At 36.0% G+C, this 72,089-nt stretch overlaps 2 protein-coding genes across 42 annotated transcripts in view; one reads left to right on the top strand and one right to left on the bottom strand.

Moving 5' to 3' along the window:
- Nucleotides 1–13,788: 13,788 nt before the first annotated feature.
- On the top strand, nucleotides 13,789–55,976 carry srek1 (splicing regulatory glutamine/lysine-rich protein 1). Of its 26 annotated transcripts, none has more exons than XM_073950150.1 (15): nucleotides 13,789–14,054; nucleotides 18,876–19,009; nucleotides 19,222–19,290; nucleotides 36,477–36,896; nucleotides 39,434–39,564; nucleotides 39,905–40,020; nucleotides 41,937–42,101; nucleotides 42,747–42,925; nucleotides 43,571–43,701; nucleotides 43,791–43,896; nucleotides 46,713–46,823; nucleotides 46,912–47,043; nucleotides 49,846–49,899; nucleotides 50,001–50,115; nucleotides 54,549–55,976. In XM_073950150.1, exons 5-15 carry the CDS (start codon nucleotides 39,534–39,536, stop codon nucleotides 54,702–54,704), a joined length of 1,296 nt encoding a protein of 431 aa, XP_073806251.1. In that variant the 5' UTR covers nucleotides 13,789–14,054; nucleotides 18,876–19,009; nucleotides 19,222–19,290; nucleotides 36,477–36,896; nucleotides 39,434–39,533; the 3' UTR covers nucleotides 54,705–55,976. The 26 variants fall into 26 exon arrangements, with proteins under 26 accessions (XP_073806251.1, XP_073806243.1, XP_073806252.1 ...); XM_073950142.1 differs by having other exon boundaries at nucleotides 49,846–49,920; XM_073950151.1 differs by having other exon boundaries at nucleotides 36,477–36,926.
- Nucleotides 55,977–62,302: 6,326 nt separating this feature from the next.
- The window catches only part of LOC100535993 (leukemia inhibitory factor receptor), a 56,117-nt gene continuing 46,330 nt past the window's right edge, over nucleotides 62,303–72,089 (bottom strand). For 9 of the 16 annotated variants that reach the window (XM_073951485.1, XM_073951484.1, XM_073951483.1 and 6 more), the window contains 4 exons: nucleotides 69,239–69,382; nucleotides 68,496–68,592; nucleotides 68,326–68,407; nucleotides 62,303–63,015 (listed from right to left, as the gene is read on the bottom strand). In XM_073951485.1, the coding sequence (XP_073807586.1) occupies nucleotides 62,488–63,015; nucleotides 68,326–68,407; nucleotides 68,496–68,592; nucleotides 69,239–69,382 (851 nt within the window). In that variant the 3' untranslated portion in view covers nucleotides 62,303–62,487. The remainder of the gene's footprint in view (nucleotides 63,016–68,325; nucleotides 68,408–68,495; nucleotides 68,593–69,238; nucleotides 69,383–72,089) is intronic. The other 7 variants (XM_073951487.1, XM_073951488.1, XM_073951482.1 and 4 more) reach the window with 1 other exon arrangement.

Below are 72,089 nucleotides of genomic sequence, written 5' to 3'. Positions count from 1 at the left end.
TATAACAGCCAGAGGAACATTAGGATGTAAGCGTAAAGCTTCAAGAACTCAAATAGGCAGCCTCTGATCTCCATGATGGTAAGGTCAAATGAAATATTTTTAATAAAAAAATATTCTTACAGAAATGAAGTCAAACTGTAATCAGTGAAGCTGCTTATACTATTATTTAATGGAGTTGTTTAATCCTCTGTTTTAATTGAGTTGGTTTAGTGTGAGGCTGTGTCTGTAGTTTTATTTCTTCCTTCAATTTCTTATTCCTTCATTGATTGTGCTTGTTACCAGCAGGTGTTCAACAGCAGGTGTCTGAATTCACTTATTTGTGGTCATTCCCTCTGTCTAGTGGACTAAACTAATTGACCAATTTAAGGGCCAGGTGAATGAGGGTGTGGCAAGATTTCAGAGACTCTGATTAGTTTCGGGTTTTCTACAAAGGTAGATCCATGTTACTCTGTATGACAAGGAGGCAAATCAGCTTCTAACGCCGAGAGGGTTATTTTACCTTTATCTAACTCTAGAATTTTAACACTTTACTCTGAATTACCACAACACTTGAAATTTAACACCAATGAATTTGCTGTGTACCTAGTAACAAACCTTTGGTTCCAAAAACACCTAAAAGCAGTCCTTTACATTTCATGCTTTTCACCAAAATCCTACTCCAGCCACTCATTTAGAATTGGAGTTGCTTAATTTGTAATGGAACTGTCACCGGGTGTCAAAGGAGTGAAGACAAGAGGTTGGATCGAAATGCAATTTTTAATGAAAAAGATTATTCGTGCAGGCAAAAACAAGTGAGGTCAAAAAACAAGAACTCAGGTATCATGAAGGACATTGAAAAATACAAAAAACAAAGCGATGATCCAAGTACAAAAAGTTACAAAACAATCATCAAAACATAACTAGAAAAATTATAAACAGGCCGACACTGAAACCATACAGGTACTGACAAACAAAGACTCCGCATTGACTGGTGTGTGCAATGTGTATAAATAATCCAAACAATTGATGATGATATTTAGCTGTGTGTGATAAATGGTGACTGGTTTGTGCAAAGGCATGCTGGGATGTGTAGTACCTGAATGACATGTGTAGTATGCCAGCGATCTTTTAGGAACAGATTGTTGGTTATGTGACAGTAACAAGCCGGATCCCGGATCACATATATACATATATATCTAACTATAGTGCTGCCACCATCCCAGTTCTATCTCCAACAGGAGTGTTTCTTGAGCAAACCAACTCCGCTGCAGTCAATACCCCTCCCTTCCTTCTGCCCCCCTCCACCCTCCTCATCCAGCCGGAGTCCTCACCCCTCTTACCCTTCTTCCCCGACTCCAGCAGATTTTCACCGGCCCTATGGCTCCGACTCCCACAGGAGTTATACCCCGAGCTTCAACTCCCACAGGAGTCTTCATTGCTCCTCCCTGACTCCCTCACACTCATATCAATCCAGATCAGTCTCCCACAGAAATCTGTGTCACCTTTTGCATCTCTTCTCTTTTCTTCCTTTCTCAACTACTATACACGGCAGCCAGATATAGCACCTCTTTATAGCCTTTTGGGGAAGTTCTTCAAGTTTTGGGTAGCTCTCGAGAACTACCTGATCTCGTATACTCTTACATGCTTATTGAGCAGGTGGGAGCCTTGGGCTCATCTATCTCCAAGCCTAGGGATCTCTCCCAGCCCACCATACCAAACCTGCTAACCCCATCAAGCACTAAGAGCAAACTCTAACTAAGAGCAAACTCTTCACAAACTAATTTCAAGAGGATCATGTGATGTGATTGATTGCAGCTGGATCCCTATCAACAATCTTGAGCTACCCACTCAGATTATTCCAAACTTAACAGAAATATCCAGCCTAACTTCACTTCCTATCTTTGTTTTGAAAAAAACAACATCCACCCTTTCTCCCTCCTCCTCTTTTGTAGTTTATTGAAAAAATAAATAAAAATAAAAACAATTCAGTGAATGGTAAACACTTTTTCACTCTGCTGTAAATAAAATAAATAATAAAATTTTTTACATGAATTCATCTTTTTTCTATAATGCTTTAACAATGTAGTTCCCCTTCGGATGGGGAACTCCAATGCTATGTGGAAAACCTTCCACTATGGGGTTTTCGTCAGAAACCAATCATTTGAAAGAGTATAAAATCGGGCCAATGAAATGCCAAATGAATTGATGGAGTCAGCTTGCACAGCTGGTGTCAATGACAATCAGTCAAGTATATAAGATGCGGCTAGTGCAATGCTTGACATCCTTTTCCCTTTCAGAGCCTTTTACGAGCTTCTGAGAGAGTCTTTGAGGGTTCTCCAACCTGTGTCTACAGAGAGAGATTGAGAAGCAGCTTCTCCCAGTCCAGAGCACGTATACGCAGTGGCTTACGAGCTGGGTTTTTCTCCCTTGCCTGGCATTCTTTGGGTCCGGTCCTCTAAGAGCGGTTTATATATAGAAAGAAGCTTTCCTAAAAGAGCATTTTTCAAGACGTCGCTTTGACCGCGTTTCTGAATGCGGTGGTTTCCTATCCCCAGATGATGGGCACGAGGACTGCGTTTCATGTCTGGGGGTCCAGCATGTTAATGCGATGCTCGGGGGCAGTGCATGCCGTCTCTTTGATGTCATGTCTGTTGTGCAGTTAAGATCGTGGCTAAAGAGCGACCCACCCCAGTTGTCCCCCGCACTGCGGTTGACACTCGGGCAGATCTGAGGATTACAGTGGGAGTAAATCCGCCGCCTTCAGGCTGCAGACCTCTTGCTCCTCCACGTGCTCCATCAAAGCTTCAGGTGAAGAGAATCGCTCCCTCTTCGGATGGTTGCTCTCTCACTTGATGACACAGAGGATCAGATGTTCATCGCTGCATCGAAGGATGGGCTGTCATTGTCTCATGAGGATGCGAACCCGCTTGCTCTCGCTCCCTCCCTCCGGGGTGGAGAGCACGGCGTTGGCATCTAAAAAGCAGACATGATGGCCGTGCTTTCCTGTGCTGCTTCGGCTGTGGGCCTGGTGATGGTTTATCCCCCAGCCCCGCGACCGGACCGACTAGATGTATGTTATGTGGAGGATTCAAAGCCTTCCATTCCCTTCTTCCCGGAAGTGCACAGTAAGCTCACGCAGTTTTGAGGGCATTTTTTTTCTGCCCGATCTGCATGCGCTTCCATCCTCTCCATCCTTGGAGGGTGGGCTGTCAATGTCTGATGAGGATTCGAGCCCGCTCCTCCCTCCGGGTTGATGAGCGCGGTTACAAATCTAGAAGCAGACTTTGTAGCTGTGCTTTCCCAGGCTGCTTCAGCCCGTGGCTCTGGAGATGGTTTATCCCCCAGCCTCGCAGCCGGACTGACTAGAGGGGTGTGAAAACCCTTCTTCCTGGATGCGCATAGAGGCTTTACGCAGTATGCTGCGTGTGCCTCCACCCTCACCTTGCATGCTACGGCCACCTACCAGCGCTACCAAGCGCAGGCGCTGACCCAGCTGTGTGAGGATGGTTCCGACCTAGGACTGGGCATGAGCTCCGAACCCTGGGAAGGACGATGGCCACATTAGTGGCCAGGAAAGACCTCAGGCTAAATCTGGTGATGTGCATGATGTTGACAAAGTTCGCTTTCTTAACTCACCCATATCCCAGGCTGGCCTGTTCGGCGACATCATCAATGAACTCGCCCAGAAGTTCACGCTGGTGATGGAGCAGTTGGAGGCGATGGGTTATAATCTATCGGCGGGAATCGTAAGACCGCTCCCTCCCACCGAGCCATCCACATCCACTGCTTTTCGCAGAGGGCGCTTGCCTGTAGCTTTTTGCTCCCCCGCCCCACCTGTGCCTCCGGCCAAGCGACTGCGCTGAGCATCTCGCAGGCAACCAGCGCCCCCCGCCCCAGGGTGCCGCTAAGTTCAGTAAATTCGGTTCTTCATTTAATGGCGTAAAAAAAAATAAATAAACGCCATCAAATCTTCAAAGAGCTTTTTTCCCCTTCCCTGGATGTGACAGCCCAAACACTGCCAGTTTGGTACGCTATGCTCTTTCCATTGATGTCCTCCTGGCGAAGGATGCAATCAAGCCAGCCCCTCCAGCCGAGTTTTATAGCCCGTACTTCATCATGCCCAAAAAGAGCGATGAGTTACGGCCAGTCCTAGATCTGCGCATTTTAAACCGCTGCCGTCACAGGCTGCACTTCGAAATGCTTATGACTGTGCCACTGTGTCGCGTACAATCTAATTAATTTTCATCAAATTAAGCTAATCAAAAGATAATATTTGGTTTATTGAACATTAGATCACTCTCCTCCAAAACTATAAAGATAGATTCACTCAACAGAAACCTGGCTAAAACCAGATAATTTGATGACCTTAAAAAATCTTTACCTGAAGAATATCATTATAAACACAAGCCTTATCTTAAAGGGAAAGGTGGAGGCATTGGCATAATATGTTGCAATATTTCAGTGTCACTTAGCCATCTGGTTTCAAATAAAATTACTTTAAAGTAATAGTCTTGTATATTTCAGTGTTCATTGTAAACAAAAAATCTCAATCTAAGTTTATATTGGTAACTGTATATGGGCCTCCAGGGCACCATATGGAAGAATTTGCTGATTTCTTATCTGAAATAGTTTTAACCACAGACAAAGTTTAATTGTTGTTGATTTTAAAATTCATATGGAAAATGAAAAATATTTTCCCAGTGTTGAGTTGAGGCTGGAATGCCATCTGCTACGTAAAACATGTGCTGGATAAGTTGGCAGTTCATTCCGCTGTGGCGACCCCTGATTAATAAAGGCACTAAGCCGAAAAGTAAACGAATGAATGAATGAATGAATGAATGAATGAAAAATTTGCATTAAGTCTGGCCTTCCTAGACATACTTACCTTTGGTGGAGAGGTTTTTTGTTTTGTCATGGATAGTATACTTAACTTTAAAAAAATGGTCTGCCATATCTGGTTATTTTATTAGAAGAAAACAAACACAATCCTTACAATTCACAACTCATTCACACACATTTTCTACGGGCAATTTTAGCTTACCAAATTCACCTGTACCGTATTTCTTTGGACTTGTGTTGCAAACACACGGAGGAAACCCACACAAACCTGGGGAGAACATGCATACTCCACACAGAAATGCCAAATGAGCCAGCCGAGGCTTGAACCAGCGACCTTCTTGCTGTGAGGCGACAGCACTACCTACAGCGCCACCGCGTTGCCCTCCTATATTTGTATGAATTCACAAACATTAACATTAACAAACTGTATAGCTGGTAGAACCAAGCTTGCAAGCAGAAGCACAGATAAAGAAACCTGGAGTCCTGGTGAAGTATGCAGCATGGAAAATCAGAGCAGAGAACCAGTAAGGAGCTGACCTCGATGGAGCAGACTACACAAATCATACCATAGTCTGAGCCTGAGTTCTGTGGTGCTAAAAACTACCACAGTGCAGCTAAAGACAACTTTTGTGATGCTGAGTACCATCAAGGTGAATTAATTAAATTGGCTCTGGAGTGGAGACATGCATTGGAAAAAGTACTGCATTGGAGTTACAGACTGGAACAAGATCTGGAAGGGAGTTATATATTAGCCGAGGAGACGAATGTCAGACTGGACCTGGCTCTGCAGTGTGATTAGCGTGCAGTGAGCAGCCTTGACGAACAGGAGGGTGATGGTGCCCATGATAACCTGAAAAAATTTAGAGAGACTATGGAATGGTGGTCATCTTGGGTGTTGACACTGGACTTCGAGCAATCTTGAGAGAAGGCTCTGGTTTGGGGGCCATGTTGGAAAGAGGCTCTGAGTTGGCAACCATCTTTGGAAAAGGAATCTGGGTTAGTGGCCATTTTGGGAAGAGAATTTTGACTGGCGACATTCTTGGGAGAAGGCTTTGAACTGAGTGCCGACTCTAAACTGGTGACTATCTTGGGTACTGGCACTGGGTTGCTGGGCATATTGGGGGCTGACACTGGGCTGCTGGGCATATTGTGAGCTGACTCTGGGCTGATGGGCATACTTGGAGCTGACACTGAGCTGCTGCGCATATTGGGAGCTGACACTGGGCTTCTGGGCATATTGGGAGCTGACACTGGGCAAGACTGAGAGAAGCAGTTGGCAGGAATACAGGAGAGGTAATCAGAGTATGTTGTGTTGTGGCTGCACTGCTCTCAGTATCCAATAAATATTTAGGGGTTCTTTCTCTACTTTTCTACTCTATGTATACTCAAAAAAGTCAACAAGCTACTTACTTGATTTGCAAAATATAAATATGTCTTAAAGAAAAGAATGAAATGAGTTCAGTTCTGCTAAATGATTCATTTTAGTTGTTTCAAACTAAATGAAGAAATAATCAAATTAATTAAATGAAAACTTGTTGATTGAATGCGATTTAAGCTCTTCATATGAACAGATCTCTATGGTGAGTTACTGTGTGCCTCCATAACAGTAGGTGGCAGTATACATTTAAAAGCTGGTTCGCACACCTACCAATAAAACTGCATCATAGATATATACACTAGATATCGCATAGGGACCCTAAGCATGCGTCAACAGCGCCGCCACATTTGTACAGTGCTCCCAGGAGAAGTGTCATTCAACCGCACTAGTCAAGACAGTGTTTCTACGTGAAGATGCTGGACTTTAGCGCTGTCTACAGGTGTAGTAATGAGCAAACTAAGAAAGCAAAGCACCAAATCAGGACATTTCATAGGTAACATTTAGTTTTTTACGTTTTTGTATGTTAGGAACTTTTGTGCTAAAAGTGCTGCATTTTTGATAATAACACAGTCGCTTACTGCATTCACCATAAGGCAAAGTAGCACCAACTCGCACTAAATACTCTGCTTATGCTAGTTTTGTTGAATAAAATCAGCAAACAATGCTAAAAGAAATATGACAACGAGATGCTGCGCTGCCACCCTAGTAGCAAAGAATTCTGGCCCAGATTTGGCAAAAAGCTGGCACAGCAGGCATTCATTCGGCACTGGCATACAGCATGTGGGCCAAACATGGCCCGGGTTTGGCAGAGGTGGCACCGTTTTTAAGGCGGCACACAAGATTTGGGCCAGATGAAAAACGTAGTATTTGGCCCAGATTTAAAAATTTGATAAGTGGGCCATGTGAGTTTGGCCAGTCTTGACCCGCATTTAAAATACACTAAAATCATTTTTGAGTAAAGAAAAAAAATTCTACCAATCAGGTCACTTTGAGAAAAAGCGTGCCCATAGTGTGCCTAAAGCGCATCACTCCATGGGTTTATCAATTTCATTGCAATCGTGACACACCAACCTATCTGGCCCAGTTCAGGCCCAGTTATGAGTTATTAACTTGGCTGAGACTTGGCCTAGATATGGTCTGTGTTTGGCCCTTGTCTGGAAGACAGATTTGGTCCAGTCATGTACCGTAATTCACTTTGGCATGTCGGCCAAGCAAAAACCTGATTGTGTGGGCCAGAGCTGGGCCAGAGAAATTTTGCTATGTGGGCAGAAACTTGTATTATTGACAGTGAAGGAGTCGTTCATAACGGAGATTCATTCACAAACGAATCGCTTCCTCCGTCAGAATGAGAAGGGAAAGCAGGAGAGCGGCTGTATTTCAGGACACGGATTAGGTCAAATTTAACAGGAAGAGAGGATAGTACATTTTCATTCACACAAACACTAGCTTTTTGTCAGTAATGCCTGTGCGATAAACGTAAAAAAGTTATGTAAAGTTATAAGTTTCGTATTTAAAAAAAAATGTGCATACTGACCACCGGGAAAACTCCCGATCATAGATATGTGTGTATACAGTATGTGTGTATATCTTTGGCTCTAGATGGCTACCCTGCTGGAAAATCCAGCTTAAACCAGCCTAGGCTGGTTGGCTGGTTTTAGCTGGTCAACCAGGCTGGTTTTAGAGGGGTTTTGGCCACTTCCAGGCTGGTTTCCAGCCATTTCCAGCCTGGTCTTAGCTGGTTAGGCTGGGAGATGACCAGCTAAATCCAGCTTGACCAGCCTAGCAGGCTGGTCAAGCTGGTTTTAGCTGGATTTAGCTGGTCATTTTCCAGCCAGGCCAGCTAAGATCAGGCTGGAAATGGCTGGAAACCAGCCTGGAAGTGGCCAAAACCCCTCTAAAACCAGCCTGGTCAACCAGCTAAAACCAGCCAACCAGCCTAGGCTGGTTTAAGCTGGATTTTTTAGCAGGGTACAGTCCTCCACTGCAGCTTGGTCCCGCATTCATTTTAATGGAGCGCTACCCTGTTCTAAAATGGCAGCTCTATTGATGCATTCCTTCTAATAGACAATAACAGGGTAGGAGACATCTAATGTATATATCTATGAAACTGCATAAGAAGTCACTATGCATGCTTACTAGACTGAACTTTTGGATTTCTGCAGTTGCGGTGTTCCACATACTGTATATATGGACAACTGATTCTTGGAACAAGTAACTTGGAGACAAAAACAAAAATGCACTTGGAGTTCCTTTTGCATGCTGATGATTTACTTTTTGCCCTGTTTCCATCAAACAAGCTACTGGGGCATGAACACTGGTCCATGAGCTTGAACAAGACTTATGTAGTGATTGAATGAAGAAGATACACATTTGTAGCTAGACAGAAGCTCTCCTAGACAGCAGTTATGACAATCTTCTGTTAGTGAGCTGCTGAATCGGCAGGTTAGCGCAGAAGCTCCATTGAATAAACTGGGGTAATATGCTCATATCATAAAGACATGGTGGGGAAAATGTTATTTAATGCAGTGCGTCTTGTACAATCTGAGACCCACTTTATATCGGATATCATTTAGCTAGTGTTGATTGCTGATTTTTCAAGAAAACAGCCCCTCAAACACGCCGGTTTTTGCATTGGCATAGAGTTCGCCGGAAACGCTTAACCCAGGTTAATGGCAAATTAAAAGTCCTATTAGCATGCTTTGGCATATACCCTATAGAGCTAAATTTGCTATTTTTGTAATTTGGTGAAATCACAGAAATTGGCTGCAAGTTATTTGAAGTAATAATTATAAAAAAAAATCATTTTTAGAAAGACCAAAATGGCAAATGACTGATTATACATGTTATTTTTCTGGTTGTCAGGCCAAGGTTTGTTGTTAAGACATGATAAAAGTCTTGGTTGCTTGGTTATCAGGTTTCTTAAGAGCCAAGCGTATCTTGGCAAGATGTTTTACACATTGCTACTTTATTGGAGACCCCAAAGTGAAGAATACAGCTAGAACTTTATGTTAATGTCTAAAAAAATATATAAATATTAAATTGTTTGCATGTTTTTTGTACTTTTTGTAGATTACTGAGCTTCAGTGCTACCAACAAATCTAATTGAAGCAATAAACTAGATTTTAATAGTCATACACGAACAAGACAGAAATTTGTTGATGTAACAAAGAAAAATCTTGTTGAGTTGAAGTGCTTTACTGACATTGAGTAGAAGAATAATTTTAATCAGATAAACACAACACAAACATTTTAATTTAATTAGCAGCCAATACGTTACATAGACCTATTAAAACCATGTTAAATATGCAAGTTTATATTGCGTCTATATAACACATTCAAAGTAGTTCAAGTTTACTTAATTTGTTTAGATGCACTATGGGTGCTACAATTAAATCGTGTGGATTCAACAAATTATTTTTAAATGTCCTTTTTAGAAATGATTGGACTTTAGTGCTGCCAATTAAAATGAAGTAACACAATTAATGGTAATATCCATACATAGACTACACAGAAAAGTGCTTATGTGACAAAGGAATAATCTTGAGTGTTCAGGGTCGGTCCAGGTCACCTTTATTAGGCTTGAGTTTCCACTGGCAAAAGTGTACCAATGGTGATTTTGGTGGGCATGGCATACGACAGAAGGTTCTGTCAACAATATGCGGAAATATGTTAAAACTGGGCTCACAGTTTATAAATCACTGTTTGATCAGCATCAAACTGATTATCACAATGGTGTTACAGCAGCTAAGAAGGAATTCTACTCAAGAGCTATTAGTAGTAATAGTTCTATTTCCAAAGTTTTATTCCAAACAGTTAACAGTTTGATCAGACCCTCTCATAACTCCCTCCCTCCCACTATAGAGTGATGTAATGAGTTTCTCAATTTTTTCACTGAAGAAATTCTGTGTTTCCTACATCTGAGTTCTCAACATTCCCCACCACTATTTTGAAGCAGTCTGTATCTGTCTTTGAACCCCACATCACTGCCATTGTTAGTGCATCCGTCAGTAATGGGATTGTTCCACTAGCATTGAAGATGGCTACTATAACACCTGTTCTTAAAATGCCTGGCAGCGACACTACACTGTTGTCAAACTATCGACCCATCTCAAATTTACCATTTGTGGCTAAAGTCCTGGAACGTGTGGTGGTGAGCCAACTCCATAATCATCTTCATGCAAACACTCAGTTTGAGAAATTTCAGTCTTGTTTCAAAGCTGGTCACAGTACTGAAACTGGCCTAGTTAGGGCCGTAAACAACCTTCTTCTAAGTGCAGATAGTGGGGCCTGTAACATTCTTGTCTTATTAGATCTCACGGCTGCTTTTGACACCATATGTTACAGTATACTGCTGGACAGGCTCAGGAAGTGGATTGGTTTGTCTGGTACAGTAATTAGCTGGTTTGACTCTTATCTCGCTGACTGTTCTCAGTTTGTCTGTTTGGGTGCTCATAGATCCCGCACTGTTCCATTGCATCAGGGTGTTCCTCAGGGGTCTGTCCTTGGTCCACTGCTGTTTAGTATGTATATGTTGCCTCTTGGCCAGATTATGAGTAAATATGGCTTGAGGTACCACTGCAACGCTGATGACACTCAAATCTATGTTAGTGCTCGCCCCGATCTTAACACTGCTACGTCAGTTTTATCTGCCCTTCTTTTAGAAATTAAATCTTGGATGAGTCAAAACTTCCTTAAATTAAACAGTTCCAAAATGAGGTCTTATTAATTGGCACCCCTACTAAGGTTAGCCAGCATAAGGATTTTACACTTTCAGTTGATAATGTTCAATTGTCTCCTTCTACCCAGGTGTGTAATCTTGGGGTGCTCTTTGATGCACAGCTCAGTTTTAATTCCCACTTTAAACACTTAACAAAAACTGCCTTCTTTCATCTCCGGAATATTGCACCGATCAGACCATTTCTCTCACGACCTGATGCAGAGAGGCTTATCCATGGCTTTATCACATTACCTCTTGATTTTTGTAATTTACTTTTTGGGGGTTTACCTGCAAGTTCTCTCAGAAGACTACAATATATACAAAATTCCGCTGCACGGGTTTTAACACACACATCATCACGCCACCATATTACTCCTGTGCTACAACACTGGCTTCCTGTTAAATCACGGATTGATTTTAAGACCTTGATTTTAACTTTTAAAGCAGTGCATGGTTTAGCACCCAGTTACATCTGCGACCTGGTGACCCTCGCCACCCCAGCCCACAGTCTTTGTTCTGCATCGGGACTTACATTGCATCAGCCACAGTGTAAACTCAAGACCATGGGTGGGAGGGCTTTTTCACACAGTGCGCCTAAGCTTTGAAATGAACTCCCCATCAGCATTAGGAATGCTGCCTCTCTTGACTGTTTTAAGAAACTTCTTAAGACTTACCTTTTTAGCATTGCTTTTAATTTAGGGTGATCATTTTGTTTAACTTTTTATTCCTATCTTATGGTTCATATTTTTATTGTTTTATTGCATCCTTTATTGTTGTGCTGTTTTGCTTGCATTGTGTTTTAGTGCTTTGCCTGTAGCGCTTTGAGTATAAGAAAAGTGCATTACAAATAAAATGTATTATTATTATTATTAATATAATTACAGAAAACCCACACATCATACATTTATAATTACAAAAAACCTACACACAGCATACATATTTGACTTAAAAAAAAAAAAAATGCAACAAATACCGTAGCCTACAGTCAGTGCAAACCACTTATCTGTATCTTTTATCTTTCACACCTGTGAATCGATTCATTTGTTCCGAAACAGGGATTAAAATTGTTACAATGTTGCTTTTTGTTCTTTGTGCAGTTCGCTTTCACACGGCAAAGTTTAAATGGACCAAAATAGCTAAAACAAGTCACATTCTAGTAAACTGTCCTCACATTGGTCAGAGTTTCAGGATTTAATTAGCATTAGCTCAGCTGTCATGCGTCCTTATTTTAAATTATGAGGATGAGGGATAAAGACATCATTAACTAAAAGCTACACTTTCGTTTTGAATGGTGACACTCATAGACATCGTCACCGAGTATAAATCAGAGGTACACTGAAAAAAATTATTCAAAGATGATTTCTTGAATTGCTAAAATATTTTAAGTTAAGTGGTTGTAAACAATTTGTTTGGGCTGGATTTAAACAAATTAAGTTAAACATTACTAAATGTAATTTGTTTGCTTAAATTCAACACAAATAAATTGTTTGCAACAATGTTGCAGACAATTTTTTTTCAGTGTAAGACTTCCTCATACATAGCAGTTGGCTTATGCATTATAGGCTTTTACATTTTACATTTACCGATAGGAATGACCTCGCGCCCTACTCATAATTCTCTCTTCATATAGCCATATATATGCCTATGACATATCCATGATACACTGTGATATAGCCGGGCTCGGATCGTATCGCTTTCTTACTACAGTCGATACAATTCCAAGTTTGTTTCTATCGAGCCGAGACCGCCTCATTCATGCATTCTCGGACCTGTTGATTTGGAGCAGATTCGAGCGCGATTGCTGGATTTACATATGCCACATAAACCGCACTAACATGGCAAACGAGACAGGTTCCGAAACAAAAGTCTAGGTGTGAAAGCACCCTTACTCTTCATCAGCACATGTAACTATTGTTAGAAAGTTCATAATAGTTGAAAAGGTGATGTTGATAACAGTTAAACATGGCAGTTTTAGGTTGCTGAAATAATCATTTGCTCCTTTGTTGTTTTCCGGCTTCTTTTTATTTTTTTCACGCTTCACTCACGCATTTGTCTGTTTGTGAAATTGATGTCACGAAGCACTTTAATAATCATGCGTGCATTAAGATCACCAGCTTAAGAAGTTTGTTTTTTAAAATATAGATTTGCAGCAGGTTCTCTGGAGAAATTGAAACCGCTCGCGTAAAACAAAAACAGGGCACTGCAGATTTTGTCCTTGGCTTTGTGGCTGTTCATCAAAAAGACGTTTTTTGTTTGCTTTTGAAAGGGTACCCAAAAAGTGGTATGGTACAGTACGGTTCGCTTTTTGGTACCTTTTGACAGCGGAAATGGTCATAAAAGCATACTGAACCATACCCAACCACTCAGTGGAAACAGGCTATTACTGACATTAAGTATATGAACAAAATCAATCAGATAAACACAACACAAACTTTTTAATTCAATTACAGTAGCTGCAAGAAGTTACAAAAACCTATTAAACCATGTTGAAATTACAAGTTTATATTGTGTTCAATATAAAGCAGTTCAAGTTTATTTGATTCGTTTAAATGCATAATGGGTGCTACGATTAAATCATGTTGATTCAACAAATTATTTTTTGAATATCTGAAATTAATGGCAAAGTAGAATTTTGCTCTCCATATCCATTTTTAATCTATAAAATATAGGCTACTTGTATTCTCATGGTGTCGATTTGTCCTTTAAACATTTTACAAATAGGTGGGCTACACATAGGTCAATGGCTACTTTCCAGCTTTTTTTTCAAAATACTTTCTTTAAGAGAAGAAAAAACCTATTAATGTTTAAAATAAGCAATAGGTGATTAAATGAATGTTGCACGTCTACATTATGTACCTCCAGACCCGCTGGTGGCGCTGTTCAGTAAGCAGAGCTCATTCCATGCTGTTTGCAGCTCTCCTTGCTATCGAGTATTTTCTGCAGGTCAGTGCCGAATGTTGGCCATTTGATGCATTATTGCATTTTACAGTATTGAACCTCAGTTTAGTGTGAAATGAGCGGTATGCCCGGAACCAACGTGATCCAAATAACTAATTTGTCGGCGGCGGTAAGCAGCGATCAGATGAGAACTCTATTCGGCTTCCTTGGGGACATCGATGAGCTGCGACTCTACCCGCCTGAGTGAGTCACAACAACAACACTAAACACACATCACACATACGTATTAAACCAAAACAGACATACACCCACGCCCGCCTGAGAGAGATACAACGTATCATACGCTCATCATGCATATCGGATACACACACACACATCCCAAACAGACACTTTATAATGATGACAACACACCATCAGCACCACACTGTCACAAACATACTAACTTGACGTTACATACATAAACATTACATCATTTGGAACACACGACATCTGCACACGTTAACACACATGCCCTACAAATAACATCAAAATGGTATGAAACAGCCAAATGCACACGGACAAACACATCCCAAACAAACCCATTACGTTATAGTGATGACAACAAACCATCACACAAATACTACAACATACATAATCATCAGATAGGTACACACGAGATCCATACAAATGTAAACACACCTGCCTGACCATAACATCAAACACTATAAACAGCCAATAACACACAAAGGGTTGGCATTGATGTCATGACCTGAGTGAACCTTCATTTCTATTTCAGTTTTGCAATTTCATGCTCTATGTATCATTTAATGGAATTTATTTTGATGCCATGTGACATTGCAGTTTCTCCGCTACTCTTGCAAAAATTTTAATATTTCACGAGACTAAGATTTTAAATATGTAGTCATACCGGTCTATTTTGTTTTAATACAATTCAACATATAGTCTCCATATAACAGTTAGTGGAACTGATTTAATAATAATAATAATAATATTAACAATAATTCCTTACATTTATATAGCGCTCAAAGCACTTTACACATTTTTAGGGGGAATCTCCTCATCCACCTGGATGACAAGACAACAGCCATATTGCGCCAAACTATTATTATTTGTTTTATTGAAATCAACATTTTAAATAATTGTTGTTCAGCAGCGGAATGTCTTTCTGTCTGTCTATCTATATATATACAAAATATATTGACAATAATATGTAAATATATATATATATATATATATATATATATATATATATATATATATATATATATATATATATATATATATATATACATATATATATATATATATACATATATATATATATATATATATATATATATATATATATATATATATATAYACATATATATATATATATATATATCAGAGGTCGCGTTAGACTTTCTTAATGTCCGTCATTTTGACGGAAAGGGTTTTAAATATTCCGTCATAACCTTTTATTGACTGTCATTTAATTTGCATATTTTCTTATCGCTTTTTTCATTTAGATTTTAATAATGAACTTGCACAACGAGCATATAGGCTAAATTATTAATTTATATATTTAACAAATGAACAAAAGCTCTCATCTGCCTTAACTCATATCTTCCTCCTGCGTCAACTTGAACTATTAAGTGTATCAAATGAGACTGATGCAGATGCAGATGCAATTGTCATTAAATTCTGTGTCTTTGCCTCGGAAAGTCGACTTCTCCTAACAGTTTTAATTTTGTACTGGCGGCAAGCCGCGTTCTGCTGCCACACTGGAGACCGGATGTACCAGAGAGCCACCTCAGCCAGCATTTATAGTTAGGAAACATTTCTCCTAAGAAAGTGATCAGAAGTTGGCTGGATTATCTGAATGTGGGATTTACCGATCCTGCAAGCACTCGTTTCACCGTGAAAAAATACTGCAGCACGCGCTCCTTTACTTGCGTTCGGTAGTGCTCACTGCTGAGCTCACAACGCACTCCAAAGCACATGACCTTCTTGCTGCCACTTGGTTGGCCGGTAACAGCTGTCGGCGAATGAGGATTTCTGTCTGTTTGTTCTTCATCGTCCACTGCATCACTTTCTTTTTTTCACCTTTATTATTAATATAACAACTATTTGGCCATATAAAGAAACTTCTCACACTCAGCTGCTGTGACATTTTTGCAATTACGCAACAGTGAAAAGATGAGACAAAACAAAAACAATCACCATCAGCTGGACAGGAGTAAGAATTATAGTTAGCTACAAATTACAATAGATCACCCTCAGCATAATCCGTCAAAATGAAAGATATTCAGTTATATATTCGATTAACGCAACCTCTGATTGATATATATATATATATATATATATATATATATATATATATATATATATATACATACATATATATATATATATATATATATATATATATATATATATATATATATATACATATACATACATACATACATACACACACACACACACACACACACACACACACACACACACACACACACACACACACACACACACACAGAAGTCAGAATTATTAGCCCCCCTTTAATTTTTTTCCTTTTTTAAATATTTCCCAAATGATGCTTAACAGAGCAAGAAAATTTTCACAGTATGACAGATAATATTTTTTACTCTGGAGAAAGTCTTATTTGTGTTTGTTTTTTTTCAGCTAAAATAAAAGCTGTTTTTAATTTTTAAACACCATTTCAAGATCAAAATTATTAGCCCCTTTAATCTATATATTTTTTGATAGTCTACAGTAGTGGTTCTCAACTGGTTTGGCTATGGGACCTACATTTTTACATGGTCATAATGCTGCGACACAAATTTTTAGGAAATATAATATAATTTTAGGAATTATAATTCATTTGTATTTATTTGTTAATAGACACAAATAGTGACCTATAAATCTAAATGGATCAAATTATAGTAATATTACAGAGTAATAACATCAAAAACTGTGAACAGTGGTTTGGGTAAGGAAAAGTTCAGTTACCAGTAACTAAACTGAACTGTTCATAAAACATTAACACATGATCCTGTTGAACAGAACAAACCAGCGAATTAAAGTAAAATGATTAAAATAATCATAACCATCTTTATAATAATCACCAGTTATTTGCTCATCTGCTATTGTGTGTGCTAAATTGGCCTTTGCTAAATGGTGAGCTACAAAGTGCGATGCGTGGAGTTCCTGTACTTGTTTTGAACATAAAGATGTTAAGCACTTTTTTGATGCCCTCAGCTTTTGGAGTCGTCTTTGAAAATAGTCCACAGGTTTGTCCTTGCAACTGGGATGTTTGGTTTGTAAATGTCGTTTTTATTCAGAAGGTTTCATGCTCTCTTGTGAGAGCACCTCACTAAATATGATACACTGAGGTTTTAAACCTTTTTTGTCGTCAATATATGTAAATCCATACTTTACATATTCGAGGTCATACTTGCGCTTTGACATATTTGTTGCTATAATTAAAGGAAATTTCACATGTCAAACTGTACGGTTGTCGCACGTGCATTTCAAAATAAAATACCGATATAAGAAGAATGAGTTAAAAATTTAACTTTTGTTGTTGTTGTTTTTTTATCACACACTCCACGACCCACTGAAAATGTTTCGCGACCCACCAGTTGAGAAACACTGGTCTACAGAACAAACCATAATTTTACAATGACTTGCCTAATTACCCTAACTTGTTTAATTAACCTAATTAACTGAATTATGCTTTTAAATGCCACTTTAAGCTGTATAGAAGTGTCTTGAAAAATATATAGTAAAATATTATTTTCTGTCATTATGGCAAAGATAAAATAAATCGAATAATAAAATAAATAGTTATTAGAGATGAGTTATTAAAACTATTATGTTTAGAAATGTGTTAAAAAAAATGTTCTATCTTTGAAAATGGGGAAAAATAAACATAGTAATCCTAATTATTCAGGCTAATAATTCAGGGGGGCTAATAATTCTGACTTCAACTGTATGTGTAAGTGTGTGTGTGTGTGTGTGTGTGTGTGTGTGTATATATATATATATATATATATATATATATATAAACTTCAGCATGTTGGTTTAATTTATGATTTGGTTGAATGGTTGAAGCATTTAAGCAATGGCTTAAAAGACCCATATGAAGGAGAAAAAATGTAAACGAAGAGTTTCTATAACTCTAATTTATAGAAGTTTCTTTAAGTTTCTGTACTTAAGCAGTGAATGTTGTAGTTACAATTAGGAGTGTCCAAGTCTTTTCCTGTGGCACCACTGCCAGTTAAAAATATAATTAAGGAAATGAATAAAAGTTGTTTAAGGGAATAACTGGGTGGTTCAAATGTTTAATCTCTCACTATTATTCTTAATATATAAGAATATATTAATATATATATATATATATATATATATATATATATATATATATATATATATATATATATATATATATATATATATATATATATATAAGGGATATTTCACCAACAATAAAAAATATGTTACTATTTACTCCAAAACTTCCACTTCTGCAAAGAGTTTCTTTATTCTATTGAACAAAAAAATGATATATTTTGAAGAAGGAAGGAAGCCTTTAACGATTGATTTGCACAGTGGGAAAAACTAATAGTATGGAAGCCAATAGTTACAGGTTTCCAACTTTCTTTAAAACATTTTGTTTTTGTTTAGCAGAAAAAAAAAAAAACTGGTTTGAATAATGGAGGAGGAGTAAATGATAACTGAATTTTCATTTTTGTGTGAACTATTTTTTAAAAGCCCCCCTCTCCTGTTAGGATAGCTTCAAATAGGAATAAGCAGTGTCCTAGTGAGCACACACACAAAAAAAATCTTTGAGGTTTATTAGGTTTTTTTGTCAGCATCTGTACCACTTTTATAAAGCAAAACATATTACTCCACTATTTTGAAAATGATTGCAATATCACCAAAGATTCACCTTACATGCACAAAACGGGTTTTAAAAATCTTATTTATGACTTTAAAATGTGTATCTTTTAAGAAAAGAAGCAATTACATGTAACATATTACATCAAAAAGCATAATAAATTGTTTCTCTTCTCTTTCAGCAATGCACCCCTTTCCTTCTCATCAAAAGTTTGTTACATAAAGTATCGGGAGCCTTCGAGTGTTGGTGTGGCACAACATTTAACCAACACTGTTTTTATTGACAGAGCTTTGATTGTTGTGCCCTGCGCTGAAGGTTAGTACATTTGCATGTGTGTTGCATTTGTGTGCCTGTTTAAAGAAAGACGCTAGTTATCTTCCTGCAAATCAAATTTTTTAGAAGAGCAAACCATAATAGGCTTCCTGACATTATTTTGTGTGTTTTTGTGTCCCAGATGTGTATGATAACCATGAGTCTGTGTGCTGAGCTATCACTGCTATCAGCTTTGTTTTATTTTGTGAGTTCAGTGAAGGCGGGTGGAGTGACACCAGCTCTCTTGTTTATCAGTTGAGCTGGAGGATGTGGAAATGATGGAGGTGATTAAGGTCATACTTTTGTTTTATGTAAGCGCGCCAGGACTGTGTGAACATGCTTTCAGTGTTTTGATAAACTCAAGGGATTTTTGCTAGCTACACAGTCCTTAATTTGTATTCATAAATGCTTTTTTGCCTTTTGATTATGGGTTTAACAATGAGATGATGCATTTCTAGAAAATGAAAAAAGCAGGGTGAATGAATGCCTACACATAATTACTGATAATTATTAATTGTTTATAGGACCTTGAGTGATACATAAAAAACAATAATACATGTTTTCCTAAAAAAAATATATTTGTCAGTTTACAAATAAGGGATTAAAGGGAAAATATGAAGCAAAGTCAAGTTTACAATATTTTGTAAATTCATTTCCACTTTAATGGAAATATATTAAACATTCATTCATTCATTTTCTTGTTGGCTTAGACCCTTTATTAATCTGGGGTCGCCACAGCGGAACGAACCGCAAACTTATCCAGCGTGTTTTTACGCAGCGGATATATATTAAACAAACTCGATTAATGCATTTAGCAGAAAACAGCATGTTTTACTATAGTTTTTAGAGCTGGGGTGCTGCCATCTTGGAATGTCACTGTGATTGACGTCACAGGGTTGGTTCTGTTCCTTCAGCTGAACAGGTGCAGTGGAAGTAATGGGCCGAACACGGAGACTGCAAAGCCAATGCGTGAAGTTGTGGGTGTAGAGCTGGCGCAAATACAAGAAGCAGATGTGTATCTAATATACAGGGTTCATACATTCATGGAAAACTTTGAAAAGTCATTGAATTTTGACGTGGCATTTTCCAAGCCTGGAAAAGTTTTGAAAAAACAGGAAAACCCACAAAGTTTTGGAAAAGTCATGAAAATTAGTTTAACAAATATCTGTATACTTGAATTTGGGCTGCACGATATTGGAAAAAATCATTACTATATTTTGTATTTCTGTGATATCTATTGCGATGTAAATACAATATCACCAGATGATTTAAGGTTTATTTGGATTGATTAGGGGGATTTAGTAGGGGACTGAATTTCAAATAATATATAATAATAAAATTACAAGCATAGATAAATAAAATATAGTTTATACAAAAGTGAATTATAGTTTTCAGGTATTTACTATTCTGGTACCGATATTGAATAATCAACACTGCATAGTCTGCACTGTATTTTATTTAATTTTTATTAAAGTTATAAAAAATTACTTGTGGCCGGATGTTTTAAAATCTGAAATATTGAAATGCTCACACAGTCACAGGCCTTAACGGGACAGTTCACTCAAAGATTAAAATGTACTCACTAGGCTTGGGCGGTATCGAAATTTTGATACCGTCAAAACGCCTCCATATTTTACCCCCGGTATCCGGTATTACCGGCGTAATAAAAAAAAATCTGACGTAAGGCTCAGACAGCGTCACCAAACTGTTGGCTTGAGCCTAAACCATTCAGAAACTGAATAACTTCTATGCGACCTTAGGCTCGCAGTCAGAAAGGGAGAGAGAGAGAGAGAGAGAGAGCGCCAAGCGACGCACAGCTCTCTCTCTCTCTCTCTCGCTCTCTCTCTTACACAAACACACACACACACACCTCTCCCGCGATTTATTCAGTAATTTACTCCCATACCGTAAGAAATCTGGCCGGCTCTCGCGGAACAGCAGCGGGAATGCAGAGAGCTGTATTTGGGCCATAAAAATTAGGCACGATAGGTCCCGAGTCCGACAAGTACATTTTGATTGACAGCTTTGTAAAGCCCTAACCCGTTTACAGCCCGACATTATTCAAATGCTCTCACAGCTCTAATGCATTTTTTAAAGAATGAGTCATTTATATGTTTTAAAGAGCCCATATTATACATGAAATAGGGTCATATCTTGGTTGTAAGGGTCTCCAACAACAGTTTAATATGTATGCAAGGTCAAAAAACACTTTCGTGGTCTTATAATCTGCATTTATTTTTACCTAATTATCCCAGCGACTCTTGTATGAATCGTCCAGTGATTCATTTGTTCCTAAACCCCTCCTTAGCGCGAAGCTAATCTGCGCTGGTTGGACCAATGACAGTCTGTTGCGATTGGTCGACTGCCTTCAGTCAGAGAGTGAAATGCCAAACAGCTAATCAGCAATATAAAAGTAATCACAGTTCATACACGCTCGATAGTGTAGGCGTGGATTTTAGCTGCCAGTGGGTCAATGTAAATACAGACTATGGACTTGAAAATTCAGACGACTAACTATTTTATTGGGCAAAAACTCCAAAAACAGTTGAGGAGATCTCCTAGCTTCTCACTCTGCTCTTTTCACAGACACATACACACACGCACTTAACCCTGCTCCGGACGACAACGCGCGCACGCACACACACACACACACACACACACACACACACACACACACACACACACACACACACACACACACACACACACACACACACACACACCTCCGGACGACAGCGTGCACACACAGACACACACACTACTCCTCGTCCACGGAGCTCCGTTTACAAAGCAGCTGTGTGTGTGTGTCTGTGTGTGTGTCTGGGTTTCTGCGTCAGAGGGCGGGGCCTCAGGTTTGAAAACTCCCGGGTTTGCGCGTGCACGTGAATAACTTGGTTTCGTTCGTACGTCATGGCGAAACACCTAATGAATCGGTATCAAGGCGACTCGTTTGAAGCACTATGAGTCGACTCTTTTATAGATGAATCAACAGTTTTAAACACTGTACACTAACAGATTTAAGCCTTAGCTGGATACTTCACTTCACTTAGAGCTGTGTTACACACTACATGGAGGGGAATTTTCAAAAACCCATAATATGGGCTCTTTAACATCATTTATTCGTAGCAAACGTAGACTATAGGCCACTTGGAAGTTGGAACAAAGAAATAAAATAAGTCCTCTGTAACATCGTAACATCTCAGCGCTCTGGTCTAGGTACATGCACCTTTAAATTGGCCAACACACAAATGAAAAGAAATCTTGCTTAACAAATCAAATTAAAATAAACTCTAAATGATGACGGGTATTTTGGCAATAAAGGAATTAAGATAAAGGCTCTGCAATATTTATTTCTCCACTTCTCTTCAAAATCTGGCATTAGGGCGTCGGTGAAGCTGAATATTAAAATAATAATGCCACCATTAGTCTGTATACTCTGTCTACATTATGATTATATGGTTTAATTAATATTTATTTATAATTTAAAAACCCTTTACTCACCAAGATTAGGCTACGTGTGTTTGTGGAGGAACATTATTAAATCCACTGGCTTTAGCGCAGTCTTGCACTCATGGTGCATCCAGCAGCTGAACACCCTTTCCTGCGGCTACAGGTCGAGATGCAGAGTTCTGATCTGGCAGATTTTGCAAGTTTTGGGTAGGATTGTTTGTTCATCTTCTACCAGTCAGAAACATCCATTTAATTTTCCATGACAGTAGTTTCATTGTAGCAAGAGGCCTCGTCATTTTACCTGTCAGCTTGCGGTTTAGGGCTCTACCGTAATACGCAGTGTATGAGCGACCGCCGAAATACCTGGCTGGAATAACCGCTCCTTCTGAGCTATTGACTGGCTTGACTGCCGTCAAAATTAGCTCTTTTTACTACTTCGTCATAGTTTGTTTCACCTTTGCAAGGATGGATTTTATTGCAGGGATTTGGATTTTTTTGGGTCTCGCCGGGTTCGGGCAAAGATCTACAGCTCTAATGCAGACCTCTCGTTCATATTAACCACGTCTCCCTTCTGTTCAGTCGAAACTGCCAAACTGCAGGACTATGGCGCTCCTCCAAGCTCTTTAACCTGACGCTGCAACGTGCACTCGTCTCACCGAACGTCTCACTGAACGTCTCACTGACGTCTTAAAAAATATTTTTTTTTGCTATTAAATCCATGCAATTTAAGACGCAGACGTGACGTAGACGTGACGTTGACGTCACGTAGACGTCACGTAAATCACGTGTGGCAGTGAAGTGTCAAGCCAGACGTTACGCGTGATTCACGTGTAGCAGTGAAGTTATTAGGTGCTATGATATATGAAGCTAAGCTGCAGCCGGTGATCAACGAGATTAGCCGAGCGCAGGCGGGGCGGAGTTGAAAACGGAGCCATCAAGACGGACAGCTGGACACTTCGGGACTCAAAGTTGCTGCAGTCATGATGACCGATCACATGGCGTCATCATATTTTTGTGTTATTTTTATTTATAACTATAAAACATTTACAAATAAAACAGAATACAGTCTCTTCAAACTGTTTGCTTTTTAAACAATATAAGAGAATTATGAGTAAAATATATAACAAATGCATGAGAGAAATAAGAGGAAATGAGAGGTTAATATAAACATAAAAACAAACAGGTGTATTAAATACAAAGTAATAAGCATAAATTCTAGGAGTTAAACATCACTCTTTTAGGCTAATACTTCTTGTTTAAATCTGCTAAAAAAGGGTGTACATATGTGTACATTTATAGATATAAAAATTTCCAATGTAAAAAGCAAAACAAGGTGTTTTGATTAGGTCTTAATAAATGACATTATTTTGGATAATGAATGAATTTTCAAAAAAGCATTTTAATCCAAAAAGATCGTGTTGAAAACAGGTAAAATAAGTGAGCTATGTAGAAGTTTCCCAGAAAGAGCAGGTAGCCTTTAAACTGCTAGACAGGAAATAAAATATATATTTATATTATAATAATAAAACCATTTTATAATTAGCTATTTATTAAAATAGTTCTTTAACTTATTTGTTAAGAGAGCTTTAGGGTGGCAGGATCAATGATGATGATTATTTTATTTCAAGTCTGTAAGACTTATTTGAGTTCATATTTAGGTTATTCACTAAAATATACACTAAAATATATCATTTAAATCGTTCATGGAGATGAATGCAGTAAATAGTCTGTATAAAAAAGTTGAAAATAAACCTGTGCAAATAACCTTCATAACCAGATTATTTAACAAAAGATGATTACTGCAGTAAAATATTTGTAGTCTTTTAATAAGCAAGATGTGTGCAGGATAGAGAGGGTGTGAAAAGTGAATTGTTTGTTTCGAAACTTTGGATTTGGAATTTGTCCAATTATAAACCCGAAATACACGTGTTTGTTGTCATGTGGTGAACTCGGCCAGTCGTGTAATATCGGTGTCGTCATCAAAGCTCCTGCAGTCGCTCTTCAGAAGCTGCACGGTCTGAGTCTGCCGTCTGATCTCGGAGCGCTGTCGCGGTACTTTGATGCCACTTGTGACAGTCACGTGGTATCGGCGCAGCATCAATCCGGACAAGATTTCTAACCAGAATGCACCGCTTTAAGACAGATTTCGATCGATCTGCACAGCGCTGCATGAAGTCGAACGCACCTATTTATTTATTTTTTTGCTAACACGTATCATAACACGCTGCTCACACGGCTCAGTGCAGTGTGTGAGGCAGTGTACAATTTTCTTGCCCTTCATACATTCCTCTCAATGGACGTGACATCAACGTCTGACTTGTTACATGACGTCTGCGTCTACCTTTTTTTTTTAAATAGATATATTTGAGCAGTTTTTAGTGCGTCTGTCTGCTTTTTGCCGGCTAACTTATACAATTTACAATAATTATGTGCAAATTACATATAAATATGTTAATATATAATGATATTTGTTTTCAAGATAGCATTAAAACGTATAAAAAATGTATAACAAAAATAACAAATGTTTCCGGAGGTAAAGTTTAGGTTGTTTATTAATATATTCATGTCGTTTAGTTTTGTAAAATCCTTTTTTAATTTGTTTTACATTTGAGTCTTATTGTGTTTTTATTTTTTTACATGTTTAATGTAGCCTACGGCATATCAGTGATGACCAACTCATCGATCACTATCGCCTGTTAGATATATACTTTTGCTGTAAAATATTAGAAAAATAGAAAATTACATTAACCATTATTGTGTTGTTTTTAAAGCACCTTTCTTCTTTATTTTACGTTTAAAACATAATATTAGGATTCTTTGACAAATAAAAAAAGCATAACATATTTTATTTTTCATTTGTTTCCTTTCTTTTTTTAAAGAAAAATGTATATTTTTATTCAGCAATAATGTTACATTAATATTACATTTATATTTTGAATAATAATTTGCCAGGATTCAATCAATCAATCCTGTAAAAATATCACAGAAAAACATTTAACAGCACAATTTGACAATACACTGAAGGATCATGCGACATAATAGTGTAAAAATTTTTTTACTTTGCATCACATAAATAAATAAGTATATTAAAATTGAAAAGCATTATTTTAAATTGTAATATTATTTCCTAATATTACCCAAACCCTGAACCACTCATAATAATAACCAAAACAGTGATGTTTAATCCTAAAACGTTGAATAGCATAATGTTATTTGAAATTAATAAAAATAATTAAAATTGGTTTAAATGTTACATCTAAACTAAAAACTAAAATCGCCAGTAGGTGGCAGATTGTCACTATTACAGTTTTTCCCAATTGTTTACACACAATTACTTGTACTTCAGACACAATGACTACAACATGTAACTGATGCACCAATACCCTGAACCAATGCAGCTAAACTACAAGCACAATTCCTGCTTTACTCTCAAATTGCAGGTTTAAAACACACTTTTTTCAAAACACTACACACAATTCTCTGCATTTTGCATGCAGAAAATCTCTTGTTTTAACAAGGAACACACTGTCATTCACAATTGTAAAGTCAGTTGTCCTACTTTGCATACTAACTCATCACATAAGTAAACACCTTTCACACAGAATTGCAATTTAGAAATCAGAGCTCATCTGGTTTATAACTGGTAAACTGTCCACCCATGTTTTTTAGTTTTTTATCTCCTTCCATATTCTCCATTCCTTAATCATATTGAAGATTTTTTTCCTGCTTGGGGATGGAAAATGTATGCCGAAATCCACACTTTATTTTTCGTTTTTTACTAACAGTATTCTGTAAATCCTTCTGTTAATGGCCAATGAAGACCACATTATGTGCACCTTTGTGTTGGTTGGGATGAACACTCTGTAAACTGAAAATACAGTAAAATATATTTGGTATTTGTGTGTTTTGTATAAAAACAATATTCTGAAGTATTTTACAATGCACTTCTGTAGGCCTATGTACTGTCTGTAGTAACTGTAACACTAAACGAAAAAGGCTGACAGTAAGTCATTATGATGAATGGAGAAGAAGTGGTCATAGTGTTTTACATTCAGCACATCAGTGTTCAACTGCTTATAAATGTTGATGTGATGGTTTGTGTGTGTCATTTGAAAACAAAATACCATGTTGAGAAGAAATTACATTGTGTTGATTGTGTTTCATTTTGCAGGAGAATTGAAGGGTTTCACCCTAGAGTTCTGACAATATGAGGCATAGTGGCATACTTTCAGAAAATGTGTGTAAACAGTTGGGAAAACTGTAAATTGTGTGGATTTCAGTCATACACACTTTCCATCCCCAAGCAGAAAAAAAAAATCTTTAATAGGATTAAGCAATGAATGGAGATAAACAACTAAAAAACATGTGTGGGCAGTGAACCAGTTATGAACCAGATGAGCTCTGATTTCTAAATTGCAATTCTGTGTGAAAGGTGTTTACTTATGTGATGAGTTAGTATGCTAAGTAGGACAACTGACTTTACAATTGTGAATGACAGTGTGTTCCTTGTTAGAACAAGAGATTTTCTGCATGAAAATTGTGCCAAATGCAGAGAATTGTGTGTAGTGTTTTGAAAAAAGTGTGTTTTACACCTGCAATTTGAGAGTAAAGCAGGAATTGTGCTTGTAGTTTAGCTGCATTGGTTCAGGGGGTTGGTGCATCAGTTACATGTTGCAGTCATTGTGTCTGAAGTACAAGTAATTGTGTGTAAAAAACTAAGTGAGTCATTGTTCATTTACAGTTTTTTTTTTTTTTTTTGATTGCTCAAGCACAATTTTGAAATGAGGGCTCATTTTGTCAAAACACTACACACAATTTCCACATCCACACACACAAACAGCAGAACACATCAGAACTTTTGCAAAATGAAACACTTCATCCAAAACTTTACAACACTATAACAAAACACAATTTTAACACCGTACAGAACACACATGCCTCATTCAAGATAAATCTGTTTGCTTCATTTACACACTGCTGATCTCAATCTTAAACACTCATATAATTTCTACCTGACTAATACTGATATAATCTGGGTTTGATTTGTTGTTTCAGAGGTATTGCTATAAAGTACATGAACATACTGTATTCACCAAACAGTGATAGACTGAAAGCTAAATATTGCCCTATCCTAATAAAAACCATACAAAAATTGTAAAGTGTTTTATTCAGCTTTCTGGTGATGTGTACATTTCAATATATAAAAAAAATCCCATGCCCTGTCTCCTGTTTACCAATCTTCCTCCCTTCTTTACTTCCTCGTCCATACTGCAACATTGCCTTCCATATTTATTGAAGATTATTTATTTATAGCTCCTGTTTAACATATTTATTGAAGACTTATATTTACAGCTATACTACTGTTAACATATGTATTGTAGATAAATATAATAGTTTTTATCTAATACCCTGTTACAGTTTTTCATGATTGCTAACACACTAAAATTAAATTTTTCTCTACAATTAGCAAAACCGTACACTCATAGAGCAAAACACAAGGCTAGATCTGCACAACTGTAAGCACATTGTCAGCTTCACACTTTTTGCAAAACATTACACACAGTCATTTGCAAATCACTAAACACACTTGGATGCGTTTGACACAGAAATTTTTTCATAATGGAATTTCCTTGCAATTTCAAAGCAAAGGCTTTCATATGAGCACACACATGAACTATAGGTCAAACACAGCCATCAGGTGTGCACACACACTGCTGCAAACTGTAGACACACACACCAATCAGCTGTAACCACAATAAAAGAAGCAATATAGGAATAACCATATATGGCATACCAAAATGTTTATATCATTTGTATAAATAATACCGTTTGGAATAAAAAGCTATAAATAAGAAAGGTAAAAAGCACTTATTTGCAAATGAAACATAACTGTGGATAAGTGAAAACACTGATAGAGAATGAATAGGTATAATAAAGCAGAAATAAGAGCAATGTGCTGCAAACCCTTGAAGCAGACGCAGACGTGACGCAGACGTCACGTTAAAGCAGCGGAACAGTAATGTGGCAGACGCAGACGACACGTTCGGCAGACGCAGACGTCACGTTCGGCAGACGAAGACGTCACGTTCGGCAGACGCAGACGTCACGTTCAGTGAGACGAGTGCACGTTGCAGCTTCATCTTATTGACCCATTCCGGACGCCATACACGACTGTCTCCTTCGTTCGGTTATCCGTGGCACGATCCACTCGCCATAGAGAAGTGGCACGATCCACTCGCCATACCATTCCGGACACCATACAGGACACTTTGAAGCGCGACTCGTCACGTCACCTCTCCCTCTCTCCCCCTCCCTCTCCCTCTCTCCTCCACACTGTCCCGTGATGACAATCACACATACGTTTTTGTAGGCATTAAATAAAGGATATTTAATATTTTATGACGGTATAACGGTATTGAAACTGACACCGTTGCTATTTTTAGATCCCGCGGTATACCATATTACCGTATTACCGCCCAAGCCTAGTACTCACTTATTTACTCACACTTCGCTTGTTTCAATACTATAAGAGTTATTAAATTGTCTACTTTTTATGTTTTATTTTTAAAAAAGAATGTTTGAAACAAGTGAAGGGTGTAATGAAAATGGTAATTTTGGCGTGATCTCTTTAAAAATGCATGCAGATGATAAACTTTTCCTCCATTATAAATAAACTCTATAATAATCTATAACCCCATATTAGCTTTGCATATTCTGCGACGTGACTATTACGGATGCACACATTGCAGTATCGATGCTGAAATGATATATTGTGCAGTCCTAACTTAAATATAGGTTAGTTGTCTTAACTTCTATTCTGTCCGTGGCCACAAACATGCTTTCACATTTTTAGTGCTGTTTAAGCATCATCAAAATCAATTTTACATAGGTATAAAAAGTAATTTAAACAAAATAGATTGTTGTGTGTTTTATGATATGCGGTAATAAATTTGAACGTCCATTGTTTTTTTATTAGTATACATAGACATTACATGAATCAGTAGGTCATGAAAATTGGAAAAGTCATGGAATATAAAAATGTGCTTGAACCCTGAATATATATAAAAATGTTACATTTTACATATACATATATATATATATAATTTTTTTTTTTTTTTTTTTTTTTTTTCCCACTCCCTGTGTTATGCTGCCTGTCTGGGCTTCAACAAGATCCGGTGCTGACGTAAAAGGGGCGGGTACTTTTTACTACTACAGCCCTCATCTCATTTCGTGTTCAACACTAACTAAGATTGGCGTGGTTTTTCACATGTCAGGTTTTTATGTCCTTCATACATGTTGAGAGATCGAGTTGATCAACTTGATAAGGATATATGTCTTGATATAATCCACAAAGACGTGATATAGTAAAGCAGGAAGTCTTGTGCTTTAATCGTTGCATTAGTCAATGTAAATCCCCTCGTCAGGCAGGAATAGAATAGAATAATAGAATAAGAAAAATAGAATAAATATATATTTTTATATTAGACACACATCTGATGCTTGAGATAGATTAGGTTTTGCAGTCTCCATGTTCAGACCTTTACTTTAAAACTGTATCTTTTTAGCGGAGGGAACAGAACCAACCCCGTGATGTCAGACACAGTGACATTCCAAGATGTCAGTGCCCCAGCTCTAAAAACTTTTGTAAAACATGCAGTTTTCTGCTAAATGGTTACATTATTTGAGTTTGTTTAATATATTTTCATTAAAGTGGAATCCAGTGTAGAAAATAATGTAAACTTGACTGAGTGTTTTATTTCCCTATTAAGCGTAATCAAGTGTTTGGTTTTGATTATGCTTTACTGACCAAGGTTGCATTTATTGCATTTATATATACTAAAAAACAGTAATATTGTGCAACGTTGCTAACAGTTAAATAACTGTTTAATACTTTTTAAAATGTCATTTAAAATATCCATTTTACATAAAACAAAACAATAAAAAGTCACTTAAATTTAATTGGAAAGATGTTTCATTGCTACCATGAAACAAACAAACAAACAAACTAAACAAAACAAAACTTATGAAACATTCACCATGAACAACAAAAAAACCCCAAAAACAAACAAAAAACAAATCACTCAAGCTTTGGCCGAATTACGGTTACCCATAAAGCATTTAAAAAGATTTATTATTTTTTTTATATAATTTTTTTCTTTTTTTTTATTACGTTATGGCCCATTTTACATCTGGTATTGGGATGCATTTTGGTTGATCAGTTCACAAATAGGCAAGGGTGACACACTTCCATTTAAATTGTTAGATTGCATCTTTTTTTGTACACTTCACTTTTCTGATGATGGAAGATGAGAACTGTAAATGCGCACTTTCAATCCACACTGTTTTCATTTGTTGTGATTCACAAGTCATTTACAGCTGTGAATTGTATTGTGGGACATCGATCTCTGCTCTGTTAACTTTTGGATAAAAAGTTAATGAAAATCACTTTAAGGTTAAAAGTCATTGCAAGAAAGATTAAGGTCCCAAAATGCAATTTAAAAGCAGAAATAAGCTGCAGTCATACTGTTGATTAAGAAAAGCTTTAATTACTATGCACTACTTTTATACAATAAAAAAATACTAAATCAACCAAACAATTTCAAACACCTTATAGATTGAGTAATATAAATTAAAAATAGAATGTTTATTTAATTTACTGCTGACAATTACTGTTATCAGCAGCAAAGTCTTCCTTAACAGCTGTTTAAACTAATTCAACCACTTGCACGTCTACAATTTAACTACAGTGCAATCAAATGCATTTTAAACCAAGTAGGGCTGGGTGATGTCAACATATTTATCACTAATTGCCTTAAAAATATCTTGATATCCAATTATAACATCTCTGCCCCCACATCTGTTGTGAGATTGCGCCCATTTAACCCATCACTGCTGGCCTGTGTACACGCATTTACGTATGTGTTAAATGTGAAAGAACAAGCAAGCACGATTGCTGAAGAAACCTATTTAGAAAAGAAAAAAAACAATGGTTTTTAGTCAGGGAAAATAGTGAGGGAGATGAACCTCATCCTCCAAAAAGAACACTTTCATTTGCCCCTAAAATTGCACACAAGTAAGTTTCCTAAATATTATAGAGGCAATATTGATACTGTATAGTCTTCGTGGAAAAAAGATAATTGTGTTTGCTGACCCTGCATCTCATGATTTCTATTTATCTTTCACTCATTCATTTTCAAACCACATATCAGGATAAAAAGTTATGTCAATGTCATAGGCACACAACCTTTTGTTTAGATGACTGAATTTTTTTTTTTTTATGGCAGATAAAATAAGGCAAATTTAGTTTAGAATTACATTGGTGATTTCTTATTAATATGTACAAATAATTTTAAACTACTTCTACAATTTAATAATACCTGAAATCACACTTCATCTTGCCGTCTTGACTAATTAAATATTAATTTGCCTATAGTTGCACGTACACCATGTTATCATATTTATGTTTCCCCAATGATGTTGATTATTGCCAGATAATTCAATGTCATTTTTGACATCACCATACTCGTTGACATTGTTGATATATATCATCTTATCAACCAGCCTGACTTCTGAGCTTGCTAATAGACACGGTCAACATTTCTCTACCCATTTTTGCCTGTATTTAGTGTTGTCAACTTGTGACTGAATTGACCAAGATGCATAATAATATCAATTATAAATAGAACCTAAATTGTATTCCTAGTTTTTCAGTGATTAGTACAATTTTTCATTGCAAAATGCTAAAAAACGGTTTTACTGTTTTTATTGTAAAATTCTCAACAAACAAAAGTAGTTTTGAAGATCTGCTGAAAATCGAATTATTTGGAGTGGAATAATGCTATGCACTTGTAGTTGTTTGTTGCTATTGCTTATCGTGGCTGGTTTATATAGCTTTGAATTTTGACTTTCAGTTGCTGGCTGTATTGTGAATTGCGAGAGGTTTTGTTTACTAAAACATTAGATGCTTCTGCTTTCAGGAAATACAAGAATAGCCTGCAGTTCACAGTAACTGCAAACAGAGTAGCAGTAACAGCTTGCCACGCTGGTATTTTTAATTCATTTAACAGATTGGTGATTTATGACTTTTACAAATGCATAATGAAACAAATTCTACATTCTTCTGAATGAGCTTTATTACATATTAGGGATGTTATGATACACTCTGAACTGATTTAAATTTATGAAAGTATGTAATGATTCTAGATGGTTGAGGCGTTAAAGGCATAGTCATACAGAGTATAAACTGCAGGTGGAGCTTAAGCTATATTAAGTTTCACTTGTATTGAGTTTCACACAATTCCTTCATGTTGTCACTACACAAATCGATTAAAGGTGCTGTATGTAAGTTCTTGACTCTTTTAAAGCATAAAAAATATCATAATATGTTTGCAGATATTTAAGAAACATGCTAAGTGAACACACTTGTTTATCTGAAAAACAATGCTGAAGTCAGATATTCTGCTTTGAAAATGTGCATTACGTGCCGGAACGTCTGTCTTAGTTTTGATCCCTTTAACCAGCCAAATACCAGTTTAGCCAATTGTATTTCAGCCCTTCGGTTTGCCTTTGTGGAAAACAGCATATTTCGTTTATTCAGACAGGAAGGCTCTCAAAGTGCGTTCGTGACCGAAATGCAACCTCCAGTGGACAGTAGCAAACTTTCAAATGAGATGCAAATTCAGAGTTCCACGAGGTGGTTATTAATTACCGAAAAATTTAAATTTTACAAACAGAAGCACAGAATAGTGCACTTACTGCATTCCAATCAAATGGTAAGGTTTATAATATAATTAATACATATTAAATCTCTTTAAGATTATTAAATGTAGATGCTAAATTACTGATACGTGCTGGCTTGCACTGAGTTACAGTTGTAAAGTTCAATTTCTAATGGTTTATTTTATTTTCAAGATGTAAGAGGTAAACTATCTGCTGCTGCTTTCAGTAATGTCAATATACATCTTGTAAATTGACATTTAAACTTACAGTAAAAGCATTTGACACTAAATAAAGCATGAGGTGTACCTGAAGTGATTATTGTCAGTTTATCCTGTTATTCAGCTACAAAAAAATATAAACCGTTTTTAAAATATACATTTCAGACGTTGGTTAGAACAACAACTTCTTTAAGAATGGAAAATATTGTCTCTATTGTGTGCCGTTGCTTTTATTTAGAGCACGATTTAAATCAGCCTCTAGGCTTTACAGTCAGGTACACTGCTGTTGGTGTTGTCAATCTGGCAACCTGCAATTGCGTAGAGTCAACAGAGGAGGGGCCGAGTTAAAATGTGTTTTAAACTAGGAGGAACGCGGTGTCAAGCTTACATACTGCACCTTTAAAGTAATCTTAATCATTTTTAACTACAAGTGAATTTACCATAAAACAACCATGCCCCCCCCCCCCCCCCCACACACACACATAAAAAAAATGAATTAAATAAGTAGTTAAACATAAATTAAATAAGTAATTTTTCACGTAGTGCCTAGTTTGAGCAATACAACAGTACAGTATACTATTGGCCTGTTTCCATAAGTTCTACGGTTTGGTATAGTTACGTTTGGTACGCTTTTATGGCCGTTTCTACTGTCAAAAGGCATACTGAACCGAACCGTACCGTACCACTTTTTCAGCACCCTTTCAAAAGGGTACCAAACACGAGAAAGGAAACCAAAAGGCAGAGCTAGACGTGTAGCTGAACGCTATTGGTTTACAGAGATACGTCATTCGCTTACGCAACAAGCCAGAATGAAAACAAAAAAACTGCCTTGTTTGAAATACACAGCGAAAGATTACAGCGGAATTATACATATAATAATGAGCCATGGTCGATCCGGGCTCAAACAAACCTTGTCGTCATCTTGATGGACAACCATAAAGCCATGGAGTAGAGCAGAATCTACCCTGTGCCTCGTAGTTTTTTACGAGCCAGTCTGAAGCGCGAGCAGTTTCGCTTTCTTCCTTGCGCACGCCGCATGTCTATATCTGACATACACAAACGTCTTAAGCTGATGATAATAATGTGTGCTTGATTATTGACGTACTTTTAAAACGCGATCCTGTCAGACACTGAAAAACGCGAGAGTGAAGAGCGAAAAAAGGAGAAGCCGGGAAAAAAAGGGCACGTTATTTCTTCAGCAAACATGAACAAACTGCCTTTTTTTAATTTGTATCGTCACCTTTTGGACTAATATAAACTCGGAATAATGGAATGACTCTCTAACAGAGGCTGCACGTGCTGCTGAAAATTACAGTTACAGTTAAGAGGTTTTCATTTTTTTTTAAATTTGTGTTGTTTTGAACCTAAATAAGAACAAAATGTATGCTGTGTGTAGTTTTTCTTTAGTTGGTAACATATCGGAGACTAAGGGGCTGTATGTGTTTATATATGTTCATTTATTTATTTATTTTATATAATTACAGACGTTACAGTAGGCTATTTCGCGAAAGAAAGCTGTATATGGGCTGTTCACATATCTTCATTCCCCTGGCTTGTCGCAGACACAAATGATGATTCTTTGTAAACCAATAGTGTCTAGCAGCGAGTCTAGCTCTATCATTTTGTTATGATGTGCACATTTATGAAAGGGTCCCAAAAAAGAGGTACACTATGGTTCCAAATTTTGGTACTCCTGACTGTGGAAACGAACTGTAGTGCTCAGTGAAAACAAGCTATTAGTTGGTCTGTTAAACAGTAGCAAACCTATCTGCAACACATTTATTAAAAAATGATGTGGATATGAGTAATATAGCAATATATGGATATATTAGAAAATGCACATGACGTTTATGCTGTGTATAATATGCAAAAAAGGAAGTCGCTATCAATATGAAAAGTAGAAATCACTTTTGAATACGCTCTGCTTTTGCTTTCGATTCGTAGTCACATGAACTTATAATGCTTGTCAATGAAGGTCAGGGTCTGTTGCAGATCAAAATTATATGTTGTTCACAAATCCAGTGAAAATTTCACAAATTCAGTGAAAGCAGCCTTCTGTAAAGGACAAAGTAGACACTTTCAGTTTATAAACTTAATAATACTAAACTTTTATATAAAAAATGACTTTAGTGATTAAAACACTATAATACTGCAATAAGTATGAAAGTGAACGATCTCAGCATTTTCTGAAGTGGTGAATTTTCTGAACAAAAAGCATAGGCAATGCTTTACATTCAGAGGTGCCCAAACTTGGTCCTGGAGGACTGGTGTTCTGCAGAGTTTGATTCCAGTTTGCTTCAAGTATACCTATTAATGGCTTAATTACCCTGTTTGGATGTGTTTAATTAGGGTTAAAGCTAAACACTGCATCAAACCGGCCCTCCAGGACCAAGTTTGGGCACCTTGGTTTATATGAAGAGATCTATATTTTTGTCCTTTGTTTGATTTGCCACTCTTTTTGTAATTTTTAATGTAATTTTGTTATTTGTTATGTAACAAATTTCAGTTTCTCAAGTGAATCACTACATCCCTAAAGAATGTAATGTAATGTGTATTTATATAGCGCTTTTATGTGTGGATGGCCATACACCCAACATGCTTTACAATCACTAGGGGTGGGGTGTCTTAACACATTAATGTCTGTACACAAAATAACACCAATCAAAACTTAAAACTGCAATCAGACATCTGCCACAAGCATATATAAAACTGTCAGGAAAATGATCAATAAACATCATATGACTTTATTTTATAAGTAATGGCAAGCAATATTTTAATACCCAAGATTTTTATGCAAATTTAAGAAAACGAAACTGGCCGTCTTAAGCAGGCTATGAGGTGAAAGGGTGAGGTCTTCGCAAGTCTAGAGAGCAACTACTGGCTAACCACTTGTTTCTTTTACAGTAAACATCCATATTCATTTAAAAAACAACACCAACAACAACAAAAAAACATATCAAATAGAGTAGAGCCTCCCTCTTGCCTGAAATGCTTGTCCTCGTGACTTGGTTCTGGATGGCTTACTACGTTGATTAATTTGGTTTCTGTATGTTTTTTCTGTGTTGATTATGTGTGCATATCAGATGACTAGAGTGACCCAGGCTACACTACTACACTAGCCTGACTCAAGGCTTTGTTTTCCAAGCCACTATACCCGCCGGGGCCCACGCTGCCTTCAAAGGGGGAATGTGACCAGGAGCATAGCCGCTGAACCTTCCGAGATGGACACCTTGTCTCTTTTTATTTTCTTTAATTTTTATTTTCATTTTCTTTTTTATTTTGTTGTTGATTTTCTTTTGTTCTTTCATTTATTTCTCTCACATGTTGTCTTTTTTTGCCTCTTAGAAGAGTTGCATATTCATTGTGTTTTTTTTTTTTTTTTTTTTTTGCTGTTTACCTGTCCCCTTGTCCCTCGTCCCCAATCCCACAGTTGCACACCTTTGCCTGTCTTTCAAAGCTGTCCAGGTTGACTTGGCGCCCAGTTTTGGAGGGAAGTTTGAACGGTACAAGGGCAGCTGTTTCAGATGTCTAATGTATTAAGATCTCCTCTCTCTCTCTTTCTCTCGCTCCTCTCCACTGATCTGCTCCAAGTTTCAATTTGAAAAATTACACATTCATTTTCTTTTTTATTTAACATTATTGCACAGTACCTTGCAAAAGTATTCAGACCTTTCATCAGGTAATTTTGCTGAATAACATTTACTGATATTCAGTTATTCTTGTTCATATTTTGGAACCACACAATAAATGTAAGCATTTTTTTAAAAATATTTCCTTAAATGTTTTTTTTTTCTTTCCTTAAAAGTCCATGTGAACCGGTTGCTGAGACTTTTATTTAAGTATGTTGATGTACTTCCAACTGTAACAGAAAATTGAGTAAGGGGTGGGGGTTTCTTTTGAGCATCATTCTCCTTTGGCAAACTAACAGTGAGAGGGGCATGGTTAAGAATATTGCTATGAATGCCATTAAGTGGACACCAACTTGCTCCAAATGCAGAAGCAAATGGAAAGACTTGATTGAAGCAAACATTTTTTTCAGCCGATTAATTAATTTTTCACCTTAGGAAAAACAGTGCAAAAAATATTTTACGACTTTAATGTTATAAACATTTAAGTAGCAATAAATTAAATTAAATAAATTCTTTTTAAGTTACAGTAATATTTATTCAAACACGGATAAATAGCATATGAGCAATTCCAGCGTTATGGATGTGACATTTGCAGTAAAAACTCAAAACATAAATTCACATGGTTAATAGTATGTTAACATTATATATTATATATTAAACAATTGTTGTATATACTGAAACATCTGTTTAATATACAATTGTCTATTTAAATTTTTCAAAACATCTGGCCACAGAGTTAAGGGACCAGAAAAATGTAATCTCTAAACGTGTTTATTTGTAAACATGCGTTATTATTTTACGTACAGTTGAAGTCTGAATTATTAGCCCCCTTGTTTATTTTTTCCCCAATTTCTGTTTAACAGTAATAAGATTTTTTTCTAACACATTTCTAAACATAATAGTTTTAATTACTCATCTCGAATAACTGATTTCTTTTATCTTTTTACTATAATGACAGTAAATAATATTTTATTAGATGTTTTTTCAAGACACTTCTATAAAGCTTAAAGTGACATTTAAAGGCTTAACTAGGTTATTTAGGTTAACAAGGCAGGTTAAGGTTATTAGGCAAGTTATTGTTTAATGATGATTTGTTCTATAGAGTATCAAAAAAATATATAGCTTAAAGGGGCTAATAATTTTGACCTTAAAATGATTTTAAAAAATGTAAAACTGCTTTTATTTTAACTGAAATAAAACAAATTAGACTTTCTCCTGAAGAAAAAATATTATCAAACATACTGTAAAATTTTCCTTGCTCTGTTAAACATCATTTGGGAAAAAGATTAAAAATAAAATCAAAGAGGGGCTAATAATTCTGACTTTAACTGAATGCAAGATTGCAGTATACAACATACTTTGTAGAAATTCTGTAAATTAAACTGCACAACCCAAAATAAATAATAATAATCAAAAGGGAAAAAATGGCTTTTTATAGAACAAAAATTATTAACTTTATAATAATAATAAGTTTGAAAACATTGACACATACATTTTTGAGTATTTTTAAAGTACTGCTTACACACACACACACACACACACACAAAAAAAACGGTTTCTGTATTTTGGTGAAAAATCTTTATAGTTGATTCATGTTCTAAATTGATTTTTGAAATGATACCATCATTAGAGTTTGTTCAGCAGCCTCTAAAATATTAATGTGTTTTGACCTTGTATTTTCTTGCATTCTTTTCTATGCACATTTTATAGGGCAGCATGTTTCATTGTTGTAACAATTAGCAAAGATTTATTAATCATGTAAAAAAAGACATAATAATAAATGTATTAATTAATTACATGTGCTATTCACATGGCAGAATGTTGAATTTTGTCGGCGCAATAACCTAGTGGTTAGCGCACCAACATATAGTGTAGTAGCATGTCAGGGCGTCCCAAGTTTGAATCCCGGCTCGAAGACATTTCCCAACCAAAAAATGTTGAATGTTTTATAATATATAGACTGTGTAGGATCTGTAATTCAGTAAAAAACAGAATTTTTTAAATTGTTTATTTTTGCAAGGCACTCTGTTTAACCTATTGTAATGACAAGATCAGTAGATCAGATCAATACAGCTGACACCATTGCATTTTGAACTTCATTGCATGGTTTTGGGGAACATTGTTATTACTAATGAAGTAGTTAAAAATCAAGGTTGAGGTTTAATTTAGTCGTTCACTCATTAAGGAGCACAACAGTCTGTTCACCCATTAGTACTGTAGTCACTGTAAGCACAGAGCATGCGTATCTACTGATTGTTGTACCAACCTTGGCTGAAACGTATTTGGCAAATTGACATTTGTTAACTTTATTGTAAAGGCAACACTTTTCAGGGCTGACTGCTTAAGGGGGGCTTCTCAAAGACACCTAAAATGTTCTTCTTTTCTGTATCTGATGTTCTATGTGCTATTAGTGTGATGCAGCCAACATGAACGGTTGTCTTGTGTTGCACACCCTTTCCAACACTGCGACACGATCGCCCCAGGGAGAAAAGCGCCCATGCTTGATATCGTATGGTTCATGACCAATATGTTTCCAGTACAGGTGACCCATACCACAAAGTGTTAACTCATTCTCTACATGTTCTGTTCTGTTATTTTATTGTTATTATTTTTCTTTAAAGAGAAAAGGACACATCACAATGTTCTTTTCTCTGTTTTTGTGCAAAAGTCATCCTGTTTTCAATATGTCTTGTGATGATAGTAAAAGGAGAGTAGCAAAGCTAGTTCAGTTTATTTGATTGTTGATGGTCGGGGATGGAGATGCTTAGGGTGGGTGTTAGAGCACTAGGCTGTTGAAACACTCTCCTTAATCTTGGGTCTTAGCAGAAGCAGCTGAAGACCTCTCCATTGGCCTCTCTAATCCTGGTGCTCTTGTTCCTTAGGAAAAATCCCAGAAGAGGCAAAGGCACTCTCGCTTTTGGCTCCTGCAACACCTGTGGCCAGCCTGATGAGTGGAGGAGGACTTCTGCCAATTCCTAGCCCTTCTACACTACAGAATGTAAAAAAAATCACACTAGTAGTAGTATATGGCTAGAATACACAACGTGCTTTTTTTTTTTTTTTTTTGCCTTCATCAATTTCTGGAACACCACATCTACTGAGAAGCTCTCGATTTAAAGAACAATTTATAAACGCTTTATTTAAAAAAAAATAATAATAATAAAATAAATAAATATTTACATTTTGACTTTAGTTCTGGCAATACCGGGTATCTTTGTATGTCTCATTTATGTTATTATACTGCACTACTAAAATATGCTTGGAAAAAATGGTGCTTTTACTCTAGTTAACTCGATTTAACTAAATGTATAGGACCTCAAAATCTAGGAAACTTAAGGTTCTTTCTTATTTTTTTTACTTTTTTGTACACCTGGGGTCCGTTCTTCGTACCTCGCTTAAATGATCTAAGATGATTTGACTGATCCTGGATCTTTTAATCTTGATAACTGATCTCTCGCTAATTTGGTTCTTCAAACAAGTTCGCGAATCAGATTAGAATGTCTGGATGAACTGATCTGAGAACGCTGCGTGTGTTGTGAAGGACAGATCTATCGATCCTCGAAATCATGATCAGCTATGCAGCGATTGGCTGACGGCACAGCAGCGTAATGACATCATCTGATTAATATTCAATTATACATGTGAGCAAAATTACATCAAATTAGCAGAAACGGTTTGTTAAATATGACACGCAATAACCTTCCACATTTGTTGTGAGCTGCAGGCTTTACACTTTCTTGTGTCAAGAGTTATCATCATGTATTTCAGTGCATATCAGTGTATTTAGTTCTAAATTTAGAAAATATTGTCTATATTATTGTAGCCATTTTTTAATCGGCGTAAAGAATAACTGGTTGTTTACAAAAGCATTTTGATATTGGTAAAGGCGTCTGCAACTTTTGTGAAGCTTCAAATCACTATTAACTATCAAAAAATGTTTATGACATCATAAATGTATTATTGCTTTAAAATAAGTCACATATTCTGCATTTCTATTATACACAATTTGTACTAAAGCGATCTAAAAAGTTCATATCAATAAGTTTTCTCTTTGCACCACAAGGTGACAGTCTGTACTTTCATTTCGATGGTACAGATTGCATAAGTTTTATTAATATGTATAACTTTATTTATTTTATGAATGACTATAATTTTATATATATATATATATATATATAGTTAAAAAAATATGTACCATTTTCCCAAGTGTATATAACTACTACTGTAAAAAAATATTAGAATTCAGAACATACTTTCTGTATTATCTTTGCTTGAACTGAGCCGATCTAATCCTGCTTATATGAATTGAACCTGCTCCCGATCAGGTTTGACCTAGCAGAACTGTTGCTATGACAACAACTCTCGGATCAGCTTTGAAGAACGAAACGATCCTGGATCGTGTCAAATCGTCAATACCCAAATCCAGCTAACTGAGTAATCCACGTACGAAGAACGGACCCCTGATATAAGGAAATTGCAAAGTAAAGATAATAACATGTATTATAAACAGTATTTTTTTGCTGAATGAGATGTGACTTGAGTCATAATGACTTACAGAATAATATTGGTTTTATTAAATGTCTCCGGCTCTTGTACCTGCATAAGTTTGTTGTGTTTGAGATGATTTGGAAGTCTGGTTGTAGATGCATACAATGTGTAGTCTTTAGTCACTTAATGCCCAGATCTTCTTAAATTTTTTTATTGTTATTATTATTATTATTATTTATTCATTTATTTTATTTTATTTTTTTTACAAATTTGGTAAGCATATAATGACAAATGTTTTACTGTCTGTTTAGGGTTTAATGTTTATGTTTAAAAGATCCGTAGTGTATTCCAGCAAAAAATATTATATGCATCATTAACTGCTTGCCAGATAGATTTTTAATTGTGTGTTGTATTTGTTTGGGGCAGCGGAGCCTCCCTTTAGCTAACCTGGGGGTCCTGAAGTCTAGTTTGGACACTTCTGTGGCGACTCTAAGTGCAGTCTCTGCTCAGCCTCCTCTCATGGGAAATGTTGATCCCTCTAAAGTGGATGAGATCAGAAGGACGGTGTATGTTGGCAATTTGAATTCACAGGTATGTAAAAATAAATCTATTAATAGTCTAGTTACATTTTATAAATAGTGTTATTTTGACAAACAGTGTAAGATTCTACTTCAGTGTATTGTAGAGTACTGTAAAACAGTTTACAGTATTGCCATATTCAGCATTTATTTAGCTCATAAATAGACACAATCATTAACATAATATTAACATATGATATTCTATAAGTAGAATTTGTCAACAAGTCTACGTGCATGTTTGTTTGTTTTTTCATTTGCAGTAGAAGTGGTTTATGCATTTGTTTGAGTTCATTAAAAATGTACACCTGAAAAAAATATATTTTATATCTGATATCTTTTGTCCTATTATAAGGGAGAGAAAAGGGTTTGAATGAAACACATTTTTTTTATACATAAAACTACACTATATTGCATAGATGTTTTGCTTTGACTACAGTTATGTTACAGTTGTCATTATATCTTGCAGTTCATTGACATACATTGCAGTGTCTGGAATCAGACTATGATCCACTATCTGCATCCAACATAAAACCTAACAAGTTGAAAATTGTACAGTAACTAGATGTGATTAAATTGTGGTTTAATTGTGTTTTTTTTTTTTTTTTTTTAATGATACATTGTTTTTATTCATCTTTCAAGTTTTGTCCTTGTTTTTTAGAGCACTACGGCAGATCAGCTCCTCAAGTTCTTTAAGCAGGTGGGAGATGTGAAGTTTGTCCGAATGGCAGGAGATGAAACCCAACCTACACGTTTTGCTTTTGTGGAGTTTGCTGATCAGGATTCAGTGGCACGAGCACTCACTTATAATGGAGTAATGTTTGGTGACAGACCACTGAAGTGAGTGCTTTCATATTGTGAAGACAACTCTTCTGAATGAAACATACTTTTTAGCAAATAAATTCACCTAATGTTTAATATGTAGAGTTGAGTTTTACCATTTTTTTAATAAGTTTAGCTGATCTCTTGGTCTGATCTCTGGGTCTAGGTCTTATCCGTTTAGCTGATCTCTGGGTTTGCTAATCTCTTGAAACAATTAGCAAAGATTTATTTATCATTTAAAAAAAAAAAAGAGAAAAAAATTAAATGTATTACGCTACACTAAAAGTGCTTCAGCCAGACCCAGAGACATCCTGAATGGATTCATAAATGGTAAAACACAACTGTTTAACTTTAGGTGACTTGTAAACTGTGCGTATTGAAAAAAATTAATTAATTGTTTCTGATTGGCCACTGTTATTTAGAGTTTAGCACCAATCTGAATTAAATACTTTAGCTAACTAAACAAAACTCTTAAAGAAAGTCTGAGTAAGTTTGCTAGAACTAAAAATCTGTGTAACGTAGGCCTTCTAGAATCAAGATTGGACATCCCTTCCTGGTCCCTGCTTTTAATAACAAATAAAAAAAACAAATATTTTTTTTTGAAAAGTTTTAGTGCATCCTATTTTTATAAGTGATTGATCAGCCTGACTTCATCTTATTCAGGATTAACCACTCCAATAATGCCATAGTGAAGCCTCCAGAGCTTACACCCCAAGCTGCAGCCAAAGAGCTAGAGGACGTCATGAAGAAAGTCAGAGAGGCTCAGTCAACCATTGCTGCTGCTATCGAGCCAGGTTGGTCTTCTTAAAACCCTGACTCTCTCATAGTGATGCTTTCATGTTTATCTTTTTTATTTTATGGCAATTTTATTTGTTTCTTGCAGAAAATGAACTCCCTTCATCCAGTAGATCCAGGCATTCCAGAAGGTCCAGATCTCACTCTTGTTCTCCATCTAACTCAAGAAGAAAGCGATCCAGGTCTAGACACAGGTGATTTACACGCAACCTTAGTAGTTTGTGAAGCCAATAGCTACTCACTATATGAAGCAGTTAAAATACTATGAAGCTACTCATTTATTGAGCTACACAAGTTATGCTGACTACATTAACAAAAAATAATCTTACTGACCATGTAGATATATTAGGGGTATTAGTATTATATTTACATGGTAAAAGTGCAAAGATTTATTATCCCTTTGTAATTGTATAACTGTTCAAATCAAATCTAATCCATTTAAAAGGAACTTTAATGGACTAAAGAAAGATTTAAACAAATAATCAGTAATGTACCATGTAGTGCTCTTTGAAAATTTATGGTGACTAATCATATATAAAATAAATGTTTTTATGTACATGTATGTAGTAGTGTATATGTAGATGTACACATAAACATATTTACATATATATCCATGTTTATATATTATTTATTTTAAATATTTTATATATAAACACACATTTTCTTTGCATGTATATACAGTTGCAATCAGAATGATTAAATCCCCTTTGATTATTTTTTTTATATTTTCCAAATGATGTTTAACAGAGCTTTATGAAAGGAAACTTTCACATTATGTCTGCTTATATATTTTTTTCCTCTGGAGAAAGTCGTATGTGTTTTATGTTGGCTAGAATAAAAGCAGTATTTAATTTTTTTTTTTTTTATATTTTAAGGTCAAAATTATAAGCCCCTTTAAGCTATATATTTTTCGATAGTCCACAGAACAGACCATCGTTATACAATAACTTGTCTTATTACCTTAACCAGCTTAGTTAACCTATTTAACCTAGTTAAACCTTTAAAAGTCACTTTAAGCTGTATAGAAGTGTCTTGAAAAAATCTAGTAAAATATTATTTACTGTCATCATAGCAAAGATAAAATAAATCAGTTATTAGAAATGAGTTATTAAAGCTAACATGTTTAGAAGTCTTTTCTCTGTCAAACAGAAATCGCAGAAAAATAAATAGGGGGCTAATAATTCAGGAGGGTTAATAATTCTAATGGCAACTGTACATATATGCATTATAAATATGCACAGTACAAAGAAAATCATTTTTGCAAATGCTAAATTTATGTTGTATGCAGTTAGTTTCGATTAATCATTAAACCACATTCTCTGTAAGAATGTTAAATACGAAAGTGAAAGCATGCTGAACTATTAACGAGAGCTCTTTATCCATTAGGAACATTGACCGAACTGCCGTCTAGCCAGAGCTCTGAGCTCTATGAGAAAGTCTTACCTCTGATTTATATCTGTGACAATGTCTGTGGGTGTCACCATTCAAATTTAAAGCGCAGCTTTCCGCTTATAGCAGGCGTGTCCAAACTACGGCCCGCGGGCCATCTGCGGCCCTCAATCAGTTTTGTGGCGGCCCGCGAGGCTTTTTATAAATATCAATAGAATCTGGCCCGCTATACAAAAATGAACGTAATTCAATAAATAACCACCGGGTGTCGCTATTACATGCATTCAATTAAGCAGCAGTTCTTGTTATGATCCATCTGTCTGTCTGTCTGTCTGTCTGTCTGTCTGTCTGTCTGTCTATCTATCTATCTATCTATCTATCTATCTACACACAGTTGAAGTCTGAATTATTAGCCCCTCTTTGATTTATTTCTTATTTTTTTTAATATTTCCCAAATGATGCAAGGACATTTTTACAGTATGTCTGATAATATTTTTTCTTTTGGAGAAAGACTTTTGTTTTATTTCGGCTAGAATAAAAAGCGGTTTAATTTTTTTTATGAACCATTTTAAGGTCAAAATTATTAGCCCCTAAGTCTTCAGAACAAACCATTGTTATAAAATAGCTTGCCTAATTACCTTAACTTGACTAGTTAACTTGATTAACCTAGTTAAGCCTTTAAATGTCACTTTAAGCTGTATAGAAGTGTCTTAAAAATATCTAGTCAAATATTATTTAATGTCATCATGGCAGAGATAAAATAAATCAGTTATTAGAAATGAGTTACTGAAACTAATATGTTTAGAAATGTGTGGAAAAAAAACCTTCTCTCCGTTAAACAGAAATTGGGGAAAAAATAAACGGGGGCTAATAATTTAGGGGGGCTAACAATTCTGACTTCAACTGTATTTATATATATATATATATATATGCGTGTCTGTGTGATGTATGTAAAATTTGGCCCGCGACAACGTTTGTTTTTTTGCATCTGGCCCTCGGCCCAAAAAGTTTGGACACCCCTGGCTTATAGTGTCCTATTGCTCATTATCATAAATTAAAATAAGGGTGACAATTGAGCAGGACTCTGCAAAATAAACTGTGAAACTCTGACCAATGTAAGGAGAGTTCATTTGCACGTGACTTGTTTTAGCTCTTTTGGTCCATTTATAAACTTTGCCTTGTGAAAGCAAACTGCACCGAGAACAAAAAGCAACACTGTAACAATTTTAATCCCTGTTTCGGAACAAATGAATCAAATCACAGGTGTGAAAGCCCCCTTAAAATGTGTTTAGTTTAATCCAGTTTTTAGGGCCATAAACATATCTTGTTTTATATGAAATGGCTGTTAGTTAGCATCATAAGAGGTCTTAAATTTGAAAAAAAAATCATGATGAAGCCTAATTTATTATTATTATTATTATTATTATTATTATTAAAATATGTAAATGCAACACTGTGCCTATACATTTGTAAATTAAATCAATAATTAAAAATAAGGAAACCTGTGCATTTATTAATGCAATCAATGCAATGTGCATGCTTAAAATCTGTGTAATCCATAAATATGTTTCACTGAAGCAGTGTTAAATAACTTGTTGATATTACATTATTGTTTTTATAGAGGGCATCCATCAAAGAGATCACGGCAGAGATTTAATGACTCATGTGGGTCCCATAGGAGACATTCTCGTTCCAGAGAAAGGAGACGCAGCCAGAGTCGATCTCATTCCAGGTTAAACGGCACCTCCACACTGGCCTCTTTCCACTTACAGTCTGTTCCCGCAAAGTACATTTATGACCAGTGTTGTCTCCCAACACAGGGGCCGAAGGAAGGACAAAGACAGTAAAGGAAGGAAGGACGATGACTGGGATGAAAAGAGGCTGCGGGACAAAACAGGAAGATCGCCTCCAAAATGCTATGTTGGTTCCAGACGGTCCCGCAGTACAAGCAGGTTAGAAGAAAATGTCCTTTTTTGCTAGAGCCCCATTTAGGATCGGGGACTGGCTGCATTATAGCCCTTAAGTTTTTTGACATATGGGTAAGGGATATTTTACTAAGGTTTCATTGTAGTATTTGACAACCTTGTACAATGAGTATTAGACAGTAAAGAGAACATAATGAAACTCAAAGTCATTATTTTCTTAAATCACAGTTATATCAATATTTTTGATACAAACATCACAGAAAACAAATAATAAGCAATCAATAAAAAAAAAAACATTTTGACAGAGAATGAAAGGCTATTCTTTCAGATGAATGCACAAAAAGATAAAAAAAACTCAATTGATATATATATATATATATATATATATATATATATATATATATATATACACACATACACACACACACACAGTCCACCAGTAAGAGCAGAGTGTAAAGGTTTAATTAGCAGAGTAATAGCTCAGTTTTGCTTAAAATATTGCAATGCACACTACATTATGTGTGACAAATCAGAGTTCAAAAAAGGACAAACTGGGCAGCTATAGCCAAACTTTTGATCACTTATGACCATGTTATATACAACAGTTCTATCTGGTTCTCGAATCTGATTGGCTGATAGCCGTGATATATTTAAGTAATATCAGCACCCGTACAGCCTCTTTACCCTTTGTGTATTACTCCGCCCACATACAACCAGCAAAAAGCAGACACTACAGATCTAAAGTTTAAAAGATGCTTGCTCAGCTGTTTACCTGTCAGCTTATGATTTAAATCCGGAAGAAAGTAGTTCCTTATACAAAAGGGTTTTTGAGACTCTCCAAGTTTGATTTTGTTTTTATATAAACAATTATGCTGTCAAACTGTTGTATAAATGCAATATCACTCTCGTAGCAGTGCGATATAGCAGGCACTTGTGGGGGCACTAAGTATATACAAGTATATACTAAGAAGAAAAATTATATATATATATATATATATATATATATATATATATATATATATATATATATATATATATATATATATATATATATATATATATATATATATATATTTATTTATCAGACACTTTGATTCAAGCAACTTAAAAACGAGGATAAAAGAAGCATTTCAAATTACAAGAGAGTAGCAATATATAAATGCTAAATCTAATATGTTTTTCTCGGTCTTAGCTTTAAATAGCAATAAGCCGAATTGGCCAATCAAGATTAATGCTGACTATGCAACCACTGTCAAGCTTCACTCTTAAAACATTTTTATTATAATGCGAAATTTTAAGAGCCATTGGACAAGAGCTTTATACTGTGAGCAAGAATTAAAAATGATCATATGTTGCACTGAAAAATCATATCCAATGTTTTAGTGTAAAATATTGATGAAAGTTACCAGACTTTATCTTTGTTAATCTTGCCATGCAATTTCCATAAGTTGCTGATGTAACAATAAATAAAAAAAATCTAAACAAAATCCTCTCAGCATACAGAAAGGAAGGTGGTTTGTCATGCCCACTCATCTATGTGGAGCACATTCTGACTAATGTAATCTAATCAGGGGGGATGACCTGTTTGCATATGAATTTGTACTTTGTTTTTTTCAGAATAAGCAAGTGTTGCCTTTTACTGATAAATGTATTTATACTTTGTGTGTGTGTGTGTGTGTGTGTGTGTGTGTGTGTGTGTGTGTGTGTGTGTGTGTGTGTGTGTGTGTGTGTGTGTGTGTGTGTGTGTGTGTGTGTGTGTGTATCTACTGTATGTATGTGAAGATATGATCTTCACACCTGGGAACGGCAGAGCTGGTGCATACACACGCACATACAGTACATACGCATACACTTACCTCACTCATTCTTGCATAACCATAGCTAGCAGATTAATGGGTGCACACACATCGGAACGGAATGTTGGTAATCTGAAAAAAAACATTTGTGTTGTCCTGCAGGGATGTCACTGTCTGTCTATCTTGAAAAAGGTAGATTTGTGTTTGTAAATTTTAGTGTGATGATGATGTTTTTGTGTTTGTTGGATTTAATGAAGATTGGCAAGCATATTGAATTGTGAGACGCAAATGTTTTTTGTATAATATGAAACCTACCCATTAATGGTGTGGCCTATAAAAGATGAGGCCAAGATAAAAGCAAAGGTAACTGATACCTGAACTCTGATATCTCCAGGTGTGAGATAGAGCGATGCTAGAACAAAATAATAGAAGAAGATCCTGATTACGTAACAGTACAGCAGGTGGTAATGTGCACAAATAATGCAGAAGAAAAACATTGCTTGTTTAGTCAACAAGTTGCTGCTGTACCATGAGCAATTCATTATTTGTATATAGTGGATATGTTATTTTTGATACTTTTTGGACACATTGTATGTATATATGTATACACACTACGGTATATATATATTGTTGCAGCTGGAAGGGCATCAATTTGTGCAAAAAAACGTGCTGGATAAGTTGGCGTTTATTCTGCTGTGGCGACCCCAGATTAATAAAGGAACTAAGCCGAAAAGAAAATGAATGATTAAATAGTAACACAATCAAATGTTGCCCTCACATTTTTCATTTTTTTACATTAATAAAAATTCATTTGGTTTACAATAAATTATACATTTATTCATTCCAGTTTAAGGAAAATAAATGGAAAATGGGCCAAAGTGTAATTTTCTTTTTTTTATTACTTTCTTACAGAACAGATAGATTTACTAGTAAAAGCAACACATGCTCAAATTTTTCCAGACTGAATAGTCAGCTACTACATAGTGAAGAGGATATTTATATTCAATTATTTCTTTCCACCTTCATCTCACAGAGGACATAAGAAAAGAAGCAGATCTCCATCCAGGTCACCAAGGCAGAGAGCCAGGTCACCAACACCAACAAAAAGGTTCACGGAGAGTGACAATATGTGTCTGACGCTAATGTATAACTAAAGTCATTTGTAAAATCTTAATATTCTATTTTCAGAGGCAAGAGAGAAAAAAAGAGGGAGAAAGGATGGGACAGTAGCAGGGAAAGAGCTGAGAGCTCAGCATTCAGAAGAAAAAGCAGGGATTCTGAATATAAAGCAAAACCCTCCCAGGTGAGTCCAGTTTACATTTCAAGCAAACAGCTTCAGATACACACATGGAGCAACAAAAATAAATGGAGCATAAGATATTTACTGGGGAATTGTCAGTTTTTTACTGATTTAACTGGATCAGTTTTTTAATCTATTGGCAATTATTGAAGTGCTGAAAACTGAAGTATTTATTGCTCAGCATGCACTTCAAAGACCTCCGTTGCAGATTCAAATAAACTGCACAGTATGTAGCTCAGCTACATCTCGGTGTGCTGCTCTAGTTTTTTTTTTAGATAAGAAACAGGTTATCATTGCTGATCCTGTTAAAGATTGAATTTTACAATCAAGCCTGTCTGCCTACGATACACATCATTATTACAGTTTTAACCGTAAAGCTCTTGTACTTCCCCCAATTGTGACATCTTATTGACAAAGTGTGAACTTTGTACATTTCATTTTGATATCTGATGAAAACGTACAGAGTTCATCAAAACGGCAAACATCAAAAATCCAAATTAGTGATAATTACAACCTCAATTCAAGAGAGTTTTATATGTGCATGCAAAAGTAAAGGCTGATCATGGTTTATCATTTGTGACAAAAGTCGAGAGGGAATTGTCAAACAAATCAAACATCACATTTCTCACTGCAATATTGCAAACAGTTTAGGTTTTCATCAACTAACGTAAAAACATTTTTTTTTTTAATAATTAAAGGATTAAATTTTTATTATTATTAGAAGTCAGAAATCCTCTCCAGAATGTAGATGACATTCAGCCCTTAGATGACCTAATAAAAAACTGTAATGCTGTGCTTTCAAATAAAGCCACATGCTCAGAAGAACATCAAAAAAACTCTGTCATCTGAAACATAAAAAATTATTTGTTTACCAAGGTGAAAGTTGTATATCAGTTTTTGTAGTGATGCTGTTGTTTCTCAGCTCAGTGGGATCTACATTTTAATTTGTAAGTTTTAAGATTAAACAGAGACATATTCCTTCATCAATATTACATCGTTTATAAGTAAGTCTACAGATATTACATTGTCACTTTCTGCATGGGCTACAACATCATGGTTTCAAAGATAAAGGGCTCTGTTTTAACGATCTAGGCGCAAAGTCTAAAGAACAGGGCGCAAAAACATTAAGGTCATGCCTGAATCAGCTTTTGCTATTTTAGGGACGGAAAAATATGGTATGTGCCACGGCACATGGTCTAGCAAGATTGTGCTTATTCTTATGGGTGTGATTTGAGCATAATGCGCATTAAACTAATCAGAGTCTCCTCTCTCATCCCTTTTATAAGTCAGTTGCGTTGTGCCATGGTGCATTTGCTATTTACATGGCGGACTTTATAAGTGGAAAAACTGAATGCTTTACAATGAGAAAATCGTTAAACGTAGCATCTGCAGCACGAGAATAAAGAATAAGCCTCCTACATTCGGCCTCTTTACTTTTCTCTTTATTTTACTCCTTTTTCTTTTGTAAAATATGAAAAAAAACATTGTTGTACGCACTCCACTGAAGACATCAATTGGCATCAATTTTGTTTCTCAAGCGCAAAGATTTGTTTTTAAACTATTTCTAAATTTAGTTTTAATTTCTAGCAAATGAGCAATAATAATGAAGTGTGGTCAAAAAAACTGAGTTATATTCAAACGTCCTATTCTTCTGCCCCATGTGGTCTAAAACCCGACAGGTGGACAAATCTAAACTGGTTTTTATTAAAACAAATATAAACATGCATATCTTAAATAAAACTGCTAATAATAATAACATTATACAAATGCAAATTGTCATGAATAAACTGGAAAAAGCCCCCCGAGATGAAGAAGGCATGGAGGTAGTGGTTTTTATGTTTATGTGGAAAATAATAATTTTTGTAACATTTTAATCCTTTAATTCTTTTTTTATTTGTAAAGATAAACAGGATGTACATCAATACACAAATGTTTTAAGCAATTTGTACAACTAACGCGCTCAGCACTAGACTTAAGACCTGCTTTCAGCTGGTCGGTTGCGCAGTCTATTTTAGTGCCTCGAAATAGCAACGCGCCAACAATGTGACTTAACACACTTTCTTTCTAGACCGAAACACCTATGAGTCCACAAAGCAAAGCAAATGGATTTGTTATTTAAACAACGTGGTGCAACATAGGGAAAATTTGGGTTGTGCTGGTCTGAAAATAGCAACACATCAAGCCAAACACATCTTGCGCCTTATTGTGCCATGTGTATGATAGGGCCCATAGACTGAATGTGCTTGACTAGCACGACTGCAGTCTGCAGTATGTTGAAAATAATGTATAGGTAATTTTGTATATTGTTAGATTTGGGAAAAATTGCTTGTAAAACTCACTTTATTGGTATCTTAAATTTCCAGATAATTTAACATTGTAATTAGAAGTAAAGTTGATGGGATGCTATCTTAAACATGCACTCTCCCAACTATTTTGGAGTGTATTGCAGCCAAAATCAAATCGAAATCAAAGTATTATCTGTACACCAAGGTACACAGGGTCTCGAGAGGATTATGTTGATAGTAGACATAAAATAGCTAACATGAAATTAAATAGAAAGGTATGCGTTAAATATATAAAATACCAAGAGCGTTGTACAAACACAAATAGTGACAAAAATGCTGTTCCATGAATGTGTAGGTTAATTTATAGACATGTTTGTCTATCAATAATAGAGAAAAATCCTTTTAATGGGAAGCATGTCTCTCTCAATCTTTCTATGGTTATTTTCTAAGCATTTGGGGCAAACTCAAATTTTTACAGCTATAAGCCTTTATATATCATGTCACAGTTACCAGAGGCTTGCTCTGAGTTGAGGTATTAGGGTGAGGAGTAAAGGGAGCTGTGTATATTTAGTAAATAATACAAATAATTGTGTTGATCTGTCTCATAAGGAGTCCATTATGTTTTTCATATGGTTCTCTACTTCCCTCAAAAGCAGAGCACCGTTATAACAAGACTGGCCCAAATCCATGTTTCACTTTGGGCATGGTGTTCTTCTGCTCATAAACCTTTCTTCTTCTTTTTTAACCTCAAGGGCATACACCTGATTCATAAAGCTTTAGTCGCATAATTCCATAAAACACATCCAGAACCTCACAGGTTTTTCTAAATGAACTGTAACATATTCAAGTAAGCCTCTGATGTTCTTCTTGGCATCCTGGCCAAAACTGCCCACTGGCCTTTGTCCATCATGGCCTCCTAACCCTCACCATATCATAATTGGCTTCATCACCCTCACGTCTCCTCTCCACCATTTAGCTGGTGTGTGGTGTGAGGCCTGGTGCAAAATGGCTGCCGTCGCGTCATCCAGGTGGATGCTGCACACTGGTGGTGGATGAGGAGATTCCCCTCATTGTGTAAAGCGCTTTGAGTGCCCAGAAAAGCGATATATAAATGTGAGCAATTATTATTATTATTATTATTCTTTTTCAAAAGTGTTGTTCCTGACTCGAAGGCTGCACTTGTCAAGTCTTCCTATCGCTGTGCTTTCTATACATTTCTTTCATCAAGTTGTTGGTAGTTAAGGGGTATTTAACTTAGCTGACAATAATACAAGTTTCTAGCATCACAGCATCTTGATGTCATATTTTATTTACATTGTTTGCTCATTTTATTCAACCAAATTAGCATAAGTCTAGTATTTAGTGTGAGTTGGTGCTACTTTGCCTTATGATCAGTACCCTAAGTGACTGTTATCATCAATATTTGTTTAGCACAAAATTTTGTGACACGCAAAAACATAAAAACTAAATCTTACCTATGAAGCGCTCTGCCTTTGTGCTTTGTTTTCTTTGTTTACTCGTTACTACACCCCGTACACAGTGTTAAGGTTCAGCATCTTCACATTTGTCTTGACTAGTGAGGTTGAATGACATTTGTCCTGGGGGCACTGAACAAATGTGGTGGCACTATTGACACATACTCAGGGTGTGTATGCGATATCTAGTGTATATATCTACAGTATCTATATATCTACCAGGTGGGCGTGTCGAGCGACATGACAAAGTTGAGAATCCTTCAACATTATGCAAATGAAGAATGACTTTCTTCAGTGAAAGCCAACAAGAGCACCGGTAGAGCTCTCGTGATCCATTCTCTGTGCTGTAGACCTACCCAAACCTGTGTTTGCAGCAGGAAACTACAAAGTCGCTGTTAGTGTGAATGAGGCATATGTTTCAAACATGCCTGAAGGAGTCAATTAGTTGGATCAGGTGTGTTTAATTAGGGTTGGAACTAAACAGCCCACCCGGAACACCCTCCAGGAGTTTGACACCTGTGCCCTATGTCAAACAAATCATGCCACCATTGGGAAAAATCAAGTAATCTGAATGGGGCTGATTGAATATTGTTTAAATGAAACGTCCATTCAGTCAGTTTTACTAAGTGGACAGTATTGTTGGGCTTTTTTTGAGTTTTTCTCTCTGATTTTGCAGAGAGAAAGGGTCTATGAACAGATGGAACACGAGTATGACAGTGAAATGGACGGCTCGGGCTCAATGGTTAGCGATGACAGATCTCCTCCAGCTCATCTCAATGGCAGCTACAGGAGTTCTTACGCCGAGGAGGACAATCTCTTTGCAGCTGAGTGATCACCGTCTACCAGTAATGCCAAGAACTGTGTATCATACTGTAACAACTGACACTCCTTTTAAAGTGCTTCTTCTGTGTTCGTTGTGTGATTGTAGGTTTCTTAAAACGTTTTCTGCTGCTGTGAATATGCTCCTGTCATATGATATTCATATGGATGAAAATGTAAAGATCTTTTTTTGTCAGAAAGAAGTGGTTTATTGAACAACTTTTTAAAACTCATTAAGCGTTTGTTTTCTTTTGCATGTAAAGTTGTTTATATTCTAGTGGTTTTGAGTCCTTTTTTTGGTCAATTTTACTAAAATAAAGCCTTTTTATTAGTGCTATTCTCAAGGCAAGTTATGTTTTACTCTAAAGTCAAACAATATATTTTGCATTAAACTATTAGGCTTTTTTATTTTAATTTGACATTTTATGGCATTTCTTTTTCCTCATTTTTATGTGCTATAATGTAAACAACATTAAATCGGCGTTGTTTTTTTCCCGTTTAAAAGGTTTGCCTAAAGATTCATCTGCTCTACCTGGTCTTTCCATCAATTAAAGTAAAGAGAAACTATAAAGCATTTAGTATGTGCGTACTGTGGAGTAACACTATGAGTGAACTGTGTAGAAGCACAGTGCATGTTAAAAGTGCCTAGACAAAGATTGTGTGGCAACAATATTTAACAATGTGAATGAAGTAACTGAATCTTATCTTATAAGATCTTATCTAGCATCATAGTTAAGCTTGTGTAAAATGCATAGTTTTATTTTTAACAGTATTTTGTTTGAACAGTGTATACAGAGACTTAAAATAAGCTCTTCGGTCAAGTATTGTGGTGTGGCATATATCCAGTTTTCCAAGAAGCCTTTTCTGGTCGCTGAGCACAGTAAAGTTATTAGCGGCGACTGTTGTCCCATTTGGAATAACTGCAATTTAAAGCTTTAAGCTTTTGAATATTATTTATTTTTTATATCGGGTGTTTTTGTTTTGTTCAGTCTCATTTTGTAATTAGGTATGTATCAATATATACAGTACTTGTTAGCAGAACAACTAATATGAATAAGAATTGAGTAACTTTTTGATTTGTGAGCACTGATTCTCTGTTTTGATATACATGTATAAAAGACTTTCCCTATCATAACATTTATATTAAAGAGGTTATACTGTACTTCCAATTCATCTGTTCCACAGTGTTTTCTAAAGAAAATGTGAGTGTTGTCTCCACATGTGAAGCTCACTTTTTTGTTTATTAGAATATCATATTTTCCCCTAAATAAATATATTTTAAATGTAATGTATTCTTGCCTTTTACTGCTGAATTCTCAGCATTATTATTCAGGGTCACACATTCCTTCAGAAATCATTCTAATATGATGATTTGATGCTCTTTATATTGTGCTTTTTTGATAAAGTAGCAAGTTTACCTTACAAAAAAAACTTTTAATAATCAAGAACGCATTTAATTAATTAAAATTGATATTCTAAATTGCATACATGAGTTAAATTAAAATTTTATAATCCATAATATGAAATCATACAATACAAAAACATGGAGCAAAAGTAAATAACTGCATCATTGATAACTTTTATTTAACAACTGAACTCCATAAATAATCATAACAGAAAAGGAAATCAGCGTAAAATAATTTCTGAGAGACTGTGTAACTGAATGTGTACTTATGTTTAAGTCACAGGAATACATTACATTTGACTATATATGCATATAGAAATAGATATTTTAAATTATAATCACATTTTACAATGTTACATTTTGTCTTGTGCTTTTGATCTTCAAAGTTTCCATACTTTACACTTAAAATATAACAAATTTAAATAATTCTATATTTATGGTTACAGATTACATTTTTAATGACATTTCATGTTCAAGAATGGTTGAAAATGTAGTACATAAAAAAATTACAGCCTTGCTTTAATATTTTTCAAATAGTTGTTGGTCATGAAAAATCCTTACAGTATGAGTGACAAAAATGACCCAAAGAAAAGTACATTTTGTCATATAAATGTCATATAATAATACCACATATGTGGTCCATGACTTGTACGCTGTATTGCAAATCAACAGCTCTGCGGGTTGGGGGGACATTTAATTAAAGAGGATTTTATCTAAATTATTTGATTAATCAAACTTAGAACAGCCATTCATTCATTCATTTATTCATTCACAGACTGACTGTAATTTCGAAATTGCACTACTCTATCTCCTGCTCAAATATCTCTTGTATTTTTTCATTTGTTTAATGAAACTCTTTTTATACACTCCACTTCTAGCTTGAAAGCTTGAACCTAGTTTCCAATCATTTTATTTTATTTTTTTGATAAACACTGATTACACTCTGGTGTAGGTCACGGTCCCATTACGTGACTCTAATCACTTAATGTTTTTATTTATTTATTTTTATTTATTTTTTTTTATTACAAGATATTTTAATGCTTCCAAGTATTCAGATTGATATACATCAACAAGGTCAAATGTTTAAATGCATACAAAAGGAAATGATAGTTGAGAGTTTGGAGCATTAAATATTTGTCATAAGCAAATGTTTTGTATGCCAGTCATGGTTTTAGAACACTTGCGAACAGTGACATTGGTATTTTATTAGGCATTTTGCCATTTTCATTGTATGGTAATTTTAAACATTCTTCAAATAGTCTTGTATTGTGTTCTGCAAATGTTACACAGGTTTGTGACAACATAAGCTGAATAAATTATAAATGTTGAATTTAACGTGGATTGTCAATTTAAAGTGGTCAATTAATGCAAAATGTTTATTTACACATTGTCAGTGGTAGATATACACTCGCTGATGATAGCATCATGCAGTTGCTGCAGATTTGTCAGCTGCACATCCATGATGCAAATCTCCCATTCCTCCACATCCCAAAGGTGCTCTATTTTATTGGTTCTGGTGACTGTGGACACCATTTGACTGCAGTGAACTCATTGTCATGTCCAAGAAACCAGTTTGAGATGATTCACGCTTTATGACATGGTGCATTATCCTGATGAAAGTAGGGATACTCAGGTAGGCTGTGGCATTGACACGAGGCTTAATTGGTACTAGTGGGCCCAAAGAGTGCCAAGAAAATATCTATTACATCACTACCACCACCAGCCTAAATTACCGTCCAAATGTCGCAGCTGAAATTGAGTCTAATCAGACCAGGCAACATTTTTCCAATCTTATATTGTCCAATTTTAGTGAGCCTGTGCGAATTGTAGCCTCAGTTTCCTGTTCTTGGATGACAGGAGTGACACCCAGTGTGGTCTTCTGATGCTGTAGCCCATCTGATTCAAGGTTGGAAAGTGTTGTGCTTCCAGAGATGCTCTTCTGCATACCTTGGTTGTAACGAGTGCTTATTTGTCTTACTGTTGCCTTTCTATCAGTCTGACCTCTGGCATCAACAAGGCATTTGCGCCCACAAAACTGTTGCTCACTGGAGATTTTCTTTTTTTTTGGACCATATTCTGTAAACCCTAGAGATGGTTCTGCATTAAAACCCCTGTAGATCAGCCTGTTTGGCCCCTACAACCATGCCACGTTCAGTCATTTAAATCACCTTTCTTCCCTTTTCTGATGCTCTGTTTGAACTGCAACAGATCGTCTAGATCACAGGTGTCAAACTCCGTTCCAAAAGGGCCGTAGCTCTGCACAGTTTAGTTCCAACCCTAATTAAACACACCTTATCAAACTAATTGAGTCTGTCAGGCTTGTTTGAAACCTACAGGTAAGTGTGTTGGAGCAGGGTTGGAACTAAACTGTGCAGGGCTTCGGCCCTCCAGGAATTGGGTTTGACACTCCTGGTCTAGATCATGTCTACATGCCTAAATGCGTGGAGTTGCTGCCGTGTGATTGGCTCATTAGAAATTTTTGTTAACAAATTGTTGGACAGGTATGCCTAAAAAAATAGCCAGTTACTCTGAAATTGCTGTCTATTAATAATTATTAAATAACAATGTGTGGTTTGTAACATAGATTTTATGTTTTAAGTAATGTACTCTACCTAAACATTTGATTACTATTAGATGAGTCTTGGCCTTAAATGTTTCATATCATATTCATTTAATTTAAAAAAAAAAAAAAAAAGAAAATTGTGAAAATATATCATTTATTTTTGTTATTCAGTATCCTCTGTGTAGTTGACATTAGGACTTATTTGTTTAAAAAAATTAAAAGCATAAATAGACATGAACAAGCAAAAACATTTGTTTTTATAAAGGACAACATTTGTTAGGTTTCAGGATTTTTTATACATATCCTATGTGTAAAATGCTTGAGGAAGTTACCAGTGCAATGTAGGTTAAATCAGCTATGCATTGCGAATGTTAATTGATTTTTTTTTCAACTTATTCTTAACATAATAGTTTATATAACTAATTTCTAATAACTGATTTATTTTATCGTTGCCATGATGACAGTAAATAATATTTTACTAGATATTTTTCAAGACACTTCTATACAGCTTATAGTGACTGAATATTTTTTTTATAGTTATTATATATATATAGTTATAGTTATATATATATATATATATATATATATATATATGGTCAAACTATTTGTTTAAATATTTTAAATGTTAAATAAATTAGGAGTCTCCTGGAAATATTTAATATTATTATGTAATGTTTAGTTCTTTGATCACATGACATATATTTGTGGATGTACAGTAGTCAGGACTATATATGTCCTTGTGCTAATACAGTGGCAAAGTATATCAGCACTGGTGAGAGGCGTGCATTGGCTGAGAGCTTTAGTGCCCCCAACCAGTGACGATTTACAGTCATATTGCACTGCTACAAGTGTGATATTGCATTTATACACCAGTTCGACATATAATCGAGAATATAAAAATGAAAAACAAACACGTAGAGTCTAAAAATAATCCTTTTGTACGAGGAATTAGTTTCTTCCGCCACTCCTTCATTGGACATTGGCGCTACTTCACCAATGTCACTTTACAGCTAGTATTTTAATGATTTTCTAGAATAATGTATTAATTGATGATTAAGCAAGTTAATTTGCTGACATGTTAAGATCATAAGACTGAACGGCATGAAATGCCAACAGTCTACAGACATTTACCAGTATTTCTCTGTTGCAATCAGGATATCACAAAAAAAAAAAAAAAAAAAAAAGCCAAAGCAATGCAAGCACTACCAGATTACTGTTGTGTTTGTGATGAGGAAAAACACTATACATATGCGGGTATTACTTCTTACTTTTTATTGAACTAGTCTGCAGTATGAAAAAGAGAGTTCATATAGAAACAAACAGATGGTCAACACAAACAGATGCCGATGTGCTGTATCTCAAAAATTATACATATTTAAATTATCCTTATAAATAAACTGCATAATTGCAATCTAAATAATTACTGTCTAGCCTAAAAAAGCCTCAAAAGTACATGTTGTTATCCAATAGCTGCAATATTTGTCAAACTGTAGTGAGTTTATTGATCTGCTGTCACTCTATGTGGGTAGAGTAATACACAAGAGTGGGGAGACTGTACAAGTTCTGATATTGCAGAATAACGTACTGCTATCAGCCAATCAGATTCGAGAACCAGACAAAACTGTTTTATATATATATATGTATATATTAGGGATGTGCGGAGCAGCCGGTATTTGTATTTGTATTTGTTGAGGGGGGAAAAGTATTTGTATTTGTATTTGTATTTGTATTCGAGTTAAAATTCAAAATGGCGCAAAAATATATATTTTTTCTATTACACTTCTAATTTACGTTATAGTTAAAGTATTGTTTAATTATACCTATTATATAAATTATAGATATGCAATATTGGTTGTTGTTTTTGAACATGTGACAAGAAATGTCATTGAAAAGAAAATTACATAGAAGCCATTATCTCATCCATGGCTAAACCAACAACTAATAAAATACCATTGTGAATATTATGAACCCCACCACCACGGTTCTTGACACTGAATAGACAGAATAAAAACAAATAATACTTAAAAAAACTGTTCTTCTTCTGAAAGAACTTCTTTCCAATGCACAGAATTCCAAAAACTAAAATTAACTAAATAAATCTAAATAAAACCCTGCCTGGGAGATCTGGCAGAACAAAAGTATTCTATATAATACTAAAAGTTTGTTTGTTTGTTTTTTTACTTTTTTTTATGTTTGAAACTGACTTGCTGGGGCAGAATGTGGCTGTGTTGATGGTTTGGTGCTTGTGGATGATTTAGCAGAACATAGCTGTGCTGATTGAGGGGGTTGATGCTTGTGGGGGGTTCACAGACAGTATCAGGAGAGGATGCTTTTAGTGCATGTGATAATACATTACATAGAAGGTTGCGCAGTGGCACAGTGAGTAGCACTGTCGCCTCACAGCAAGAAGGTTGCTGGTTCGAGCCTCGACTGGGTTCTCCCCATGTTGGCGTGGGTTTCCTCCGGGTGCTCCGGTTTCCCCCACAGTCCAAACACATGCAATACAGGTGAACTGGGTAAGCTAAATAGTCCCTATTGTATGTGTGTGAAAGAGAGTGTATGGATGTTTCCCAGTGCTAGATAGCAACTGGAAGGGCAGCCACTGCGTAAAACATATGCTGGATAAATTGGTGGTTCATTCCACTGTGGCAACCCCAGATTGATAAAGGGACTAAGCCGAAAAGAAATGAATGATTATGCACAGAAGATGTTGACAGATGTTTAATATCTCTCTCTGCTGATTTCACTTTTGCACACATTACATACAGTATCACTTTGTTTTATCTGCAGCACCACTGACTGTAAAATGCTTCCAGACAGAACCTGAAGATTTTTTTTTTTTTTTTTTTTTGGTGGAGGACCAAGAAATGGCTCAGCAGCAGTCTCACTCTTTTTCACTCTTTTTCTGGGTGCCCAAATGTATTTGAGGAGTTTCAAGTTAATAAAAAGTGATGGGAAGCTATGCTACGGTTAACTAGCCTATAGCATATATCTTGCTGTCTGCAAAAGACAGTAATTTAGACGTACCATATAACTCTCATAAGTGCATACTATTCGACACAACTGCAAAAGCATCGTTTTAACCTTTATAAACGAACGTTAACGTTACTCTGTCAACAGTCTATTGTCTAAATTACCGAGTTAACAGAGCTAACGTTGCGTAAACAGAGAGCACCCGATTGCAGACGTAAAAAATGCAGCGTAATGGAATATCCCGATCAAACTCCGCTTTAACTACGCCACAAGTTTATAAACTGCATCTGGAACCCAATTAAGGTACAAAAATCTGTTTAACAAAAATAGTGATGCAGAGAAGTATTTTTTTCGCTCAGCCGAGCCTTCTCTGTTGCTGTGGAGAAGCTTGTGCCAGACACATTTTACCTCCTTTTAGTTTGGTTAAAATAAAAACAGATTTAATAATGTATTACAATTTAAGCCTTATATTATTAGGCCCCTGAACATTTTGCCCCTGATTTTCTACAGAAGAAACTACTGTCGTTCAATAAATTGCCTTAACCTAACTTAACTAGTTAACCTACTTTAGTATTTAAAATGAACTTTAAGTTGAATAATGACATGTTTCAAAACATTTCAATCACAAAAAAAAAAAAAAAAAAAAAAACAGAAGTCAGTACTAACACTTGTGAACAAATGAGAACATTTAATATATCCATTGTGGGAGATGTTGAGTAGTCACTAAAGTTCAGTTGTAACAGGAAAATGAATGCTTATAAATGACCCCAGAGGGATTGTCAAATAATCACTGTGGCTGAAGCTGTATTAAAACTTTAGTTCTGTTACATCAATCATGTTTACTAGACTGTTTACTTATTGCAATACAGACTGTCGAATGTAATCCTGTCCCGGATGTCCAGCAACAAAACTTGGTTTTACTGTTTGAATAGATGGACTCTGAATTCCATTCATGGTGACCTGCTTGAAGATCTCCATGGTGGTGTAATCGCTCATGAAAACCACAGCAGGCGTTTTGGAAGTTGCTGGAGTGAAGACTGAACCTGTAATAGTCTCTCCAGAGTCTTTGCTTTCTAAACTCATGACTTCATTATTAACAGAATTGCTGAAAGTGCAGTCTGTTTTTCTGAAGTCCAGCGGGAAGGTCTCTGTAGAAACAGATTCTCTGGTGGGGACTTGTGTTGGGGTATCTGGGGGGTTGATCTCACTCATACTGGAAAGGCTGTCCTCATCTTCACTGAGATGAAGCTTCACACCGGCTTGAGAAGGGGAAGGACTGCTGAATGAAAATGCATAACTCTTGTTCTCAATGAAGCACACTGTACTGGAATCACAACCCTCACTTTCCTCTAACTTTTGTCTGGTCAGTGGCTCCAGGAGACTCTAGAGACAAAAAAAAAAGAAAAATGGCAGAAACTTTCCAAAGGATTCACAGAGAAAATTCCCTCAGCTCCCACTTGGTTTAAACCAGCGGTGTCCAAACTCGGTCCTGGAGGGCCGGTGTCCTGCATATTTTTGTTACAGCCCCAATTAAACACACCTGAACCAGCTAATCAAGTTCTTTCTGGGTATACAAGACTTCCAGGCAAGTGTGTTGGAGGAAGTTGGAGCTAAACTATGCTCATATATATATATATATATGAGCAATATCACACGAGTAGAAGTGCGATATGGCTATATATTGGCACCGGTGGGAGGCATACGTTGGCACGAGGTCGTAGGCCGAGTGCCTTAGTGCCACCTCCAGTGCCGATATACAGCCATATCGCACTGCTACTCGTGTGATATTGCATTTATTCAACAGTTTGACGGCATAATTGTGTATATAAAAACAAAATCAAACATTGAGAGTCTCAAAAACCCTTTTGTATGAGGAACTACTTTCTACCGGATTCAAATCATAAGCTGACAGTTAAACAGTTGAGCAAACATCTTTTAAATTTAAGATCTGTAGTGTCTGCTTTTTGCTGGCTGTATGTGGGCGGAGTAAAACACAAAGCGTAAAGAGGCTGTACAGGTGCTGATATTACTTAAATATATCACGGCTATCAGCCAATCAGATTTGAGAACCAGACAAAACTGTTATATATATATATATATATATATATATATATATATATATATATATATATATATATATATATATATATATATATATATATATTCATTTTCTTGTCGGCTCAGTCCCTTTATTAATTTGGGGTATAGTGAGATGGACTGGGCTGATGCATTGGCGCTGTGGGGTCGAGGATAGCGCACCAAAAGTTTGCTCCATGAAGGAGGTGAGTGCGTTGATTCGCATCCCTGCCACACCAATCGTCGCCCCCGATCGTGACGGGCTATACCGGATACCTGTGAGTATGAAAGGGTGTACATATCAAGCTTTGGTGGATTCGGGGTGTAACCAAACCTCCATCCACCAAAGCCTGCTTCAAGACCCAACATTGGATGCAAGCTGCACGGTAAGGGTGAGGTGTGTCCCCGGGGATGTAGTTCACTACCCGTTAACGGCGATAGACATTCAATTCCAGGGTAAAAAGCATAGCGTTAAGGTAGCAGTTAACCCGCACCTCAAACACCCGCTCATTCTGGGAACCAATTGGCCTGGATTTAATAGATTATTAGGGGTCTTATGTGCGGGTGTTTCTTGGAAGAAGAAATCGCTGGATAGGGGGAGTGTCGCTCAGCTGGGGGAATCCCAAATCGTGATGTCACACGGTGGTCACTCAGGGGAAGGGCTGGGAATTTCCCGGTGTAAAGACTTTCCCCTGGAGCAGTAACGTGATGACACGTTGAGACATGAACTCGAAAGAGTGCCAGTCATTGATGGGCAAAACCTTCAGCCTGATCAGCCCCTCTCCTATCCGTATTTTGCGATCAATAATGACAGGGTGTATCGTGACCCAAGACACTCAGACAAAAGAAGATAAAACCCAATTATTAGTACCAAAGAGCCATCAGGAAATGCTTTTCCAGGTGGCTCATTCTAATCCTATGGCCGGACATTTAGGTCAGGCGGCCACACTAAATCGCCTCATAACCGGATTCTTTTGGCCAGGCATTCATGGTCATGTGAGTAGATGGTGCACTGTATGCCGCGAATTTCAGCTGGTGAATTCACTGGCCACCCCAAAAGCGCCATTGCACCCCTTACTAATTATGGAGATCTCCTTCGAGATAATTGGTATGGATCTCATCGGGCCATTAGAGCGATCCGCACGCGGGCATCGGTATGCATTAGTCCTAGTGGATTATGCAACCTGATACCCGGAAGCAATAGCACTCCGTAACATCTCAGCAAAGAGTGCTGCGGAAGCTCTATTTCGTATACTCTCCCGAGTGGGAATCCCCAACGAGATTCTTATATATCAAGGCACCTCGTTCATGTCATGCACCATGTGCGAACTTTTCGGATTATTGGGTGTTAAATCTATTCACACAAGCGTCTATCACCCACAAACTGATGGGCTGGTGGAAAGGTTTAATCGCACGCTTAAATCAATGATCCGTAAATTCCTTCACGAGGACGCAAAAAATTTGGATAAGTGGTTGGAGCCCTTATTATGCACTGTGCAGGAGGTTCCCCAAGCCTCCTCTGGGTTTTCCTCCTTCGAACTTCTCTACTTCAGACAGCCATGTGGGGTTTTGGATGCTGTTAAAGAGGCTTGGGAGGATGAACCTTCGCAGAGTAAAATGAAATTCAATATATCCTGGACCTAAGAGCAAAACTCCACACACTGGGGTGGCTCTCTTCAGAGAATTTTCTCAATGCCCAGGATGACCAACGCTGGTGTTATGATAAGGGCACTAAACTATGTACATTTTCACAGGGAGATAAAGCCCTTGTACTACTACCCACTTCCAGCTCCAAATTACTTACTACACCAAGTGCCGTTTGTGGTGACATGACGAGTCAATGATCTGGATTATGAGGTGATATGTTTGGACAGGGCTGATTCACGTCAGGTATATCACGTTAATCTGCTGAAGCTGTGGAGGGAGCCAGAGAAGGTGGCGCTGGCTACGCTTGTTACTAATGAGGATGAGCTGGGGCCAGAGAGCACCGACTTGAAACAGCCAAGCACTCTGGTCACTGGGGGCGATCATCTCTCAGCAAGCCAGCTACTCGACATCCGGAACTACATTACTGAGCTAGAGTAATATCTTAAAATTGGGTGTAGTAGAAGAATCCCACAGCGACTGGGACAGCCCGGTGTCGAAATTCGATGCATATCCAATGCCGCGTATTGAGGAGTTGCCCAACCGGTTAGGTGCTGCTCGATATTACTCGACATTGGATTTAACAAAGGGTTATTGGCAGATCCCCCTAACTCCAATATCCTGCGAAAAAACAGCCTTCACAATGCCGTTTGGATTGCACCAATTTGTGACGCTTCCATTCGGGCTGTTCGGGGCACCAACATATCAGCGCCTGATGGAAAAAATACTCATCCCTCACTCAGCATATGCCGCTGCTTATTTGGATGACATAATCATTTTCAGTAATGATTGGCAGCGGCATATGCAACATCTGGGGGCAGTATTGTCGGCGCTAAGACGGGCCCACACAACAACTATGTCAGGGTTCTTGTAAATTCTTGTTTTGGTGGCAGAGTCCAGACACTAGCTCTGTTTTGTCCTGTCCTGTTGTGCTCGGCTCGAGTTTTCTTGGGTCGAGCACTTGTTTTGTCATTATGTGTGTCTCTGGGTGTGCATTGTCGTAGGTGTGCGCAGGCTGTGGGGTTTGTGCGTCCTTGGGACACATGCTCTTGTACTTGTGTTTGTGTTTGTTCTGTTTCATTCTCAGCGTATGTCTAGTTGGTTTCGGTTTTGGTTGGTGCTGAGATGAAACATGTGCGTTGCATAAGTCTGAGCGCACGGTAAGGTGTTCATCTATCATGTGCTCCTGTCTTGCGTCTGTTGTCAAAGCACGAGGCATGTGTTTACATTGTGGCCGCATGCTTTTGTTGTGTGCTTCAGTGTTGTGTTTGTCTTGTCATACGAACATGCGGTTAATGAGTTCTCTCATTGGCTGCGTGTTCTAGTCTTGTTTTATATGAGCGCATGGCTTGTGTGGTCTCTTTGTGTCATGTGCTCTCCCATCTATTGTCTAGTCCCACCCTTTTTATTAACCCATTATTAGTTTCTCATGTTCACCTATTTGTGTCAATTTATTTCTGCTTATAATCCCCTTATGTCTGCTGTCCTGTGCCAGTTCATTATCATATGTCGTTGTTTGTAGTCTTGTCCTGTCTGTCCAGCCCTGATCCCTACCAGCCTGCCCAGTGAAGTTTCTTTGTGTGTTTTGTCAATGTTTTCCCCCTCAAGGTTGTTTATTTAGCCTTTTATTTTATTTTATTATAAATAAATACTTATTTACCCTGCACTTGGGTCCTCGCCCCTTTTCCCCCAACCTCAATCGTAAACACTATGAATTATCTACTAAGAATTAGCAAATAGTTCATTATTTGTTAAGCATTATCTCTACATTAACAGACTTTCATAAATTCACCTACAAATCTTTATTCTTGACAAGCACCTTTGTGCTTAATAATTGCTTTTTCATACTTTGTTACTTATTAATTGTTCATTACTAAATTCAGTTTTGCATTAATTACAAACCATTTGTATTTAAGAGTAGTTGGGGGCTTTTTGAATAATTCAGAATAAGTAAACAGTTTATAAACTATTGAAATCAACATTTATGGATCTTATTATTCAGTCATATAATAAAGGTTACTTTGAATGTTAATAAATGCTTTATTAACCTTAACTTCATGCAGTTTTGAAAATTGAAAATTACTGTAAACTTTAAACATTGCTGAATAACAGGAGTGTCAAAATTCAATTAGAAATAAATACAATCAAATAATATTGGATAAAACAACAACAATATATTAATTTAACAATATATTGTGATACAACATTTCAATGTAATTTAGCAATGTTTAAACTGCACAATAATTTTATTTTACATAGGATTGCAAATATTTGTTTTTCATTTGATACAGTTTCATTTGTGTATCTTGAAATTAATAGAAATGAATAAAGTTATTTATTCCTGTTTAGAATATAACCGAGCCTTTATTTGCCATTTATTTGGATTTCTTTTTTGATATATAAAGCATACAAAGTCCTTACTTTAGGTCACAAGGCTGGATGAAATTGACTTAATAAAGCATTTATTAACATAAAAATGAACTATTACTATGTGCCTGAATAATAAGATATACAAATGTTTATTTGAATAGGTTATTAATAATTTATTTATGCATTCTGAATGATCCTAAAATAGCACTAACTCTTCTTAAATAACTAGTTTGTAAATAATGCAATACTTAATTAGGTACTGAAAAAATAATCATTAACAAAGTATGAGAATACAATTATTAAACACATTATAATTTTTTTATTAGTTATAAATTACATTATACTTTTTATATTATTATATTCATTTTTTATAATAGACGTTTACTGACGTCTATTAACGTAGAGCTAATACTTAACACATAATAACTATTTGCTAATGCTTAATAAATGATTCATAGTGTGTAGTTATAAAGTGTTCCAAATATTTGTAGATATACATACACAATTACATGTATTTGATCAAAGCCACTTTTTGCAAATAGTGTTTTATGACAATAAAATATCGGAAAGTATTACTTTGTCATTGCATTGCTCTGTGCTTACCAGTTCATAGGTGATTACAATTTTTTGAACAGCATTGCTCTTCTCTGGATCTGGTATACTAGGCCAGAGCAGTTTCTTGGCTCTGTAAAAAAAAATCACATTAATAATAACTTCTGCTGAAGTGATTGATATTGTTGTATAATTTGAAAAGGTTGAATGCATGTCCATACCGGTGCAAAATCCGACAGCTGACATGAACTGCTATTAGAAGAATTATTATTCCCACAAGGATCGCAGCTATAATGCCATTCAAAGCTGTGAACTCTGCTGGAAGGAAGCATGTAGTCAATACATATTTAACTCTTTCAATCTATGCAGCTAGAAAACTATATCTCCTGATACAGCCACATTCTCTCACACTTGTATTTACTACAGTATGTACAGTTGTTGTTAGAATTATTAACCCCCCCGTTTCTGATTAATGGAAAGAAAATTTTCATATCAAAACATGATAGATTTAATAAGTCATTTTTAATAATTGATTTATTTTATCTTTGCCATGATCATGATAACTTAATAGACATTTTTTTAAGACACTTCCATACAGCTTAAAGTGACATTTACAGGCTGAATTCGGTTAACTAGGCAGCATAGGATAATTAGGCAAGTTATTGTATAACAATGGTTTGTTTTGTAGACTATCGAAACAAAATATAGCTTAGGAGGCTAATAATTCTGACCTAAACATTAAAAACTGCTTTTATTCTAGCCAAAATAAAACAAATAAGACTTTCTCCAGAAGAAACAATATTGTCTGACATACTGTGAAAAATGTCATTGCTTTGTTAAGCATTATTTGGAAAATACTTAAGAAAAAAATGCAAAAGGGTGGCTAATAGTTCAGACTTCAACCCTGTACTGAACTGTAAGGCAAATAGCTAAATGATGATGTATTAATTTTTCATAAGTTTACCAGGCTGATCCGTGACGAAGTGCTTAACATCACTGCGTTCTCCTTCTCCTGCCACTGTAAATGCACACAGCTGCACACTATATGCACTGCTGCTTTGCAGATTCAGCAGCTCATAACTGTTTATGCTGGGATCCACTTTGATGGCTGTAAAAGTTTAAAATGGAAAAAACAAAAAGGTAAAAAATTCCATTCCATGTGTCATTGATTACTAAAAACTGCATAGAAACATGATTTTTTTTTTTTTTTGTTCACCCAGAATTTATAATAATAAAATCATACTTTTGTGTTTTTGTGTTCCAGTTGTCATTAAACATAACACATTCATAACATAATAATAGCAAATGCCATTTAATGGTTTCAGAAATGTTAGACAATAACAAATAAATAGATAACGTATTTAATGAAAGTTTATAAAATGTTTGCCATTTAATTAAAGACAAAATATGTATAATTATGTAAAAGTTCATTCATTTTCTTGTCGTCTTAGTCCCTTTATTAATCCGGGGTCGCCACAGCAGAATGAACCGCCAACTTATCCAGCACATTTTTATGCAGCGGATGCCCTTCCAGCCGCAACCCATCTCTGGGAAACATCTACACTCACATTCAGACACACATTCAGACACACACTCATACACTACGGACAATTTAGCTTACCCAATTCACCTGTACCACATGTCTTTGGACTGTGAGGGAAACCAGAGCAACCGGAGGAAACCCACACGAACGCAGGGAGAACATGCAAACTCCACACAGAAACACCAACTGAGCTGAGGATCAAACCAGCAACCCAGCGACCTTCTTTCTGTGAGGCGACAGCACTACCTACTGCGCCACTGCCTCGCCCTATGTAAAGTTCTTTATAGATTAATCTACCATTTTATAGTTCAACTATTGATTGTCATATTTCATTCAAAATGAACGCCTGACTAAAATGGAATACATCGTTACTAGCTGTAGTATCTTATAAACTTCTAATAAGCTATATACCATTTGATATATATATATATATATATATATATATATATATATATATATATATATATATATATATATATATATATATATATATATATATATATATACTCAAAAGTTCTTTTTGGTTCTTTAATCTGTTTGGCTGAGCCATGAAATATTCTAGTGATAACAGCTCAGTCCCAGCCTCATTACGTGTTTTACTCCATCCACAGTTTGAGTGCCAGTAACTCACTGTAGTTTGACAAGTTCTGTAGCTGTTAGATTACATACAGTAAATGTATTTTTGAAACTATTTTTAAGCAAGACATTTTTCATGCATTTTCATTGCTCATGTTCCCACCAAAAGCAGTTTTTTGACCTATACATTTACTCTGGAACATGAATGGTTAAACATGCAGTTTAATTCATTTTGAGTATATCTTAAGGCAATATTTGTTGTGAGTCAAACAGATTTGACTGCACTGTTAGTTTAAAAAAAAAAAAAATTTATATCAGAAAACTCAGCCATTGTTCTTTTGACTGATTTACATAGCATGTTTATATTGTTGATTGTGAATGTTATTCCCCAGAAAATTTTATTTAATTTAAATGGCATGCAGAAAATGTACTTTGTATTGTAAAATAGTGCATGTTTGTATTGATTGGCAGTTCATATTACATTGTTCTGCCTTTAGATGCAGATTAAGAATGTTTAATGATCAGTCAAAGGCTTTAAGGGAGCAACCATGGACATTCCCCACAAGAAACATCGCTTTCTTCCCAAAACTTTAAAATTTAGGACACTCTATGATTTGATTGCCTATAAACTCCCAATTTCTGTCAGGACAAGCTGTGGACTTTGATTGAACTATTGCAACAGCTTTATTCTTTTGGTTTGCAGCTCTTCTATTGTAGATTTGCTGGTGTTACTAAGATTACTGTCACATTGTATGACCTAACTTTGGCAAAGCTTTAGCTTCAGACGTATGGCCTCAAAATCTTAGGTTTCTAATATATTTTGGCTCTAAAATACCTTGGAAAATGAAAAAGTTCTTGTCAACTCAATGACTGTGTAGTGTGCAGCTTCTGTGGCTACAAAACAAGCCCAACATTATCACCCCTCCAGAAGCATCCTTGACCTTTGGTATGAGATGTCTGTGGTTCAGTTTTTGCTTTTTTTTTTCCTTTTAACAAATGTAGCACTGTGCTATAAAGCAAAACATCTCAACTTTGGTCTTGTCTGTTCAAAGTACATACTCTAAAACATTTCTGTTTGTTTAGATGCATCTTTGCAAACCTAAACCATACTACTACTTTTTTTTTAAAACAGCTATAGCTGTTCTTACTAAATTAACATGTTAACTTGTCTGCTATTTCTTGATCTTGGGTTGAATTTGCTTGGATGTCAACTCCTGGGGATTATGTTTAGGATTTATTGCTGTCTCATAGAAATGTCTTCCTTTTGTGAGTAAACCTCCTTAATTTGGAAAGAATGTAACCTATTATCCATCCCAGATGAATGAAAGCAACAGTCTCTTCTCCAATCTCATTGCTGATGTTGTGCTAAGACACACCTAATGACTCAAATAAATAGACAAACCTCTAGCTTTCTTAGAAACTTACACTTACTGATGATCAGTTACTTAAAGGCATTTAATAGACTGCAACATCCCCTCTCAATTATTATGTTAACACTTTGGGTGTCCAAAGTTTGTCGCTCATGACTTTTCCATTTTGGCTTTATTTCTGTTAAATAAATAATGGCACAGTGCAATATGTCACGTGTTGCTGATCCAATGTTTTATTTTTCACATATTAAGACCCACCATAGTCCAGATTTTTTATATTATTATGTTGTAATATGGAAAACCATGGAACTAATTTTTTTCAAATG

Source organism: Danio rerio, chromosome 5, assembly GCF_049306965.1.
Source record: "Danio rerio strain Tuebingen ecotype United States chromosome 5, GRCz12tu, whole genome shotgun sequence".
Classification (NCBI taxonomy): domain Eukaryota; kingdom Metazoa; phylum Chordata; class Actinopteri; order Cypriniformes; family Danionidae; genus Danio; species Danio rerio.
The sequence above is the reverse complement of the archived record's forward strand: the minus strand, read 5'-3'. Positions and strand labels throughout refer to the sequence as shown.

Bases quoted from the DNA above. Each gene is read 5' to 3' on its own strand.
- srek1 (NM_001003613.2), top strand. From the start codon at position 13,927: ATGAGCGGTATGCCCGGAACCAACGTGATCCAAATAACTAATTTGTCG. The intron at 42,102-42,746 runs GTATGTAAAAAT...CTTGTTTTTTAG, and splicing joins TTGGCAATTTGAATTCACAG to AGCACTACGGCAGATCAGCT. The intron at 42,926-43,570 runs GTGAGTGCTTTC...CATCTTATTCAG, and splicing joins TTTGGTGACAGACCACTGAA to GATTAACCACTCCAATAATG.